This window comes from Serinus canaria, chromosome 2, assembly GCF_022539315.1.
Source record: "Serinus canaria isolate serCan28SL12 chromosome 2, serCan2020, whole genome shotgun sequence".
Lineage (NCBI taxonomy): Eukaryota > Metazoa > Chordata > Aves > Passeriformes > Fringillidae > Serinus > Serinus canaria.
The window spans coordinates 80,208,957-80,280,017 of record NC_066315.1 but is presented as its reverse complement, the minus strand read 5'-3'; the positions used below and the strand labels follow the sequence as shown (position 1 = coordinate 80,280,017).

The 71,061-nt window shown below is 44.6% G+C and overlaps 3 protein-coding genes across 5 annotated transcripts; 1 reads left to right on the top strand and 2 right to left on the bottom strand.

Moving 5' to 3' along the window:
- Positions 1-4,906: 4,906 nt before the first annotated feature.
- On the bottom strand, positions 4,907-20,420 carry ATPSCKMT (ATP synthase c subunit lysine N-methyltransferase). Of its 3 annotated transcripts, none has more exons than XM_050971560.1 (5): positions 20,277-20,420; positions 19,531-19,802; positions 17,620-17,757; positions 16,828-16,878; positions 4,907-5,593 (listed from the first exon to the last, which is right to left on the bottom strand). In XM_050971560.1, the coding sequence occupies exons 1-5, from the start codon at positions 20,302-20,304 to the stop codon at positions 5,396-5,398; spliced, it is 687 nt and encodes a 228-aa protein (XP_050827517.1). In that variant the 5' UTR covers positions 20,305-20,420; the 3' UTR covers positions 4,907-5,395. The 3 variants fall into 3 exon arrangements, with proteins under 3 accessions (XP_050827517.1, XP_050827516.1, XP_050827518.1); XM_050971559.1 differs by having other exon boundaries at positions 20,241-20,419; XM_050971561.1 differs by lacking the exon at positions 20,277-20,420 and adding an exon at positions 19,894-20,194.
- A 128-nt stretch (positions 20,421-20,548) lies between these two features.
- Positions 20,549-29,022, top strand: CCT5 (chaperonin containing TCP1 subunit 5). The gene is made up of 11 exons (XM_009097168.4): positions 20,549-20,732; positions 21,652-21,712; positions 21,817-21,981; positions 22,477-22,675; positions 23,408-23,600; positions 24,486-24,635; positions 24,963-25,082; positions 25,480-25,665; positions 27,114-27,251; positions 27,621-27,801; positions 28,738-29,022. Exons 1-11 carry the CDS (start codon positions 20,628-20,630, stop codon positions 28,863-28,865), a joined length of 1,626 nt encoding a protein of 541 aa, XP_009095416.1. The 5' UTR covers positions 20,549-20,627; the 3' UTR covers positions 28,866-29,022.
- Positions 29,023-46,213: 17,191 nt separating this feature from the next.
- On the bottom strand, positions 46,214-54,218 carry LOC103815381 (serine/threonine-protein kinase SBK2-like). Its single transcript, XM_050971020.1, is given in 5 exon segments — positions 46,214-46,783; positions 47,040-47,242; positions 47,944-48,158; positions 54,078-54,169; positions 54,171-54,218. Coding segments are annotated over 5 exon segments (1,128 nt in total).
- Positions 54,219-71,061: the final 16,843 nt, after the last annotated feature.

Sequence of the window (71,061 nt, the reverse complement as noted above, 5' to 3'; positions counted from 1 at the left end):
CATCTTGAACAAATGCTTCAGTAATTGTAAACCATGGAAAGCAAAACTGTAGAGGTATGAGGCCATCTCTCGATACACAGTGTTCATCTGAGAGCAGTGGCATCAGACATGAACCCACTCCTGTGTGAATGCTCATCACAGCCCAATCATGGCATGTGCAATGAGAAGTACACACAGATGCTGCAAGTCTGTCAAGTTGCTTTTGAAATAGATCAAAATCAATTGGGCTATAAGATCCCCCTTCTCCTTTCCTCCCTTAGCTCCAAATATAAATGGTAACCAAAACGCTGCCTTTGCTTACTTCTCCTGCAGATTTTACAAGGGTATTACACTGGGCAAACTTCCTGAAGAACACACGTGATAAAAGCAAAGCTGAAGTCATTGTTAAATTATGCAGAATTCAGATCTTTGCTGTTTCCTGAGCTGTGTCCTTCATGAAAGAAGACTTCCCCAAAGCCTGGGATTTGGAACTCTTTTACCACAGACAATATTCACTCAACTGGCTTGTGCTTAATTTGAAACTGGGTTCTGTATCTTCTTACCTGGCTACAACTCATGAGTCAGAAACAAACAGCAGCTCAGAGACAGAGGATTAACTTCCTTGGAGCAGTACTAGATTAAGTAGCAGCATATAATGAGACCAGAGGATAAATCAAGAACTTCAATGTGCCCAGTAATACACAAATGCCTAAAACCCACAAAATAAGCATACATTTCCCAAACAAACCTAGTCAAGTTTGGTCGACATTGCTCTGTGGCTGTAGTGACTGGGCAGTTTACTGAGCAAGCTGCTTATCTCATAGCTGTCTTGCCATGAGCCATACCTATCTTCTTCTCTCTACCAAGCCAATTTCTGCAAAAGGGAAATGGAACACTACAAAATTAGAATCACACCACTAAGATGCTACATTTGTTCAATTCATCTTGCATCACAAAACCTGTATGGACATAAGATGTCTCACTAAAAAAAAAAAAAAAAAAAAAAAAAAGAGGGGGGAAAAAACAAAGAAAACATTTGTAAGTATGACCCTGACCTTTACTTTTTACAAACAATGCTACAGTATTTCAGGAAAGCATTAGTCATTCAGTAATGTAACACCTTTTTTTGCTAAAATCTGACAGGTCAATGAAAAAATAACACAACTCCCAAAATACAATTGATTCTACTAGAAGATACAAACAACTAGAAGACACAACAAAGATAAAGTATAGGTTTTTCTGTGTATCTAAATTACTTTGGTATTGAACAGCATGTGTATCTTGAATGTTGCCTCCTTTTGGCATCAGACCTACACTATAATTTGATTATGGTAATTCTCTTTCCTGGTTTTCAGAAGAAGCAATTTTTCATTCTGAAGTATCATATCAACAAAATCACAATACATTACCTTAGCAATTGGAAGTGTATCACCATAATAATCCATACAGTGATACCTAAAGTCACAGTTAAGAATTTAATCTCGAAACCTATCAAATGAATATAGCAAGTGATAGAAAAGGACAATATGTCAGCAAAATGATTTCCCAGTCCTCCTGTGCAAATTAAGAGCACTTCGCTTTCCACTTCACACTTAAGCTGTGGAAACAGGAAATACAGAACATTTCCTTATATCATAAGGAATCCCAAACCTTCAGACTACTGCCTAATTCAGTGTAGGCCCCCAAAAGTAAATAACCAGAGCAAGGAACAGCCCTCTGCTTTACTTTAAAACAATCATAAATCTCTCCTTGACTGGAGGACAGCATTTAGTACTCCTAAAGCTGAGGTCATCATATGATTAATTCTATTGTGCCCTTCTCAAAAAGTATTACTGGAGCAATAGATGGTAACTAGGAAGTGCACATCCCAAAACCTTTACCACAGGCAAAAATGAGAAATTCAGTTTTACCTTTCACCAGGCAAAGGTTAATGCAATAGAAAAATATATAGTCAAACACAGGAGAAAAGTAAATAACTGCCTAATTTCCTACAAACTAAATTTAGTGAAAGTAGATTGTAGAAACCTGGGTCAAAGCACTGCACTGTAGATGAGTCACACACAAATCAATGGATCAAAATATTTTGCCTCCTCTTCTCTTTTATGATCTTTCAGGGAAGAACTTTGCTTAATTAGCTAATTCCCCCTTTGTTAGTCTCTTTTCATTAGAAATTATTTCAGATGTACTGAGGTCCCAGTTTTATGGCCTTGGGATATTAAATTCTGGCATTTCAGATAAGCCACTCTATCCCTGTCCAGTCACTCTATCTCAATGTAATCATTGTAACACTTAAATCATTATAGAAAGCATTTAGTGCAATCTTACAAGATAGTTTATGCATTCTTGCAGAGAAAGGCTGTCAAACTGCTTACCAGACACTAGTGCTCTTCAGTACACAGTCTCCATGTTCACAGGTGTGCCTTGCCATGCAAGGCTGAAATCACCTCTCCTTTGCACACTTCATCCACATTTGCCCCTTTCTTCTCCTGTTTTGTGTAGATTTTCAGGAAAAAACATGCCCCATTTCAAATCCTCAGTGTAGGTTTATATTTTAACTTCTTCCTGTCCCCTCACATCAAAAACAAAAAGCATGGGTACAGACATCATTGTAGACTACACATTCCCAAATAGCACCCAACTTCTCTTCAAGTCAGATTCTACAGACCAGCCAAATTTGCTTTCCCAACACCTGATGTCAGGCTTTGCTTCTACCTCAAATTCTAGGGTCTCAGCACTTCTCTTGGACTGAGCTAATTTTAGTTCTGGTAATGACTGCCTTGAAGTGAGGTGACAATTGCCCAGCTTGTTTTAGCTTCATTCCACGGGTAACATACATGCAAAGATCTGACAAACTTACAGTTACTGCTTAACAGGCTGTATGCTAACTGAGGCCAGGGGAGGCTGATTAGGACCTTTAACTAATTGCTAATGAGTGAAAACAGTAAAACTTTACCTGAGAACCAGATAAATAGAATGAGTAAGCCGACCATTATACAACAGAAAGTTGTTGTAACTACGGCAGGAAAGGAAAACACCAATACAGTGACAGTACCCCACTGCAAACCAGGAAAACACCAATGCAGTGACAGTACCCCATTGCAAAAGGGCAGGGAGAACTTGCTTCACTTACAAGGAAAAGCCACACAGTGATACCATGAGTTTCTGAGATCTTATCAGATGCATGGAGAAATAGAAGGGAAAACAAGTCTGATGCAAAACTTTCCTTCTCATCTCACTATCAATTAAATTAAGTTGAATCAGATTTAAGCAAACTAGCCAGAACAACTAGCCCTGGAATCAGAGACAGCCTTCAAGTATTCAAGTGAACAACTCTCTTCTGTATCTTTATCTAAAGTTTGAGCAGACAGAAATGGTGGCACTTCACCGAGAAGTAAATGACTTTTGAAACTCCTCCTAAATCAGAAAGATTAGGAAGAGTTATGGTCATCTGCAACAGCCTAGACCAGTAAGAGGTCAGTAAGAGTATCCTCCTGCATTTTTGGGTTCTTGTAACAAGTTGTCCTGGTTGCAGAAAAGGGTCAGAGCTTTGCATGTAACAGGTTGTTATTCTGTACCATGCATCGGCGGAGGGCATGGTTTCCAAAGGAAAACCTTGGTCCTCCACCAGGAGTTGGCAATTTTGTCTGCCCAGACATCATGCTGCCTTTGCCTGAGAACACAATCTACTGGAAGCATCCACCATTATTCTTGTTCCCAGTGGTGAACACTCGTTTTTGTCACTAAAATACCTTCTTTTTGTATCCTTTTACTATTAATATTGCTGTTGTCACTGTGCTATGTCTTATTCTTGCTTTGTGCATTCAGTAAATTGCTACCTCAACCCACAAGTTCTGCTTTTGCCCCTCCCTTACTGAAAGAGGTAAAGGAGAAGGGGAGTGGCTTAGTTGGAGTTTATTTTCCAGCAGATGCTAAAACAGAACACAAGTTAAATTAAAAAAATTAATATAATCAGAGGAAGCATTTGTGTTAATGAACAAATAACTTATTATATTTGCCCATTTTGTCACACTCAGCTTTCAAAAGTACACATTCAAGGCTGTGGTGTGAAACATTGGTGTCATCATCATACTCCATCTGGACCAGTTTTGTGTATGCAGCAGAATGTACTTGGCATACAAAATTCAGACATTTTTGAAATACAGCTCATTTGAGGAGACACTTGCTCATCATTCCAACACCAATACCAAATGTTCTGTAGGGTCAGAAAGAATGTATAAATTATGCTCACAAATTTGAGCATTTGAACTTATTCATATATTCCCCTTAACTGTAATGAATGGTGCTCTAAACCCCTTTTCTATCTTGAAGTTTTCCTCTTCTATAATAACTTTTTCATAATTTTGACATATTCTGCTTTCAGCTGGGAGATGATTTTCTTCCTATTAGCTGGTACAGCACCGTGGTTTGGATTTAGAAAAGACTAATACTGATAATACACTAACAGTTTTAGTTGATGTTGAGCAGTGCTTACTCCAAGCCAAGGACTTTTTAGTTTCTCATGTTCTGCCAACAAGGAGATGCACATAAAGCCAGGAGGAAGTATGGCCAAGTGAGCTGAGCTGAACTGGCCAAAGGGATATTCCACACCATAAAACATCATGTCCAGTATATAAACTGGGGAGAGCTGGCAGTTGCTGCTCTGGGATGGGGTGGGCATCCATCAGTGGGTGGTGAGCAAGGGTATTGTGCATCACTCATCTTTCTTGGGTTTTACTCCTCTCTTCTTGTTGTTGTTATTATTAGTAAATTTATTTCAATTATTAAACTATTCCTATCTCAGTCCATGGTCATGGGTATGACCTTCTTCTCAGTTTTCTTTCCAATCCCACTGAGGGAGTCTGCGGACTGGGGTGAGTGAACATCTCTGTGGTACTGACGCTGTTGAGTCAGGGACAGACTAAATGACTCCATGGCTCAAAAGGCGAAAAAGAGAGTTTTTATTAAGAGGTAGTGAAAAGGACACTTCCTTTTATAACCAGGATTGCTAAGGTGAAATTTGATTGGTCTCAAAGCAAAAACCTTTCACATTATTGGTTAACTATGAATAGCACACTCTGAAGGTACATATATATAAACAACATGAACAGAAAGAGATAATAATTGTTTTCATTCTTCCTCTTTAAGTTTCCCAGGCATGAAGCCTGGGAGAATTCTCTTTGACTGAACTGAGAATCTCCACATGGTACTCCACTGCTAGATGGAGTTAAACCAGGACATCATATTAAGTCATTTAACTACACCTTTCAGTAACCTTTGTGTGCGTTCAGACAGCCACAGTACTTCAGTTCTTATAGTGCATACACATCTTCATATGCCAGGGCTCTCTCCATGTTAATCTCATCTTCAACAGGTCCAGTCAAAGCTAAAAATTTCTGTAAAAATCCAAATTCAATGTTTAAGATTCTGTCTCTAGTGTTATTTCCAAGCTTTTTGTTTCACGTGCTCTAGAATGTTTCAAGTCGTAGGCCCACACAGTGTCTATTCCCTCTCCAGTAGTATGATCTGGAATCCAGCAAGGGAAAGGAAAGCGACAGGCAATGATTCTGGCATTACATTTAAGTTCTTCTTCTAGCTTCTTCTCCAGCTGTGGCATCTGTTGAGTTACAAGAAAAACCTCTCAGAAACAGTAAAAAGCAGGAGCATTCTCTTTACAATCTAATTCAGGTGTTCAAGAGAAATCCAAGATTTGAGTAATTTCTTTTCTTTTAAATCTGAGGAAAGTATTTGTGATAGATATTTTGGCTTTGATGCCTTGACAAAGAATATCTAAAACCAGAAAATGGTTATTAAGGCCCCAATTTATGCTATTTATGCTTACACCCCAAGGTTCATGAACTATTGTGTGATACTCAAAGGCTCAAAATTTACAGTCTAACCCCGAAACAGATCCTGGGACACTCACAATATCACACAGACAACAACCCAAAGCAAACATTCTGCTGTCAGTCTATGGTAAAATACTGTTACATTAAATAATATTGAAATTGAGCTTAGTCAAATCCACACTCTGTTAACATAGGCATGTGAACCCCTGCAGCAGCATTCCATGAAAGAGAATGTAGAATCATAGAATGGTTTGGATTGTAAGGGACTTTTAAAGGTAGTCTAGTTGAACACCCCTGCCATGGGCTGGGACATCTTAAACTAGATAAGGCTGCTCAGAGTCCCATCCAGTCCCCATCTACTGCCTCTCTGAGCAACCCGTTCCATTGTTCCGCCACTGTATTCGTCAAATTTTTCTTACTTATATCTAATATGAATTTGCCCCCTTATAGTTTAAAACTATTAGCCCTTGTCCAGTCCCTACAGGCCCTACTAAAAACTCTGTTCCCATCTTGTTTACAAGCCCCCTTTAAGTACTAAAAGGACACAATAAGGTCTCCCCCATAAAAGTCTTCTCCAGGCTGAAGAGCCCAAATTCTCCCAGCCTGCCTCCAGAAAAGGAGCTCCTCTGAACCCATTCCAACAGGTCCACATCCCTCTTGTGATGGGGTGCCCAGAGCTGGATGCAGCACTCCAATTGGGGTCCCACCAGAGCAGAGCAGGGGGGCAGAATCCCCTCCCTCCCCTGCTGGCCACACTGCTTTGCAGGCAGCCCATGTTTGACTTTCTGGGCTGTGAGTGCCCATTGTTGGGTCATGTCCAGCCTCTCATGCACCAGCACCCCCCAAGTCCTTCTCAGCAGGGCTGCTCTGATCTGTTCATTCCCCTGTGTTGGTACTTAGAGCTACTCTGACCCAGGGGCAGCACCTTGCACTTGGTCTTGTTAAACCTCGCAATTTTCCCATGGGCCCACTTCTTGTCCAGGTCCCTCTAGATGGCATCCTGTCCTTCAGACAGGTCAACTGGCACCACACAGCTTGGTGCATCTGCAAAATTTTCTGAGAGTGCACTCAATCCCACTGCTTTACGCTATTGATGGAGACATTAAGCAGGACATTAAGCAGATCTAATACAGATCCCTGAAGGACAACAATTGTAATGATCTTCATCTGGACATTGAGACATTGACCATTACCGTCTGAATGCAGCTATCCAGACAACTCCTTATCCACTGAACAGTATATCCACCAAATCCATCCCTCCCCAGTGTAGAGAGCAGGATGCTGAGGGGGATCATGTCACATACCAACTCTCCTTGGTTGAATACCTACAGTCCAGCTTTCCTCCATTCACAAAAATTGAGAGGATATTAAAGTCAGGGGAAATATCACTACTTTTCTAGAACAGAGCAACACCCTGACCAGTCAAATGTTCTTTTTCTAATAAGTGCTTTGCAAATTCTGCCATGGATTAAGTGAGAAATAAATTAACACGTAGACTTAAAAGAAATTTGTTTCCCATCCCAGATAGTGATTATATTCTAAGAAAAAAAAAAAAAAATAAGAAACCTAACAGATTTAGCCACTTTTGTCCTTCAGAAATGTTTGATGGTATGTTCAAGCAGACCAGCAGTGCACATCCATTTGGAGTTCCTTTTACTCTTACATATCATATCTATCTGAAAGACTAATTTTAATGGCAAACTCTATAGGCTACTTCTACTCTATAAACTCTACAACCATTTACCTTGGTTATCATGATGTAATGTTTAAGTATTAAAAAAATTAAAAGGTCAGTAGTTATTAACAAATGTTGCTAAATTTACGTCACAAAGACAAAAATACATAAAATTTCAGAAAAAGATGAAAGAAAGAAAACCCAAAAGAACATTATTAGAAAATAAGACTGACTAAAGAAAAGATATTTTCTAAAGGCAGCAATGAGCTTTCACTATCACATACATTCAGGGTGTGCCTTTGATGTAACATCCTATTATAGCTACACTTACACTAACAATGGAATATTTTAGGAAAATTACAGTCATAGATGTAATATACCAAAGAGTTACCTCCAAATATTTTTAAGGCTCTGATTTCATCCACACTGCAAATACTTTTTAACATTTGTGCTGCCTTAAACAACTAGAAAAATAAGCCTACTAGCACCTTCAACAAACTAGAAAAATAAGCCCACTTTGTTACCTGAAACTGAGTTGAGACCCCAGAAAACATTTTTGTTACAGAAAATATAAATCTAGACATATACTATTTTTTTAGGAGCAATTATAAAAATTAGTGACACTGCATATCCATATTAGCACAAATTAGAAAACATCATTAATAGTTCAGCTAAGTTTAGCCAAAAAGAATTATATCCTTGAAGCAGTCAAACTAGTTTTTGAGCTAAATACATCAGTTACATTAGGTGTTACAATCCTACTGTATTTTATGTGAAGCCAGGGTTTGGGGGAATTTTTTGGTGTGTAAACATAGATACATAGTTTAGTAAACCTTTTGTACAGCGTGTAATCAGTTAAAATACACAGGAGCTGCAAACATGAACACCTGGCCAGAATTCCATCATCCTACCCTGAACAAGTAAGTCTCCCTCTGCAATAACTCAGTAACAAACACACCTTCCCCCCAGATGCTTGCAAGAACAAGAGAGGTCTTAGTCTTCCCTGAAGATTAATAAATTCAGGTTTTTAAAACTAATCTTGGATATGAAATAAAAGCACTGTGTGAAAGCATCAAATCAGGCCAGCATTATTCAAAAAGCTAAAAAGATCTATTGTTTCTCAGTAAAAAAAGAAGAAATGCATTAAGGTCTCTAGAAGATTAATTTAGTCATTCAGGAGGCTGAGCATTAACAACTTCCAAAGTAAATTCAAAGGGAATCATAAGAAAACGAATGCTCAGGAAACACAGAGGTTCATATGTTTGCATCTGTTGCATTTATGACAGTACTTTCATTGAAAGAATTAAACCTAGTATTTACTGGATCTACAAAAGTTATTCTGAGTCCTATAGCTACCCTTTCTATCACAGCTGTTACTAATGCATCCCACTTTATTACATTTAAAAGTTAATTCAGTATTTCTGCTGGGTTTACTCACATTTTCCCAGGGCATTTGTTTATTCCTAGTTTACTCAGCCAGCTTTCCTCACCAGACTTTTCCCCTCAGTGCTACCGCAGTTCCGAACGTTTCCAGTGCCCCCTGCCGGAACTCAGCAAGGGAGCACATAACACCCAGGGCTGGCAGCATGAGGAACACCCCGGTGCTCACTGATACCCCACCCTTACCAACTTCAGTTTCCAATACGGGTTACAATTGGAATCTGAAGTAAAGGTTTACCTCTGGTGCCGTTGAAAAAACAAACAAACAAGCAAACAAAAACCACCAAACAGGAAGGTTTATTACGCTTCCTGTTACTGCTGCAGAAATGTTTTCAGTGGATGCTGTACGGTATGGCATCACATAAAGCTCTTCACCCACTTCATCTCACACCTGCTTTAGCAAAGGAACAAGCAATACAGAAGCACGGGATGACAGAATTGGGTTTGTTCATCCTGGAAAAGAGATGGCTTCAGGGGAACCTAACTGCAGCCCCCCAGTACCTGAAAGGAATCTACAATATGGAGAGGGACCTTCCAGCGGCACAGGTAGTGACAGGACAAGGGGGAAGGGCATCAAACTGAAAGAAAGTAGGTTTTGGTTGGTATTAGGAAGGAATTCTTCACATGAGGATGGGGGAGTCAATGGAACAGGTTGCCCAGAGAAGCTGTGGATGTCCCAGCAATGGATTTGTTCAAACCAGGTTGGATGGAGCTCTGAGAAACTTGGTCTAGTCAAAAGCGTCCCTGCTCATGGCAGGGGGGTTGGAACTAGAGAAGAGAAGGCTGCATGCAGACCTCATAGCAACCTTCCAATATGTCCTAGGGTGACTGTTATCCCCATTTGTGTGTATGTAATTTATGCTGGATATTATGTTCTGTGCCTTTAAGACTGGCAGAGTGAGAGTTTTGTTTTGGGCCTCCTATCAGCTACTCGGCGGGACATACAGATAGCACCAGAGCATGTTGTGGCTTCTCTGCTTTTTGCCCTGCTTTTTGCTCTCGCTCTTGCTTCTGCTTCGCTTCTGCTTTGCTTGCTCTTGCTTCTTTCCCCCCTTCTCATTAGTTACCTTAGCTAAACAGTCCAAATTCCTTTCTGGACTGTTCTCCCCCCCCCCCCCCCCCCGCCGTTGGACCTGCTGACTGCTCCGGACTGGGATTCAGAACACCGAGAGAGAGAGGTTACACCTTGTGGCTGCAGCAGCTGCCTCAGCACCGGAGGGACTGACAACAGCAAACCCCCAGGAGAGACTTTTCTGAATTTGTCATCTTTCTCAGAGCAGTGGAAGAGTGGTGTCATCCGGTATTGTTCATTGTGTGTGCTGGGGGGTGCTGTGCTTGTCAAATAAACAGGTTCTTTCCACCTCTCTCCGAGGAATTCTTCCTGAACCAATTGGGGAAGGGGCCTGTGGGTTTGCTTTTGGAGAAGCCCTTTTTGGGGATTCTCTCCAAATTTGCCCTAAACCAGGACAAATCTTGGCGCCCAACGTGGGGCTCGAGAGAGAGTGGAGAGACCCTGTTTTGAGTGCATTTTGGTTACCATTATTCTGTTTCAGTGTAAAGCAGTTAATAGACATGCTTTTTGAATTCATAATGTCTATTGGGGGGAAGGCTTGCATGCATTTCTGGTCCCTAAGGTTTTTTGAGATCTTAATACCTCTATGGTCCCTTGGTTTGTTTTCTTATCCAGAAATAGCTCTTGTATTGTCTCTAATACGTAGCTTTTACAGCAGAGGGGCAGTGACCAGAGTAGCTATCCTGCTGGGCTTGGTGGTAATAGCTTGCAAGAAGTTTGTAAACATGCTGGGGTCTGCTCCAGGTGTGAATGGTTCATGGCTATGGTTATGCATCCAGATTGTTAGAGGAAGAGCAGGGGGTGAGGCTTTTCAGCCTTTGCTTTCCTTCTTCTCCTCTGAATCTGTTGCATCGCTTTTGGAGAATGTTCAGTTTCCCCTGAATGTTAAAGAGACCATCTTTCTAGTACTCAATCTGGTAAGCTTGCTCTATATAGTCTGCTGCATCTCTAGAATGAGGGCTGAGATTTCTAGCCGGGCTGATGAGATCCCTGACTCAGGAATAGACCCAGGTGTGGAAAATCCTAAGTGGTGTGGGAAATGGGAGAATATGGGCCAAATCCTGAAGGAATTCTCTGACCCTATAGTCTGGGACTTTCCCCATGATCAAATTCAGAACCCAGTTGAGGTGGGGAAATATCTGAAAGAGAAGTACCAGGATGACCCTAAAGAGAAAAAGATCATTGCACTGAGCTGGGCCTTGGCATACGCTTATCGCACATTGCTAGATACGGTTGGCCAGCAGACAGAGGCAGCGGGGCAGGGAGACAAAACAGCCAAGCTAGATAGTGAGCCTAAGCCAGCAGCTAAACCAATGGCTGTAGCTACCAGCACTAGAAGTGGGAAATGCACGGGCAAGACCAATCGACCAGTGGATGATGATGAGGATGATGCAGGAGAAGGACCCTCAGCGCCTCCTGATGTAAAATCAGAAGTCAAAGCAGCAGGTGCCAGACCAGAAGCCCATATGGAGTCCTTTTCCCTGAAGGACCTCCGTGGCCTAAGGAAGGATTACACCCGGCGACCCGATGAATCCATAATTAGTTGGTTAGTCCGTCTCTGGGATGCTGCAGGTGAGGCCACAATCCTGGATGGCACTGAAGCCAGGCATTTGGGATCCCTGTCACATGATCCTGTCATCGACCAAGGAATGATGAGGGGGGTTAATCCTCACAGCCTCTGGGCACGGGTCTTGGACAGTGTTGCACAAAGATACCTGTGTGCAGATGATCTTTATATGCAGCAGACTCAGTGGAAGACCATAGAGCAAGGGATCCAACGCTTGAGAGAAATGGCAGTGGCAGAGATTATCTTCTCAGATGACGTAACAACTAGGAACCCAGACTTGGTACCATGCACGTCTGTGATGTGGCGGAAACTTGTACGACTCGGGCCACACGAATATGCTTCTGCCTTAGCCATAATGAAGCGGGATGAGAGGGATGAGACCGTGCTGGATATGGCGAAGAAGCTCCGAGCATATGCAGACGCTGTGCATGGCCCAACACATGCCAGGATCGCAGCAGTGGAAACACGTCTGCAGAAGTTAGAGGATAAGATAGAGGAGAATCACAAGAAGCTCAGGGAGGAAATTAAGGAAGACCTTCTCCAAATCTCAGCAGTACAGATCAGACGTCCTAGTGCCCAATACAGACGTTCCCCAGATGGAGAGAGAAGGTACACCCCACGAGCTGAGCTGTGGTTCTTCCTGCGTGATAGTGGAGAGAACATGAGGAGATGGGATGGGAAATCTACTGCTGCTCTGGCACGACGGGTACGTGAATTGAAGGAAGGCAGGACTCAGAGAGGGAGTTCCACCAAGAGGGAAGCAGCTCCAGTTGCCCATAGCCGAACTGCCAGATATGATGATGATATGTCTGATCCCCTTGAAGGAACATCCAAGACATATGCCCAGGGAAAGAAGGATGACCAGGCTTAGAGGGGCCCTGCCTCTAGCCAGGTAGAGGCTAGGGAAAACCGTGTTTTTTGGACTGTGTGGATTCGTTGGCCTGGCACATCTGAACCACAAGAATACAAAGCTTTGGTTGACACTGGTGCGCAGTGCACATTAATCCCATCGAGACATGTGGGGACGGAGTCTGTGTCTATTGCCGGTGTGACAGGGGGATCCCAGGATTTCACCTTGGTGGAAGCGGATGTGAGCCTGACGGGAAATGAGTGGAAGAAACACCCCATTGTGACTGGCCCGGAGGCCCCATGTATTTTGGGCATAGATTACCTTCGAAGTGGGTATTTCAAGGACCCAAAAGGACTCAGGTGGGCATTTGGGATAGCAGCTGTAGTGACTGAGGGCATCCAGCAATTGAACACTTTGCCTGGGCTGTCCGAAAACCCATCTGCAGTAGGACTTCTGAAGGGAGAAGAGCAACAGGTGCCAATTGCCACTTCCACAGTGCATCGCCGGCAGTATAGAACCACTCGAGATGCTGTGATCCCCATCCATAAGATGATCCGAGAGCTGGAGAGCCAAGGGGTGGTCAGCAAGACCCACTCACCCTTCAACAGCCCCATTTGGCCTGTGCGTAAATCGGAGGGGGAATGGAGATTGACGGTGGACTACCGTGCATTGAACGAAGTGACTCCGCCGCTGAGCGCTGCTGTGCCGGACATATTAGAGCTCCAGTACGAGCTAGAGTCCAAGGCAGCAAAGTGGTATGCCACTATTGACATTGCCAATGCATTTTTCTCCATTCCTCTGGCAGCAGAATGCAGGCCTCAGTTTGCTTTCACCTGGAGGGGAGTGCAGTACACCTGGAACCGACTGCCCCAGGGGTGGAAGCACAGTCCCACCATCTGCCATGGACTGATCCAGACTGCACTGGAAAAGGGTGAGGCTCCAGAACACCTCCAGTATATTGATGACATCATTGTGTGGGGGAACACAGCTGCGGAAGTGTTTGAGAAAGGGAAGAAAATCATCCAAATCCTCCTGGGAGCTGGTTTCGCCATTAAAAAGAGCAAAGTAAAGGGACCAGCTCGTGAGATTCAATTCCTAGGAGTGAAGTGGCAGGATGGACGGCGTCAGATCCCTACAGATGTCATTAACAAGATCACAGCTATGTCCCCACCAACCAATAAGAAGGAAACACAAGCTTTCCTAGGTGCCATAGGCTTTTGGAGAATGCACATTCCTGAGTACAGTCAGATCGTGAGCCCTCTTTACCTGGTCACCCGCAAGAAGAACAATTTCTACTGGGGCCCTGAGCAACAACAAGCTTTTGCCCAGATCAAGCAGGAGATTGCTCATGCAGTAGCCCTTGGTCCGGTCAGGACAGGACCAGATGTGAAGAACATGCTCTACTCTGCAGCCGGGAACCATGGCTTGTCCTGGAGCCTTTGGCAGAAGGTGCCTGGGGAGACTCGGGGTCGGCCACTAGGATTTTGGAGTCGAAGCTACAGAGGCTCTGAAGCCAACTATACTCCAACGGAGAAAGAAATCTTGGCTGCCTATGAAGGAGTCCAAGCTGCCTCAGAGGTGATTGGCACAGAAGCACAACTCCTCCTGGCACCCCGACTGCCGGTGCTGGGGTGGATGTTCAAAGGCAAGGTTCCTTCCACTCATCATGCCACTGACACTACATGGAGCAAGTGGATTGCCCTTATCACTCAGCGCGCCCGTATAGGTAAACTGAATCGCCCTGGGATTTTGGAGGTGATTACAACTTGGCCCGAAGGTGAAAATTTTGGTGTCACAGATGAAGAACCAGACCCAGTGACACGGGCTGAAGAGGCCCCTCCATATAACCAGCTGCCACCAGAGGAAACACGCTACGCTCTTTTCACAGACGGTTCCTGTCGCATTGTAGGGATGAACCGGAAGTGGAAAGCAGCCGTATGGAGCCCCACACGACAGGTCGCTCAAGCTACCGAAGGAGAAGGTGGATCAAGTCAACTTGCTGAACTCAAAGCTGTTCAGCTGGCCCTGGACATTGCTGAGAGAGAGAAATGGCCAAGGCTCTACCTTTACACTGATTCATGGATGGTAGCTAATGCTCTGTGGGGATGGCTGGAGAGGTGGAGAGAGGCCAATTGGCAGCGTAGGGGAAAACCAATTTGGGCTGCTGATGAGTGGAAAGACATCGCTGCTAGGGTAGGGAAGCTACCTGTCAAGGTCCGCCATGTAGATGCCCATGTCCCCAAGAGTAGAGCCAATGAGGAGCATCAACACAATGAGCAAGTAGACCGAGCTGCAAAGATAGGGGTGTCAAAGATAGACCTAGATTGGGAACACAAGGGAGAGTTATTCCTAGCTCGGTGGGCCCATGATGCCTCAGGTCACCAGGGTAGAGATGCCACCTATAAGTGGGCACGAGACCGAGGGGTGGATCTAACCATGGACAGTATTTCTCAGGTTATCCATGACTGTGAGACGTGTGCTGCCATCAAACAGGCCAAGCGAGTGAAGCCCCTGTGGTACGGTGGGCGGTGGTCCAAGTACAAGTATGGGGAGGCCTGGCAGATCGACTACATCACACTGCCCCAGACACGCCAAGGCAAGCGCTACGTGCTGACCATGGTAGAAGCCACCACGGGATGGTTGGAAACCTACCCTGTGTCTCATGCCACTGCCCGTAACACCATCCTAGGCCTTGAAAAGCAGGTCCTTTGGAGGCATGGTACCCCTGAGAGGATTGAGTCAGACAATGGGACTCATTTCAAGAACAGCCTCATCAACACCTGGGCTAGGGAACATGGTATTGAGTGGGTGTACCATATCCCCTACCATGCACCTGCTGCAGGGAAGGTAGAGAGGTACAATGGGCTACTAAAAACCCAACTGAAAGCCTTGGGTGGGGGATCCTTCAAAAATTGGGAGCAGCACTTAGCAAAGGCTACCTGGTTAGTTAACACTCGAGGTTCCACTAACCGAGCAGGTCCTGCCCAGTCTGAGTCCCTGAATATAATAGATGGAGATAAAGTCCCAGTGGTACATGTCAAAGGTTTGTTAGGGAGGACAGTGTGGATCAATTCTGCCTCAAGTACGGACAAACCCATCCGTGGGGTTGTTTTTGCTCAGGGACCAGGATGCACATGGTGGGTGATGCAGAGAGATGGAACAACACGATGTGTACCTCAGGGAGACCTGATTGTGGGGTGAGAATGAAATTGTTTGACGATATGGGGATAAGGGGTGGAATGTCCTAGGGTGACTGTTATCCCCATTCGTGTGTATGTAATTTATGCTGGATATTATGTTCTGTGCCTTTAAGACTGGCAGAGTGAGAGTTTTGTTTTGGGCCTCCTATCAGCTACTCGGCGGGACATACAGATAGCACCAGAGCATGTTGCGGCTTCTCTGCTTTTTGCCCTGCTTTTTGCTCTCGCTCTTGCTTCTGCTTCGCTTCTGCTTTGCTTGCTCTTGCTTCTTTCCCCCCTTCTCATTAGTTACCTTAGCTAAACAGTCCAAATTCCTTTCTGGACTGTTCTCCCCCCCCCCCCCGCCGTTGGACCTGCTGACTGCTCCGGACTGGGATTCAGAACACCGAGAGAGAGAGGTTACACCTTGTGGCTGCAGCAGCTGCCTCAGCACCGGAGGGACTGACAACAGCAAACCCCCAGGAGAGACTTTTCTGAATTTGTCATCTTTCTCAGAGCAGTGGAAGAGTGGTGTCATCCGGTATTGTTCATTGTGTGTGCTGGGGGGTGCTGTGCTTGTCAAATAAACAGGTTCTTTCCACCTCTCTCCGAGGAATTCTTCCTGAACCAATTGGGGAAGGGGCCTGTGGGTTTGCTTTTGGAGAAGCCCTTTTTGGGGATTCTCTCCAAATTTGCCCTAAACCAGGACACAATATCAGAAGGGAGCCTACAGGGAGGAATCTCCTGATGAAGCTGGAGAGGGTCACTTCATCAGGAACTGCAGAGATAGGACAATGGAGAATGGAAAAAAACTGAAAGGGAAATGTTCAGTTAGACACTAGGAAGAAATTCTTTACTGTGAGGGTGGTGAGACACTGGAACGGGTTGCCCAGGGAGTTTCTGGGTGCCCCAACCCTGGCAGTGTTCAAAGCCAGGCTGGATAAGGCCTTGAGCAACCTGATCTAGTGGGAGGTATCCCATGCACAGGGGGTTGAGACTTGATGATGTTTCAGGTCTCCTCCAACCCTTAACATTCTATGATTCTATGATTATTTCTGACCACCTTTGACCATCTGCAGGTTGATTCATTTTGCAGATTAACATATTAACATTGAATGCCTTGGCATTAAAATAATTAAACATTGTAACAAATAATTAAACAGTATAATAAATAAAATACAATTACATAGTAAAAATAAAAAATAAATAGTAAGCTTACCATTTGAGGTACTCCAAAAACAACAACATTTCTATAATGAGAAAAAGAAACCTAAAATAAAATTTGAGAACAAATCTTATTGAAAATGGCATTTATAGTTAGAGAAATTCTCAACATTATTTTCTGCTAATCCCTCTAGCTGCACTTCTTTCAACAGAGATTTAGACCAAAAATATGTAAGGAGATCCCTTACCAACTTTTCATCACAAAAATTTCCACATAAAGAAAACTTTATACTGCTGAACAGCAAAAAACTTCCACTGTCTGGCCAAGAATATGGAATAGCAATTCTGGAAGCACAGAAAGCATTAATTTAGAAAACAACTACATGACTTTACTAATAACTGAAGAGTTATTTCACAACTCCTGTGTATGATAAAATCACACATGCTTTAAGTTTGCCCCATCTTTTGTTAAATGTTAGCTAGCTATAAAAACTTCCTAGGCATCCTAATGACTGAGTTCTTCCACTCAGTGCCATACAGTTTTCCTGTGTTCCCCTCTGAACACAAACACCCCCACAGCCAAAAAAAAAGCCTCCCACATAATTCATCAGGCTCAGGCTTGCTCAAGGAGCCTCTGCTGATACAGGAAGCTCTTGAATCAAGCCCAAAAGCAGCAGAACAGCATACTGAGCCCAAAGAAACCAGATTCCCAGCACAAGTACTTTGCACAAAGCCCAGTACAGCACCTGGTGGTCATACAGCATTTCAGCTTTTTCAGGAAAGTATTTCCAAACTTATAAAATCTCTGAATCATCCCAGATCCATTCTTACATAATTCACTACCCACCTTCCATAAGTCTGAAATATAAAATTTGGTGTTCTGATGTACTCCATCTCTCCAGGCACGGTATCTGGAGTACCAGACTAGCCAGGGATTCAATTCATAACCTACAGCCTGGAATCCCCTTTTTGCAGCTGCTATCACCTACAAGGAAGAAAATAAATCTTCACTTTGAAACATAAAAGTCTGTTCACCTAAAGAGAAGCACACAGTTTTATTTAAAATATAAATCAAAGGAAAGCACTTTCCTAAGTCACCCTGGGTTTAATGCCCAACAGATCAGCTATATAGTGAACAAAAAACTCAAAAGTACATTTTACTATTATTACTAGTCCAACTGAAATATAGTCAGGCAAACAAAATGAAAACAAACATTCACAGGGCAAAGCTGTGAGCTTGCAGTACATCTATGATCCACAAAAAAGTTTATTTTAACACATTCATTACAGTGTTTTGGAATTAAAGAGAACCAACACTGATCACAGAGAGAACAGTGAAACTCACAAGCAAAAATGCCCAAAATTAGACCACTTATTTGAAAAGCAGTAAGGGATAGGCACTTGAGCAGCCCCCGAATCAGAGCCAAAATGACATACCAATAGAAAGAGTGTGAAAGCAATCTTGATCTACATTGAAAAAAAAAAATGCACTGATTTTTAGAATAAAGGTTTAAGACAAAATTGAAAAGGCTATTGCAAACTTCTAATCAGCAATGGCCTGATGAACTATCAATTACAAAACAAGCAAGGTGAAATCAGAAAGTACACATTTCTCAACAGAACTTTACCTGGACTATATATTTCACACTGTTAAAATAATGCATCTTCCATCACACACAGAGAGCACTTGTAAATTCACCAAAAGAACCTGACCACACTTGGAAATGTGGTAAATATCTTCATATTTATCCCCTGATTACACCTGAGTAAGTGCTAAATAATTAAAAGCATCTGAATAGACTTTTTTCAGGACAGATGCATCAAGGAAACACCAAGCATTCATTTTTAGGCACCTGGCTTTCCAAATAGTCTTCAGTCTCCATTTAAGCACCTATATAATATATCAGAATTAATGACACAGTACCTATTGAAATTGAAATTGTTTTTCCTACCCAGGCACAATTCAAGCATTCTTCACAGATTTGGGGTTCCAAATCAGTTTTTTTTACATGGACAAACAGTTGATTCATTCACAAAGAACATGGACAAAGGTAGCAAGAACTTCAAGAACTTGTGTGTTTCCACCAGAAACCACCACCCTGTTTCTAACTTTGACTTGAAGCAGATAGTTATGAAAAGGCACACAAAATATCACAGCAACAAAAAGAAAACCAAACCACACAGTTTTCTACTATATCCTCACCACATTTCCCAAACTGGGGTTCAAGCAATACCCTGGAAAGATATTGCTTTTTCTTTCACGATTCTCACCATTTCTCTTGGTGTTTATTCTAGTTTCACCACACGGATTTGGAAGCCAGCAGTGCACAAAATTTTCAAGACTGCAGTTCTAACCACACTAGGATTTTTACTTTTAAAATCCATCAATCACTGCCTGTTTCTTTTTGCACTTCTATCACCTTTATACATTAAACATCTCACAGCCTCGCTGTAGCTACACACCTTTTGTGGAATCACAGCTCTTTGTCAAGGGAATGCACTGTGATTCCCTCCAGTCACGACAATGACATTTTGTCCACTACCTTAGTCAAGCTACAGGTAAGACTGCAGCAAAAACTATTTATTACCCATTAAAACTGAATATAAACCTTTCTCAGCTTTGATCCTTTCCATAAGACTCAGACACAACCACCAGATGCCAAAGACAAGAAATGTTTAAGTGTGAGAAAACGCAGGCCCAGCACTTTGGCAACTTTTTAAGAGGTGATCTAAAAAGACAGCAACATCCATAACTTACAATGCGGCCATCCCCGCTACCAATGTCAACTAGGGAGCCACTTCTGTTTTCCAGCATTTTCAGCACATTCTGGATCTGAGCGGTGGTGGCAGGAACGAAGGGCAGGCACACCTTCCTCAGGGCCGGGGTCACGAAGGGGGTGGCCACAGCATAGAGGGCCACCAAGGTGCCTCCCACACCGGCCGTGACCAGCAGGCCCCAGCCGCTCCTCCGGGAGCCGCCCTCGCCCTCCTGCTGCGGGACCTCCTTCGCCAGCGCCTGGGACATCGCGCCTGGGGACGGACGGACAGTGTTTTCACTCGAGACAATTAAGTACCTTGTAGCAAAGACCTACGATGTAAGGGATGGAAAAAAAAACCCCACCCTACACTTCAGCCGATCCCAAGGAAACGCTATAGCGGCCGGAAAGCTGAGGCACACGGGGGCAGCAATGCGGTTCCCATTTAAAGCCCGGGCCCGGCACTCACGGGCGGGCAGCAGCGCGCCACGAACAGCTCAAGGACGGCGCAGGGAGGGACCGCCCCGCCTCGGGAACGCGTCCCGGAGTTACTGCTCCTCCTTTGCGGAGGAACTTTTCCCTGGGACACAGCGACACCCGCCACACACACACCACCCAACTCGCCAATGACCAACCCAGGCTCATGCTCGGCCTGCAACAGTTATAGGGGAGGGCGGTACCACTTCACTAAGAAGGGGTGGGGGACCGAAACCTTTCCAAAGGCGCTCCGGAGAGAAGCGCCGCGCACCCTTTTCCACCGTGTGTCCGTCTTCCATACTCCGCCCTCACGTCACCCGGCGCAGCCCGCTGCCGCCTCGCCCGGCGCCCGCCCTCGGTACATCCTCCTATCCTCTCTTCCCTCCCCGCCCCCGTGGCCGGGGCGTGCGGCCGCGAGCGCCGCGCTCCTCCCCCGGCGCCGAGCGGCTTCCAGAAGGCTCCGCTGGGGGCGCCACAAAGCTCCCGCCCGTGAAATAGGGCGCGGGTGTAGCGGCCGCGCAGGCGCGGGGCGGTGCACGGTGTCGCGGCGGGCGCGGCGGCTTCCGGGAGGCGCGCGCGGACGGCGGCGGTCGTAGCAGGCGGTGCAGCAGGCGGTGCAGCCATGTCGGCCATGGGGACTCTGGCGTTTGACGAGTATGGGCGGCCCTTCCTCATCCTTAAGGACCAGGAGCGCAAGACGCGCCTCATGGGGCTGGAGGCGCTCAAGGTGAGCGAGCGGGGCGCCCGCCGGGGCCGCCCGTGGGCCCGCGCTGGCTGGGCCGCGCCGCGCCATGCTGCGCTGTGCTGTACCGCACCATGCCGCCTAGAGCGGCGGGAGGATGGAGCCCCTGGGGCGAGGCGCTGCCGCTCTCAGTGCCAGCCCCGCCCGAGGCACAGGGTGGATGGAGCCCGGACTAGGCCTGTAAGCGGGAGAGAGATGGAGGAAGAGAGAAGGCATCGCCCCGGGGCTGGGAATCCGCGGAACGGCGTGGATCCGCCCCCTGGCTGCGGGGCTTTGGGGCCGTCACCCCCATGGGCGCAGCGCGCCTCTTCCCATGGCTCCTGCCCAGCTCCCCAGTGCGCCCTCCCTTAGACCGCAGCCTGAAGCTCGGCCGCCGATGGAAGGCCGGAGCTGAGTGCGGGTGGTACAAATTCCGACGGAAGAAGGGAGCGGACACTGGAACAGAGAGGGGTTGTGGATGCCCCATTCCTGGCAGTGTTCAGAGGAAGGTTGTATGGGGCCCAGATCAACCTGGTCTAGTGGAAGGTGTTCTGCCTCTGACAGACGGTGGGACCTGGATGATCTTAAGGGTCCCTTCCCAGCCACGCTATTCTGTGATGGTGAAATTGCACTGCTTTCTCTTCTTAGCGTTGCTGCCTTCTGTTCCTCCCTGCTTTGAGCCTTAGGGCTGTCATTTGGCTGCTGTGCTTTTGAATGCTTTAGCAGAGCCAGCACAAGCAATACAAGAAGAGACATACTAAAAGTTTTTGTCATAAGATCAATACACACATACTGATTCTTTTTCATAGTTGTTGTCAGTTAAATCACAACATTTTACTCACTGTGTTTTCTCTAGCTTAGTATTATGATTTCAGAATGCATGATAATGATTTAACTTCTGGCTTTGTTATCCTTTGTTTTACAGTCTCACATAATGGCAGCAAAGGCTGTAGCAAGTACTCTGAGAACATCCCTTGGGCCCAATGGTAACAATGAAAAACTTTTAGTGGTTCTCTCTTAGTTCTCTCTCTCTCTGTTGTGGGGGGAATTTTCAAAATTTTCCTTCATCCTTTGAACATATGTTTTTTAGGCTTGGATAAAATGATGGTGGACAAGGATGGTGAAGTGACTGTGACAAATGATGGTGCTACCATTCTGAATATGATGGATGTGGATCACCAGATAGCCAAACTTATGGTGGAGCTGGCTAAATCTCAAGATGATGAGATTGGGGATGGAACTACTGGAGTTGTTGGTAAGAAAGTGTTTGAAATTTAGCTTCCTTTTTCAAGTTTAAATCAGGCTGCTTCAGCTATTAAAAAAATTGTGAGAAATAACAGTAGCTTTTCTGTAGCACTTCTTTGAATATTTATTGTTGCAGTGTTCCTGTTAGTTCTTGTGTGAGAAGTCTTCTAATCAGGACGATGTCTTTTGTGCCTTTTTGAAGTTTGGTTACATTTTAAGATAGTGCTGAGAGCCCCTTTGATACTTTCAAAAAATTTTTTGTATCATTTTCTTCTGCAGTCTCCTTGTCCTGCCTTGATGCCTGTACATCATTTTGGTCTTAACATAATGAGGTTTTCTTGCTAAGCAAAGCAAGTAGGGGTTTACATGATTTTTTGTTATTTAGGAAACCTCAAACTCTTAAAATATTTCAGAAAAATCAGAAAATGTGCTTTTTAATCTGTTGTTAATGTACTTATAATTATGCTCCAATCAAGAATAAAACTTTTTTTTTTTTTTTATGTAGTCCTGGCTGGGGCATTGCTGGAACAGGCTGAGCAGCTGCTGGACCGAGGCATTCACCCCATCCGAATAGCAGATGGTTATGAGCAGGCAGCACGCATTGCTATTGAGCATCTAGACAAAATCAGTGACAGCTTCCCAGTTGATCCACAGAACATTGAGCCTCTGATCCAGACAGCAAAGACAACTCTGGGCTCTAAAGTGTAAGTGATAAAAACGAGTATTGAGTGAATATATACCCTTCCATTGAAAACCCTCTGCGTGGAAAGGAGAAATCCTGGTGTTTTGTTTGTCTTACTGGAGTGCTGTTGAAGGCGCTTCTGTGTTTTGTTGTGGCTAATTCCTCCACGGACTCCTGTCTCAGGGGAAGAAATTGTGAATCCCTTGTCTGCAAAGAGTCAATTCCATGAAGTTGAACAACTGCAGAATCAGTTTCATTCTAACCTGTAGTTTCAGTTTCTGCATCATAGCAGGTTCCAAAAGTAATGTAAATATGTTAAAAGTAATAATGTGTTATCTTTTGGGGTTTTTGGCGCTGCAAAAAATTTAACTTAGGATGGTTCCAGAAGCTCTTTTTCCTCTTTGAGTTCCGTGTGTAAATGTATAAATTCAGACATTGGATGGGCTTCCCTTGCAGAGTTGTCTTACATGTGGTTTATGTTTCTTGAATGTTCTTTAGTAGCTTAGTTCTCCTGACTTGTTCCAAATCTGTGCTGAGACTCCATTAAGAGAGGTTCCTCGCACCAACCATTCTGTGTGTTCAGTTTTCTGCCATAGCCAGCACCTCTACTTCTGTGAACAAACAAGCAGGACCACCTCTTTTAATACAGTGTGCAAAAATAGATTGCTGTAGTGGTACTTGTTGCTGTTTGAGCAATTGATAGAATTAATGGTGGAAATGCAGTACAACTGGACTGTATGTTTTTCAAACCTAGAGTGAACCGCTGTCACCGGCAAATGGCAGAGATTGCTGTGAATGCTGTACTGACAGTAGCAGACATGGAACGTAAAGATGTTGATTTTGAGCTGATCAAAGTGCAAGGCAAAGTGGGTGGTAGACTGGAAGATACACAGTTGGTTAAAGGAGTGATTGTGGATAAAGATTTCAGTCATCCACAGATGCCTAAAGTAAGTGATGTCCTTATATGTGTGTCTCTTGTGTGTAACGGCTTAAATAAGAGTTTCTAGCCTACCTCAAGTGCCACCCTAGCATTTTTAAAGTATTTACACAGTCTTGTGCTTTAGTTTGGCTTTTCACCAATAATATATCAACAGAGGAAGGGGTAAGGAGCATGACATTTTTTATATTGGAAGAGATCAAGTTAGAATTTACAACAGTATTGAGAAATTGTGGTGGAAGGGAGGAATTACTGTACTGCTGAGTGAGGAATAACAGAATTCTGTTTTATATAAAACTAATTGTCCCTGGCGTATGATATGCTTAGTGCAATGCTGTGTCAAGATTCTTAACCTTTATGAGGTTAACCATTTTGTCCTGTTTGGAACACCCCAGAAGCTGTCCTTGTTTTATGTTTGGTGTAGGCAAGGTCTCCAAGTCTTTGGGCAGTGTATGTCAAGAAAGCTTCTACTGCTCTAAAATACTCATCTAGCAGGTACCCATGTTTATCCTGTAGAAAGGAGGACTAGTGGAAAATAATGGTCATGTAATAGTTGAAAAGTTGTTACAAAGATGTTCTCACTGGTCACAATGGATAGGGATGGTTTAATTGAATTTTTCTTTTGTGTTTTGAGCATTAAACTATAAAAAGTCATGACTGGTAAAGATTGTTAAGGGCTTAAACAGTGTCTGGGAGCTATGGAATTTGTTCTAAGTGATTTGTTGAGAATTGACAGAATTATTTAGTTATACTGAGTTAGCTTTAGAATAAGTCAAATGATCTTCATATTTGCTCATGTGTTTGTGTTTATAAAGATACATCTGTATGTTTTGCAAATACAAGAAAGAGATCTTAATGAAGTCATAAGTAATCTTTTTTTTTTTTAATTGCCCAGGAGCTAAAAGATGCTAAAATTGCCATCCTTACTTGTCCATTTGAGCCACCTAAGCCTAAAACCAAACATAAGCTTGATGTCACATCTGTGGATGATTACAAAGCACTGCAGAAATACGAAAAAGAGAAGTTTGAAGAGATGGTGAAGCAGGTAGCCTTTAGGATTATTTCTGTTTTCTTTGTCTTTCATAGCCTTTAGAAAAAAAGCAGCATAGTGCATTGATTTGTTCCTGTAAATAAGCTGCTAATCCTGGTGGGAAGCAACATATAAGCAGTTATAATGCTGTGAATCAAAGATAATGTGATGTAAGAAAGAAATACCAGCTTGGATTAAAATATGTTTTGATGTCTGTGTGTTCCAGAGGGTTCTTCTTGAAAATTGTATTTTGAGAAAATTTGGAGAATTAGAACCATGAAGAGTGTTTTTCATTCTTTTCTTAGTTCTGATCAGAAGGTTAATGATTTGTGTTGCTTTTAGATAAAAGACACTGGTGCAAACCTTGCCATTTGCCAGTGGGGTTTTGATGATGAGGCAAATCACTTGCTGCTCCAGAATGAGCTGCCTGCTGTTCGTTGGGTTGGTGGACCTGAAATAGAAGTAAGTAAAACTGGGCTTTGTACCAGTTAAAACATTTATGAAGTAATAGGCTGTACCAGCTAAAAGTTCAGGCTTTCTGGGTATCACTGCATAATTGTCTGTATGGGTGGGTATTGGAGAAAAATCTCTGGGGATATGGGAGAAAAACCTACCATAGAGGGGATTATGGTTTAGAACTGAAGCATGTGTATATTACTTAATAAAAGTTCTAAGTGTCTAGGAAAGTTTCTGCTTTAGTCCTGCTGTTGGCTGAAATAAAACATTGGCTGAAGTACTTTGAAGTGATGGGAAGATAGCCTTTTGGAGTAGGCATTTGACATAAGTTTTTCCACTAGTTTTACGTTCTGAAAAACATGGAAAAATCCTGTTAAAGTAACTCGCGGCTGTTTAACTTCAGTTAATCGCCATTGCGACGGGAGGGCGCATTGTGCCGCGGTTCTGCGAGCTCACGGCAGAGAAACTGGGCTTTGCAGGCATCGTCAGAGAGATCTCCTTTGGAACAACCAAGGACAGAATGCTCCTCATCGAGCAGTGTCAGAACTCCAGAGCTGTGACCATTTTCATCAGGGGAGGAAATAAAATGGTGAGATGCTTGCTTAGATAGAAAGTTGCAGAATGTGTCATTTTGTTGTAAAGCTTATTAGGACGCTCTACTTTGTCTACATTTTCTCTGTCTACTTTGTCTACATTTTCTCTGTCTACTTTGTCTACATTTTCTCTGCAGCATGGGCAAATAAGAAAGCAGTAAGGCTTGTAGGCAGTCAGGACTGTGTGTCAGAAGTAACTTGTTAGATTTGCATCCTATGGTTTTAAAGTAGAACTTTACTTTTCTCTCTGTTAGACCGTATAGTTCATAAGTACAGAAATGTTTTTACCTGTGAATGCTCTTAATATTTTTTTCTCATGAGAGGGTCACTTTTATGAGTAAAGATATATTACCATCTTTGACAGATTTGGTTTTATTGTAGACCTAGTTGTATCACTTCTGATTTAGTCCAATTAAGGGAATTTCAAATAAAAAACCCAAACTACTGCAAACTGTATATCCCCACACCCTATATCCCCCACTGTAGTATTGTCCACAAGGGTCCCAGGATGAGGGAAGAGACGATAAAGTTGACTCCATGTATCAGAAAGCTTGATTTATTATTTTATGATAGATAATATATTAAAACTATACTAAAAGAATAGAAGAAAGGATTTCACTAGAAGGCTAAGCTAAGAATAGAAAAGGAATGAATAACAAAGTCTTGTCTCTGACCGAGACCATCTGGACAGGTGATCTGTGATTGGCCCTTAATTGGAAACAGCCAGATGAGACCAATCACAGATTCCCCCTGTTGCATTCCACAGAAGCAGATAAGAATTGTTTACAGTTTGTTCCTGAGGCCTCTCAGCTTCTCAGGAGGGGAAAAATCCTAAGGAAAGGATTTTTCATAAAACATGTTGGTGACACCCCACTCCCCTCAAATTGAGACCACTTTAAATGCTTATGTACTTAAACTGGATTTTGGTTGCACTATTAGTGTTAAATTATATTTACTATATGTCAAGTCCTTAAATGAAAAACCTTTGGAAAAAAAATGCATACTATAGTCTCAAATTTTCTTGTGAGAAAGCAGAAATACTTTGAAATGCTTTAAAAGTTAGCGTTTTTGTTAAATCTCCTACATCTGTTCAAATGAGAAGTGGACAGAAACTGCAGTCTGACAATAATGTTGGCATTTAAAGTTCAATGTTTTGTGTCTTGTAAATATGCAAGATTGAGAACCATTTAATGTAAGTTTTTGTTATTTCAAATTACAGGTTTAACAGATAACAGTGTGGTTTTGTGCATATTTTTATTCTTTGCCGCTGGATGTCTAACATTCTCTATTTTTAAGTAGTATAACATAGCAATAGTAGAGCTGCATTGGAGCCATAAAAAAGTCTTAGGAGTTTATCTGCAGTTTCCACATCTGTATTAGGAACTCCATCTTCACAGCCTTCAGATGTGTGTATTGTCAAGCACACGCTGTTGTGTAATTGCAGATCATTGAAGAAGCGAAGCGCTCTCTTCACGATGCCTTGTGTGTAATCCGGAATCTTGTTCGTGACAATCGGATTGTGTACGGTGGTGGTGCAGCTGAAATATCTTGTGCCTTGGCAGTCAGTGAGGCAGCAGATAAGGTAAGAAAGGAACAGGTAACATTTTCTTCAGTGTATGAAGGATTTGGCCTGCCTTAAGAGATTCCAGAAGAGCTTCAAAGATTTTTCAGAAAGTTCTGTAATATGTGCTTTCTGACATTCCCTGATAACCAGTGTTAGAAGTTATCTTTCCTGTCTCTGTAAAAAGTCATTACCACTACTTTTTTTCCTTCTGTGCTAGGAGCAGTTTAATTTTTTTTTAATTTTCAAGTAGCTATCATTCAGAGGTATTTGTTTAGTTACTATATTCCAAATAAAATCTGCTTATTGTGTGTGTATTTTAAATCTAGTATGAAAATCTGCTATTACTAACATTGGCGTTTATTAGTTAATGAATTTCTTTTCCTCTAGTGCCCATCTTTGGAACAGTATGCTGTGAGAGCTTTTGCAGATGCCCTGGAGGTAATTCCCATGGCCCTCTCAGAGAACAGTGGTATGAATCCAATACAGACAATGACCGAAGTGCGGGCAAGGCAGGTGAAAGAAAATAACCCTGCCCTGGGCATTGACTGTTTGCAGAAAGGAACAAATGGTAAGAACTGCAGCATGCAAAAGAAGGAGCATAAAAGCTTTTCTTTCTTAAAAGCTCAAAATGCTCACTGTGATTTTTTTAAATCTGTGCATCACTTGGTTTATTCTAACTCTTGTGCCTTGCCATAATAAATGGGAATGTGCTTGGAGAGCATATTTATATCTACCAGGAGGAAAATATAATTGACTCAAAACCTCTGTTTTGTGGCAAGATTAATTGACTGATCTTGTAGTACAGGAAAGAAGGCTGCTCTTAGGATGAGGCAAGCAGGGTATGCTTTTAATACTGCAGTCTCAGTAATCCAGGTTACACTGCAGTCCTAAAAACAGCTGTTTTGAGAAACAGCTTGTGAAGAAGTAAACAAAAGGCTGAGAATATATGTAGAAAATGATGTTCACACCAATATGTCTGCATATATAATCCTGGAGCAAATACATGAAGACTAAGAAGCCAGTGTATAAAGCCTTATTTTCAACTGGATCTACACTTTTCACCTTCTTACTTATTCTGTTGGTTTTTTGAGAAAAGAATGTGGTAAACTGTAATTTGTGCATTCATAACCCTTCTTTGATTAGGTGTTCCTGTTTGATGGCATTTGACCTTTCACTTCTTTAGCATTTGCTCAGCCTTTAGGGTGCTTTTTATATATGGGTATGAAAATCTAGCTTTTCACCATTCTGCATTACTTTTTGAAAAGCACAACCTAGTTGGGAAAAGAGTTGTATCTTAATCTCCTATGATCTTTGGTAAGAACCCAGAAGTAAAACTCTAGTTTGTACAAATTATGTTTGTAAAGCACAGTACCCAAGAGTAGTCATTTTAGAATGTTCTTTGAAATCATGTGGAATTTGCAGTTACTAATTACTAACACTTAGAGGTTAAGTGTTGTATCTAGATTTCATGAGGGTGTCTAACTCTTTTGCTTCCTTTTGGCAGATATGAAGCAGCAGCATGTTATAGAAACCTTGATTGGTAAGAAACAGCAGATTTCTCTGGCGACTCAGGTTGTTAGAATGATCCTGAAGATTGATGATATCCGTAGGCCTGGAGAATCTGAAGAGTGAAGGTTGAAAAGCAGGAAACATTAAGGGGCCACAGCAGTAGCAAAGATGGTAGTATTCTGATGCTTCATCTTCAGCTATTTATTCTGGACACTTTTTGTTTCACATACTGTAATGGCTAGTTGTTGGAAATAAAACAATTTAGCACTGGTGATTTCAAGACTTGTTTCAGAAGTATTGTTGCCTCTTTTCTTAGACAGGTGTAAATGTTTATAGAAGATAACTTCCTAAATGTATAGGGAAAACATAAATAATGCAGCAATAAAATCTAATGGGTAATTTTCCATTGTTCCTTATGGGGAAAGCCCACAGTCCTCGTTTTAATAGGTCTGTCACTTTTTTAACTAATTAATTAAATATTAACCAATTATTTTAGCCTCCAGTAATTCTCATATGTTAAATATATTTAAGTATGAAGTTTCAGTCTGAAGATTTAAAGGAACTGTGTTCCATGCTTCCAGTTACTTTGTTTTTTTTTCTCCTTGTCCTCTTCCTGATTTATGAGGGTTAAGGAGGGCTTTTTCCCAGGGGTCTACACATTCAGCCAAGTGAGGGTTTCTCCCAGAATGTAGTACCGCAGTTAAGTGCACTTAGTCAAATGGTCCCCAGTATGATCTGAGAGTGACAGAGTAACATTGTTTCACAGGCAAGGTACCTTCCTAATCAATCAGCAAGAAAAAAGTGGTAGACCAGAACTAATGTACAATTTCTTTGAAAGATTGCAAAAGGGAGGGAAGTGTTAAAAATACCAACTCAGCATTACTTGTGTTACATAGGGCAGAGGAAGCTCTTTACTGGGCAGTGTTTGTTAGCAGGTCATGTTCTGATTGGTTTTTGCTGTGACTACCTCTCTTTGAGTCAAAAAAAAAAACCCTCTTCAAGTGAGTATTGATAGAGGAAGAAGGGTAGAAACAACAAGTTTACTAATTACAGGACTGGTTTTATTTTTAGAACTGTTTAAAGATAAATCATGCAAAGCTTTACTGTCATTTATAAAAAATTAGTGGTGTTTCATCATTTCTCTTTTGCCTCTTCCCAAATTAGCTTCATTTAGATGCAGTTGAACAGACAACAACAGTTGATCAGTTTTATTGCTGCCAAGCTCTGGCATTCTGAATCTGTTCAGGGTTGTGTGACTGTAAAAACCCATAAACACCTGAGCTCATGCAGAGCCATCTCTTACTTTGTTTGCTAATACAAAAGGAAAACAGCTGTAGCTAGAACTTTAGAGGGAGCAGGGTACTTGTACTAATGTACCCCTTGCACCTCATAGTTAAGTTGTGGATGTGATAGAAAGGAAGTGAGAAAACAGCTATTCCAATTTTACTGGTGTTTCATCTTCTGTCCCATGGCATGGTTGAGCCCCCTTTGTGCTATATAAGTCCTACATAGTTACAGGCTTTGGCTGTAAACAGCTGCTTAATACAGAAGCCCTTACGAACACCAGACAAATTACTTTGAATATTGAAATTATGGCTTTACTGATGGCTCTAGGAAATATTTTGTGCTCTGTATATAAATATAATAAATAAACTAGGTCTTAGTAAGGGAAGTCTGGAGCTTGATAGTGGAACTTCAAAAAAATTGTAAGAAATAGAAGTGGTTTTTTTTTTTCAGGGGTTTGTACTTCTTCAGCATAACAAATGTATGGCATTGGCACTATCAGTCAGTGCTGCATAGAGGCAGCTGGAGGCTTTCATCACAGCATGCAACATACAACTGGAACTATTAAACCAAATTAATGAAACAACTGCAGCACAAACTGGTACACTTTCACAGCAGGAGTAATTAAGTTTGTGCTTTGACAGAACAGTGGCAATACCCATATTGGTAATTTGTGTGCTATCTGGATCTGGTCAAACAAAACAGGAAACATCTGAATAACAGTGGGTGAGGCAAACACTGATGTCTGAATTAATCATGGTCCATTTCTAACCACTGGGAAGTAAAGGCCTGGCCTGATGGTGTGTTTGGAAATGAGGTCCATGAGCCCTACTGTTCATGCTCCATGACTCCTGGGAAAATGCAGGGTTCGCCACGGGAGGGCAACATCTGCCCATCACTGCCATAGCAGACTGCATCTGGATTTTTTAAAAGCAAGCTGAGGCAGACAGCAGGTCTTTCCCAACATCACTGACACAGCACACAGATGACATCAATAAGACATGAATCTTTACAACTTCCCCTCAAGGGCTCAGTTACTTCAGCTAATTTTGTGACTAAGTTCTATGTGTCCTTTTCAATCCGCATCTTCCTAGGACCCTTAACCTGGCCCTGCCTGTGTGTCCTGCCACTTCTAGGTCCCCTGTTACCAGCTGTCTTTTCCCAGCCTGGTCTGATGGTCTCCCCTGCTGCATTCCCAAGCCTGGGCTCCTTTCCTCCTGATCTCACACCTCTGTGCTGACACAGTTGTCTTTGTAGGGGCACAAGGCAAGACTGCCAGGAGCACAGAGCACAGCACACAGGCTCCTCTCACTCCCTTACACTGCAGCAGCTGAGGGTGGTCGTGTATTCATGACTGAGCTTTGACTTCAGATGCACCACAGTCTGAGTGGATTTTTTTCAGAGTTAAGCAGAGCTGTAAAGCAATTTTCTCATTTCTCTACAGACACTTTTTAATACAAATGCATTCTTTCTCTGTTGAGGGAAAAACTCTTTGATCATTTCTGCATACTGAGTGGGGAAACACCTCATAATGCGAACAGTTCCCGTCCCAATGATCCAATGTGACCAGTTGAGGGATAGTATCTTAAGTGGAGCAAGGGAGCTCTACTTAAGGTCTTGCTAATCTGCAGGTCTGTTAGCTCTCCCTCTAACATGAAGACATTTAGATATTAGAATACCTACTTACCTAATTAATCGGAATGGCTCCAGAACCTACCTGGGCTTGTATGTCCTTATGGTAAGTCTGCACAGACAAGGGGAGACATATGGTAGCTGCTCTACTGTGTGGTAGGATGGCAGGACTGTCCCTCACAGTATTAGAAATTGCAGTTACCTAGGCCATGGGGATGGTTATTACACACTCTGGTCTCATCATCATCTTGGGAGCAATGATTCAGTTGTGAGGTTTGGGTCTGGCTTTGTTGGTCCTCCCTGTGCAGAAGTACCTCTGCATGTCACGTCTTGGAGGGTTGCCCAGGAGCTCTCTGCCAGGGAACATTTCTCACCATGTTAAAGAGCTAATTAAGTGGGCTGACAGTGTTTGCTTTATAAGCAGCTCCTCTCTGTGGCACAAGAGAGACACTTTCCTAAACTCCAATGACTATGGAGTAAAGCTTTAGTACATTCTGTGTAAGACACGGGCACTGTGATTCCTGTCTGGCGTACATGCACCAGAGTACGTGCTCCTTGTGAAATTCCTCCCTGAGCTATTTGGGACCAGTAGTTGTGTTGGGGTGAGGCTCTTGGCTCACAGCAGCACAGGCACTGAGAGAAACAGGTCTCTGCCAGCTCTCTGGTGTCTGGGTGCTCACTGAACATGGGAAAATGCTGGGGGTAAGAGAGAGCTGGAGAGAAGCTCTCCCTCTTCTGCTCCAGAGCTGCATTTAAGCTCAGGCCATGCCCTTGCTCCTTGCCTGAGCTACGTCTCAGCTATGCCTTAGCCTTGATGATACTGATGCTGGTTTGACTTTCTGGCTTGTCTTCAGTCCTGCCTTATCAAGTTGGACTTGGCTGATGACCTTGACTTTTCACTGACCCTGGTCACTGTGACTGAACCTGCTCTGCTTTTCTTTGTTTGGGTACAAGGAGCTCTGGAAGAGAACTGTGGCCAGAAGTCTGGAAAGAGAATTTCACACAGCCATTGAAGGAGTTGTTACTCTTTGGCATGGGTGGCTCTCCTGCACTGTACAAGCAAGAAGGTTCGTTCAAGCAAAAGCAGAGCGAGCAAAGGAAAGATGGAAAACCTTAAGGAAATCAGCACAATCTGACAACTTGATCACAGGGAATGGTAGACACTTGGAACTTTAGTAAGTATGGAAAGAAATATATTAGAATGAGAAAAATGTCAGTATGAGTAACACTTGCTAAAGACAACAGCTCTGAGGGATGGGGTATTAGCAGAAGCACTCTCTCCCAGAAAAGTCAAGCAGCTGAGTAACACAGGTTTTTAAACATTCGGTTTGTATTCTCTTTTTCTGTTTGAGGTAGAGCCTCTAATGGGATACAGTGGTTTTGACAAAAAAGATAATGACTTCTTCAGTATCATCTTCAAAGTATTCCAATACCGTGGCTAAAGAGAAAGCAGCAGTGAGGAAGTTCCTCCTCTGCATGAACCAGCTGTGCTGCCAAGGATGATATATTCCCTTCCCTGGACTGCAGTATGTAGTGTCATTCTCAAATCCATGGGGGAGGAAAAATATTAAGGACTGCTACACTTAAAGTCTCCACCTATCTACAGACTCCTCCTAAGTCAAAATCTGCTGAAAGCTGAGAAATGTCTTGGAGGAATTGTGACTATATGCTCACCCTGTTCTCATAACTATTTTTTTAAGAGAGAGGATGTTGGATTAGGTTAAACCACCGGTTTAATGTGAAAGTATAACTGCTGAGACAAGCTCTTCAAACTTTGTGCTGTACATAAAACTAGCTGACGTAAAGAGCAAGAAGTAACTAGCTAACACTGGTGAACTGGCAGATTGTTTCTGATTCTCACAAGGCAAATGTCAGAACTATGAAGCTAAGGCGTTTAAAGAGGTACATCTATGACTTTTAGATGTACCTCTTTTCCTGGAACACAGTCCAAAGTTACAGGAAGAGTGCATCCTGCCCATAGCCTAATTTCTGTGAGAAAAAAAATTAATTTTTATATTTGGGTCAACCTTGTACAAGACCAATAACAAAAAAACTTTAACTCATTAAAATTTATAGAAATGCAACTGAAGCAGTACTGAAGCAGTGTTGCTTTCCCTCTTTAAATAGTTTGATTAGTTGGATATTAAATTAATGATCTTGAAAAGATTTCCTTGAATTCACATTTAATTTGAAATTATTTGGTTTTAAAATAACAAGAAACATAACTCAAATATTTAAAAATCTGGTTTGAATTTAAAGATTTTTTTAATTTCTGATGCAGTCTGGTGCCTTTTTCTAACATGAAGAAAATCGTCTGTTCCTCTAAAACTCACAAGTAACCAAGCTTATCCTAAAAAATGTCATTTATTTTTTCACTCCGGATCATGAGGGAGTGGTTTCCCTGCTGGCACAAACAGTGCCCATGTACACAGGGGACTATCTAGTGTCACCTCAGCTGCTGTGATCTCAGGGCATCAGGGTCTCACACTGTCTCAGTTTCAAGATTTGATTTATGCGCCTTATGGCACCTAGTTCTCAGAGTATCATTAAAAAACTGCCCAACATTAAAATTGCTGAGTTCCCACTCTCTAAACTGGACTGTCTCGTGGTGAAATTCTCTACCAGCTGCTCGGACTCATCACTCACTGACCCTTCTCATCACCCAGCTCACAAGTGAGAAGTCCTCTGCAATCTCCAGACCATTCCCCCACGTGTGGACCACTAATTCCCCAGCTGACTGCTGCCAGGTGTGTGTACCCAAAATCCACCAGGAGGAGCTGAGGGTCCCCACCCTCAGCTGAGTTTTCCAATGAAAATAATGCTTCTCCAAGGACCTTTGAACCATGTCCTGATGTGCTTGCCACCAGTGGTCATGGATTCCCCCTGCTCTCTGCTGCTCTGAATTTGAGTCTTGCTCTGAGCTGACATTAGCTGGTTTCTGTTTTCCACATCCAGCTACTGTGCTGGCTGGCATTTTGCAAGTGCCTTGACTAGACAGTTAGATATGAGGTCTTCTCATTAACGCATCCGCTGTAATTGGAAGAAGGCCAAAGGCTGGGAAAGGCAAGTGTCCAGCACTGCTTTTGGTTTAAGGGCAGCACTAATAGTTAGGGTTAAGTGAGTGCAAGTGTTAGTGACTGGGAGTGAGCACAGAGGGACAGAAGGTGACGTACAGCGAGCAGTGGGGAAGGAGGAGTGACTGAAATGACTGAAAATCCAATTAGAAAGCATTCTTAGCTGAGTAACTTCAATACAAGGTTGCAATGGTTACAGCCTCTTAACACTTGCTATGCTGCCTTGCTTTTCAGCTACGTTGACTCACTCCTAAGGAAAGCTACCACTACAAATCCCACGGGAGCTCTATTTCTGTCTTCTCAGGATCTGGGTCAAGCTCTCTGGCTACTTCCTACAGGGAGAAAACCTGCAGATCCTGCAGGGATCTGTCCATCTCCTGGGCATGTGAGTGCCCAGGAGATGGACAGATCATCACAGTCTTGCCTTCTTTTCCTTGACAAATAAAGTTTGCGCAATTTCTTCTCTTTTGTTAATATAGAAAGTATGTAACCTTGTAAGATTGTTTAGGAAGAGCAGAGAACAGAAGATGTACCTATTCCAAAACTGAGTAGTGAATATTAATGCTTTTGAGTAGAAGTGCAGAAGTTAATAGGGACAACACATTTCAGAGGCTGTCACAGTGATTTCATTCCTTGGCTGAAGCTAAGTATGAGAGAAGATGAAACTCAGTTCTGGAGGGAGCACTTTAGAGCTGGTGGAAAACAGGTCATGTTACTAAGTCCCAGGCAAATCTGGATTCCTGAGGCAGGAGTTATAGTGGGTATGAGTGTTTGAATCCTTGGCACCCTCCCAGCACTGGAAGCTTCAGCTACTGCAATGCAGCAGTGTGAGCATCCAAGGGACTGAGATGTGGCTGTGAGAATTCCTGTAGTGAAGCAGTCCCTTTAAGGTAATGCAAAGAGCAGATCATACCTCGCTCCAAGAAATTACTCTGCAGATAAGGCAGAATGGGGACAGGACCACACACCATTGGTAGCTGCGATAGGAGTGTAATCATTTCTTCCAGGTCTGAGCTGAAGTCTCTGCTCCAGGTCATTAAAGGAAGTCAGGCCAGCTCCTATGAGGGTTTAAGTAGTGTCACAGATGAGACAGCAGAGGTCTTGTTGAGCACAGGAAGGGTAATTCAGTGGATCTGGTGTCCTGACTGTCCACATCAGAGGCTTGATCCTGTTGGCTTCTGCTCTGTGTGCCAGGATTTCTGTGGAAGTCAGGACCTGAGTGACCAGTAACAGTGCACACCCAGGCTGTGCTCCATCAGGGAGGAGCGATACAGAAAGGGTGTGCAGGAAATAATTTACACATACCCCAGTTTACATGCTACCATAGTTTACCAGCCCCTAATCTAATGCTGAATTGATCTAGTGTTCAATTTACTCACCTATATGTACATGTACATTTACATATACATTTTTACATGTACATGTACATTTTTCCTCCCTGCATACTAACATAACTAAATTTGGGGCAAAAACTGTAGGCCTGAAAATTGAGAAGGTTTGAGGAGGCTGTAAATGCCTTTCTCAGCAACTATTCTCAGTTATCCCCTTATCACTAGCCTAGTGACAGGACTATAAGGAACAAAAATGTGTGAGCGTGAAGAAAATCCAATAAATTCTTCTCTGAGGCTGTGAAGTCTGTCTCAATACATGTATTGCCTGCTTTTCTGTTTTTAAATGCTTCTTTTCAGCCCCATGACAGGCAAGAAATTGTGTGCTTTAGTGACAGCCCAGATATGACAGGTGTGCTGGTGCTTGCCTGACAAGCTATAGAGGGTGAGATTTACTCCTCTTATCTAAGCAATATGTGTCTTCATAAGCTCTTCCCTTGTCTGCAGCCTGCCAGGTAGTAGCCCTTGCCTCCTAATTGCAAGAAAATGATCTGCAAATGAAATGGTGACCATATTTATCTCTGAAGTAAATACATGCTCAAATCACAAAGACAATGAAGCTAAGGCTAATGAGGGATATTTACAAAACAGCAGCTTTGTGGACAGCAGGGAGATTTCTCCCAGCATCCCAGGAGACCCCAGAATAAAAGGAAGAGCTGGAAAAAAGAGCAGAACAGTATCCAACTTCAAGTGAGCCAACTTTGCAAATGCTCTGGAAAGGAATGGTTCCTTTCCTCTAGCAAGTGTTTCTAATTTCTCTTTCTCATTCTTTAGCATCTAATTAGGATTACCTATGGGAAAATAGCAGCTTCCCCATGCCATTTTCCTCAAACCTTCAGAAGAAGCTGAAAATTTAGAAGAAGGGATGTGAAATCCAACCTAATCCAACCTAAACATTGGTCCTGACCTGTTACTCTCTGCTGCATAATTCTAACATGAGGATGATACCCAGCCATCCTCTCCTTTCTAGCAAGTCAAAAACAGTCCCAAGAGACACTAAAGAACAACAACAAAATCTGTATCAGAGCTTGGGAAAATGAGTAGCCATGCCAAAAACTGGAAACACAGGAAACAGGACCTGGGTCTATACAGACATTATTGCCCTTACTTTCCCTAACACGAGGTAGGAAGGGAATGAGTGGAAAGGAAAATGAGCAGTCAGGGTCAGGACTTGCAATCCTCTGCCTAACTCTGGAAGAACAGTGATATGTCTAATGATTAATGAGACCTGAAGTCAGGATTACTAAAATATTGTTTCCAGCCTGCTGGGTGACCCACGTTGCAGCTGAGGACCTTGCTTTTTATCCAAACTGCTTACCAGTGAGGTTTCCACTCATTGAACCAAACAGATCTCTGATGGTGGTGGCAAGCTACCCCCTTGAGGTGCCAACCATTCCTTCCACCAGTGCCACTTGGCAGCCCCCACACACCACATGCCATAAACTCATCTCTCTCCTGTCACAGAAAGAAAGGAAAGGACAGGGGCATCCTGTTACAGCCAGGTCTCTGCCAGCCCTATCCAATTCCTGACATGCCCTTGTGAAGCCAGGAACCAGTGGGAGGGTAGAAGGCTGCACAGGGGTAGGGCAGAATGGCTGCCTATCATGGCTCCCACTTCATCCCCAGATTTCTATTATGGAGCAGTACAGAAAAGACCAATCAGTTCAGCAGTTCCTGGGGCAGCCCAGCAACAGTAAACTCAAACAGAGATTGGCAATGGATGCCTTCAAAGACATGCAGAGAATCACCAGGAGGTCCAGTTTCCCTCCACACCCACCTCCTCCGGTGCTGGGAATAGAAGCCACCCAACTTGCCAGCTGAAGTCCCCTCCTACCCCATTACCAGCAGTACCCAAACAGCAGCTGCTCTTTGTGCAAGTGTCCTCTTAGGCTTCCAGCTGAGGGATAAACAGTCCTGATGGAATAAAGGCACTGCAGCCTTCTCTGAAGCACTATGAGCAGTACAGATGTGAGAGAGGGGACCCTGAGGACACGAGTGCTGCTGCTACTTGCTACAGTCCCCACACCAGTGAGGCAAGGAGGTGAACTGATCCAAATGAGCGGCACCTCTCCCAAATCAGTGAAAGGAGCCGCTGAGTTGTACAGTGAGAGTCCTGTGCTGCTTCTTGAGAATATAAAATCTTCCAAGATTCGGCATAAAGTGATATTTCTTTTGCACGAGGATGACTCCAGCAAGGGGAAAATGTGGATGGGCAAGTGATGCAGAAACAAGGCTGAAAAAGTGAGAAAGATTGAAAAAAACTGTAAGAAAGGGAGAGCAAATGAACTGCACCAACGAAGGAAAATCCCTGAAAGTTCCTCAGAGCTGACAGAGGAAAAGAGTCCCTGGAAAATTCCTTTCTTTCATTGTAAGAGATGTTAGTCCACAGCAGCACGAGCACTGTAATTTTACCAAAGCCTCATATTCATGGAGCAGCTCTCACCACTCCTGTGGGATAATCTGTACCTCTGAGGATAGCACAGATATTCCTCTCATGCCTCCATGATGTATGTTGAGTCCTCAACCACAATGTTGAGTCCTGGACTAGGACAGGCATTTGTCTGTCTGTAGTTTGATCCATCATGTAAATCTGTGTATTGTGTAATTCCTGCATTTAATCTGTATTGTTCAGTTCGAAGGCATGGAAGTCTACCATTTGCTCATTTTGCTGACTTCCAGGGCTTTGGACAGGTAAACAAATCCACACCTCAGGGAACTGACCTGTAGGCAACAAAGGGCTTATCAATCATAAAGGTATGAACAATTAAACGTGTTTTGGTTTCTTCCAAGAGGGCTCAGCAGCCAAAAGTCATGAAGCAACTGCAGAAAGGGCTGCAGGGTAAAGCAGAGAGAGGATCTGCTGAAGGAATTGTCAGGAGTTAAGCTTGACCAGGATGCCCCTGGGGAAGCAATTGGGAGTTAGCTCTGCATTTGGCAATCTCTGAGAGATTTACTGTCCTGAAGAGGAAGATAAAATAATATCTCAAAGCAAATGTCAACTGCAACAACTGTTAGTGACAGAACAAGGGGATGTGAAAGCAGCCACTTTTTCTCTACTTGGATTTGGAAAGGGCAGATTCAGCAGATGTCAACCAATGCCTGGAGGTCTCAGTCCTTGCTCTGCTTCCATCACCTACTCTGCCAGTGGAAGGGAAGACAACCAGCTGTGCCGGGCACTGGGCCACACTGGGGTCAAGGACACAGGACTGGTCAAGCATTGGTTTGAAGACATCTGCACCACCTCTAATCATGGTATCATGACTGCTTTGTTTGAAGCCAGCTCTGTACACCTAGATGTCAGATACACACTTAAAAAGTAGTCTTTTACCCCTTAAGATAAATTTTCTCCTGAGCACCTCACTTAAATAAATCTGTTTAGTCATGAATCATTTTTCCTGCTATCCCCTAAGAAATATATTAGCAAAGCACAAGTGGAAGTTGCACTCTGAGTTAGCACACACAAGGTGGCTACCAGGGAAGCTGGAGCCTTTTGTGAGTCTACCCTGAGACACTAGTGACAGCCAGAGACATGAGTCCTTGGTGGGGGGCAGCTTGTAAACAGCAAAGAGGGTTAGAAGTGCAATTAGTCTGTGTGACAGCCGTGACTGCCTTCTGTCACCACCCTGGGCCAGGCCAAATCCCCTTTCCTCCCTCTCTTGCACAAAGCTGAGCCAAGGCACAGGGCTTATAAACATGCCCAGCTGCCTATCAGCCCAGGGGAAAGAAAACAAATGCACCACAGCAACAGGCAGACCTGTATATGGGCAAGGCCAGATTATTGGCTGGTGTGCCTGGCTGTCAGACCTCGGTGCACCCTAAGTAGGGAAGTCTAGCAAGCTGGCTGATTCTGGCCATTAGGAGATTTAGTGGTGGTCACTTCTCTTCTTGTGGTCAGCAGCAGCACAGTACAAGGAGAACTAAAATTAAAGTATGGGTAGCAAGGTACTGTGCAAGCTACAGGATATGAAAAACACTAAGGCAGTTCTTTGATCTTCCCATCTGAGGTATTCCCCTATGGTTTCTGTGTCTCCACACAAAGATGCAGGATAGAAGCAAAAAAAGGCTAAAAGCTGAAACTCCATGTCAGGGACTAGGTATCTTGAGCTCCAGTCACTTTCAATCCTGCAACTCTTTGGCATGACAATGGCATTTTGTGATTTTTCATGGCTCCTCAGCTACAAGCAGCTCTAGAAGACATCTGGGTTGTAGTTGTTACCAGCATGCCCTTGCATGAGTAAGAATGAAAAGTAAAAAATTCCACCATTTTTATTCCTTAGTTACTTTTTCCTCCCATTCTGGTGCTCAGAAGGAGGGCCATATTTTATGGCTTTTAACAAAGCTCTGGCCTGCTTTGTCTTTGAAATGAAAGTCAAAACTTGAGAACGCATGGTGTGGGAAGAGCTAGGCTCACACATCATGCAGTCCTGCAGCTGCCCTATCATATTCCCTGGCCTGAGATGCTTTCCCCCACTCATTTTTGGTAACTGGTGCTCAGACCGTTCGCAGTCTCAAGCCCTGACATTTGCATGCAGAGTGGGAAAGGTCACACAGGGTGGTCAGCATTGTGGTCCTGTTCAGGGAATGTTGGAGAATACTACCCTTCCTAAGAAACTGATTCAGTCACAGTAATCACACTTAAAAGGGTTTAAGTGGAAAGAGATGGAAGTAACATAGTGCTGAAGTTGACAAAACAGAAGGAAACTTATATGCAAGCTTCTAGAAATTACTCCAGAGTCCTAACTGCTAAATCCCTGAAGGCTGGGCCTCTCCTGCCTTTAGTCACTGCTCTAGCTTCCAATACAGTGACTTTCATTATTCTTCCTGTAGAAAGAGGAGACGACATTGACCCCACTGTGCAATTTGGTCCTACCCTGCCTTTTATGTCCTGAGTCCAGCCAGTGTAACAAAACAGTCTCTGTGCTGGGAACACTGCTGACCTGTGGTTAGCCCAGATAATTTGCCTAAAGGCTCTCTTTGAGATTCAGTATTTTAATTCTCAGATGAGGCATCTGGGGCACATTTTCATGACTTAGGTCATCACTTTCAAACAGCCTTCACTCTCACTTCTTCCTAACAACACTTCTAACTGGGAGAAGAGTTACAATCAAACTATCTCTTCAGTTAACAGATCCAGGCTTAACTCACCACCCTTCTGCCTGCTTGCCCATACCTTCCCTACACCCTGCAGTCTCTGATCTGCACCACATTCCCCAAGCTGCTGCTGAGTGTAACTATTGAGGAGCCATGTGGACTGTACAGTGCAGAAGTGGAAACAGAATCCACAGTGAGGTGCACAAGGGGATCCAGAAATATAGAGCATACATCCCACCAAAAGCCATAGGATCCATGCTCCCAGCCTGTGCATGCAGTGTTGTCACCATCATATTTTCTGAAAAATCTGTTCGCCAGGATTTCTTCTCCTGGGAAACTGAGAAGCCTCAGAGAAAAATGAAAACAATAATTATCTCATTCACTTCTCCTGTGTTTTGCTGCTTTGGAATGTGGTTTGGGCATTGTTTACCAACTGGTCATTGTATCATTGTTTTCATGTGAATCGTTTTAACTTAATGACTAATCACTGTCAAGCTGTGTCAGACTCTGAGGAGAGAGTCACGAGTTTTTCATCAGTCTCTTTTAGCCTTCTGTCTGTGACCTTTCTGTATTCTTTAGTAGAGTTTAGTAATGTATTCTTTAATATAATACAGATAGTAAAATAATAAACCTTCTAAGAATGTGGAGTCAGATTCATCATTTCCTCCCTACGATGGGGGACCCAGAAAACACCACACAGTGTGCTGCAGGCATCAGGGCACCAGGGCCTGGATTCACACTTCTCAGACCGACCTGCAGCCAGAACTCATAAAGGGTGGTGAGCTCGGTAATAACCAATTTATCTCTACATTCCATCCCAGAGAGGAGCGAAGTACCACGTTTTCCCCTGCTCTTCAGAGCCACCTGATGCCCCTTTGGGGATGACACTGGATCCACCCCATCCCTCGTGCCTACATTAGCTGAAGTGTTGCCCTTTACAGTGCTGGGCACCTGGCCAGCCCTCCTGCAGCCAGAGGCTGGGCGTGCAAAGGACCAGCGTGTTTGCACACAGCTCTTTTCCATTCAGCCTCTCCCAACAGCTGCTCTGGGGGTGATGGGGGCAACAAGATCCTTTTCCAGATCCCTGGAGGATAGTCTTGGCCAAGTCTGTTTATTCATTGATTTAAGAAATCCAGCTGCAATTATGAACAAGCTACTGAGAAATGAAGCCTGAGTTGGGGACTTAGCTCAGGGCAGGGCTTTTTGCCACTGTGCTCAAACCTGTGCTTGCTTCATTGCAGCCCTGTCCCCACCACCATCACATGCATGATGCAGTCACAGTGCTGATTTCATCACTTCACTATACATCACACAACTTTCTGGCAGCAGAAATCCCTTCTACCAAACTCTCAAGGCTCTGTGAAAAAGGAGACAGAGTCTCCTGGTCATTGCCACTTCTCATGCCCATTAGCCTGTCACATTGCCTTTGTCAGACAGCACAGAATCCTGGATCCTCACTGGCATAATTGGATCCTGCAAAAAAAAAAAACCAGCCTGGGTTCTGATGGCATGGGGCAGCTTGATCTGTTTCCCCAAAGATGTCAATTTTCCATTGGTTCAGGTTTACTTTAATTTGGAATAAATCCTAAAATATTGCTATCCCTTTCTTTTCAAGCCTTTTTTGCATTTGGCACACAGCTTTGCCAAGACCATGCTGAGCAATTCCAAGGGAGAAGACATTCTGGAGCCCTAAACATCCTTAGCTGCCACACAGAGTGTCTTCAAAACAAAAAATGTTGTGGAATCACAGCATGGTTGGTACCACACAGGACATATGAAGATTGCTTACACCAAGCTCATTCTCAAAAGTAAGATAGCTGGAGAAAGTTTACCAGAGCTGTATCCAATCATCTTTTGAACATCTCCAAAGCCATAGACACAAAACCAATGTTACAAAGTTTGGCCACCATCACCATAAAGACATTTTTCTTTAGTTTAAATTCTCTCAATTGATACTTGTGCTTGGAAGTATAAAGAGATATAAGATCCACCCTGACTCTTCTCCACTCCAGGCTGATCATTCCCCATTCTCTCAGCCTCTGCTCATATGATGGTTTCCTTCAGTAGGCAAGAACCTCAGAACTGGAGTGTTTGGCTTCAACCTCTCAACCTCTCTTCAAGCTCTGAATCATTCTCAAATTAAAATAGGTCATTAGTAGGTGGTATTTTCTTCTCAATATTCTATATCATAATCAATTCCCCATCTAGTCTTCCTATTCTAGATAGTTTCACTTGTCAGTTTCTTTAAGGCTTTCTTACAGCCTTAAACCACAGTCCCACCATGGTTTTTTTCTCAGCTATCTCCAGTTTTTCAGCTTGCCTGTATTTGTGCCTGTGTATCCATGTATTTGTGGCACCCTACCCAGGATTTCCTCATGAGGTATAAAAGACTGATTGCTCACTCCTACTTCCCACACTCATATTTAGGCCACCAGGAATCTTGTTAGCTGTTTTTGCTGAAGATTTGACCATCCTTACTCTCTACCCCTCCTTAGCCATGCAAGGAGTGCATTTGCCTTTTTTAACAGGACAACACAGTAAGAACTCAGGTAATCTTGTGTATCCTCTGTGACTTGGCAAGTTTTCAGGGGTCCTTTTGTAAGGATGGTCTTTATTCTTATGTGTTCCTATGCTGTTATTATATCACAATGGTTCTATTGTCATTATATTGCAAAGGTTCCATACTGCCAGAGTTTCATACCTCCTTGATGTTTTTCATAGGCAGCTCCTCTAAGCACTGACTCTTCTCACAGGAAACAACTGACTCCAGTTCTCCTCAACCAACCAAGCCACTCTTTTATAACATTCTTCTTATTGGCTACAGCTGTGGCTTGTTAAAGTCAGGCCTGTTCCTAATCTCTAAGAATTGGCTCAGCTGCAACTCCTTAAGGGGTAAGATTGCTTTCTATACTACCTTTAATTTCTTATTTTGTATCCCCCTACATTCCTACCTAATTATGTTTCTCCTGCCTGTAAGAAACTGTATTTTCTTTGAATATACTTATCAAGTTATCTAGATCCCTTTGAGTAGCCTGTTCTTCTTGTGACCACCCTATTCATGCTTGTGTCATCTGTAGGGTCTTACCTCCTTTGTATTTTCCTTAAAATCAAGGTGGGAAATGTTAATCAGCTTTCATTTAACAACTGATCTCTGCAGAAACCAAACAAAATAGAGGATTCCAAACAGACAATTATCTCTTCTGCCTACTGAGAGTTCTCAATCCACTTAATCTATATTTTATGGATTTTGCATCTTCTGAATCAATACAACATACCATAATTCTCTTTTTATCAATAGGTCATGCCTTACAAAAACTCTGTACCATAACACTATGAATTTACTGTATCAAACACGACTTTATTATAAAATTGAATGTCTCATTCCAAAAAGCCACATTCCTATTCTGTAATTCTCCATTAGCTAACATCTGTAACAAATGCTTTTTCCATTATTTTTCACTGGATTTTTCACTTGCCAGCTACCTGGCCTTTAGATCCATTGGTCTTAAGGCTTCTCCACTTTAAATGCAGGAACCATGTTGGCACCTTAACATTTCTCTGCTATTCCTATAGTAATTAAAGAGTAATTAAAGCCAAATCTCAGCAGGCTGGAGTTGAGCAGCATTTATTATGATTTCAAGTAATGAAAAATTCTCAGAGATGGAAGTAAGCAGAAGAAAACTGTATCTTGGACAGTGTGAGCATAATGCTGTTTGGTAAGGTAGGTTGGGGAGTTGGAAGACTCAAGACATAAGTGGTGTAGGGAGCAGGAGCAGCACAAAATAGTAGTACAGAGGTGGTGTTGCTAAGAGAGGAATGAGCAAAAGGTGTTTATACCAGGTAATGGGCAGTGTTAGTAGAGAAGTTAAGTAATGCTAAAATGCCAGTGGGTGAGAAGAAGCTGGAAAAAAAAAGCTGCAGGTTGGGGAAGCATAGAAGAAAGAGTGTGTGTAGGAAAGGGTCTGACATGTTAAAAAAGCTGAAATGCTGGGAAGTATAGTGCTGGGACACTGCATTTTTAGAAGTTATGAAGCCCCTGAGAGTGAAAAACAAGCTGTGAATGTTTCCAACCAAAAAAAAAAAAAAAAAAAAAAACAGGTTAAGTGCAGGAAGGGATTATTACCAAGAGCAAAATCCTGGGGATTGAAAAGAGGTAGAAAAGAAAAAATGGCTACTAACCCCTAACTCCCTCTTTGCTACTCCTTTTCAGGATTAAAATGTGCACCTAGGAGGATATTGGAGCATTAGGAGAGGTGTGTGTCTAGGGAAGAGTTAAAGAAGTGATAGGAAAGGGGAAACGAAAGGTCTTGTAGAGGGGTAGCCAGGCAACTAAAGGACCATGAAGGACATTGTCTTAGGACCTGAAGGCAGTATAAGGGAGGGCATGAGATAACCTCAACACCGTGAACGTTCCCCAGCCATCATCCATGGCCACGTGCTGGGATCTCCCCAGCCGCTCCACCCACCAGCCTGAAGCCACCCTCCGGGGGTCCTGGGGCAGGCACAGACAGCGTTCAGAGATGGCTCCTGCCTTGGACAGCTTGATCTGAGACAGCTGCAAGTTCTGACATATGCTCCCTGCTTTCCAACAGCAAGTGGGTCCCAACAGGCATTTATTATGAGGGAAAACGAGCCACATACAGAAACACAAAAGGACATATTTTGCTCTATTTTGAGGCACGGCAGGTGCTGCAGCCTAAATAACTCCCTGGAGTTCCCGTGGCTAGGAAACAAGCGGATGCTTCACACCGTCATTTCCAAGAGAAAGATGTTTTCAAGCCACAAGGAGGCGGCGCTGGGCAGCACTGAGTCCTGGAGTGAGGGCCATCCGCTGAGGAAGGAGCTTGGCTCTGCGGCAGCAGGGACAGTGCTGCAGAGAAGTTGCTCTCTGGGCCACCACGGCCTCTCACGCCCAGGCCACCGTGGCGCCCAAACCGTGAAGCCCCTTGCAGGCCGTGACCCTCCTTCCCTCCTGCCGTGGGGAGCAGGCCCTAGGACTGCCCTAGGACTTCACGGCGGCCTCCTCCCCGCGCTCCGCTTCCAGCCGCCAAGGGCAGCCGACGTAGCGCAGCACCCCGCTGACGGGGCCGCGCTTGGCGGGATCTAGAGCCAGCAGGCTCCGCAGCATGCCGGCCGCCTCAGCCGTCAGGCGCTTCCAATGCCGGGGCACGTCCTTTTCTAGGCCCGTCTCCTGCCACTGCATGAAGTCCTCAAAGAAAGGGTCCTCTGGCAGGCTCTGCTCCCAGGGGAAGTAGCCGGTCAGCAGGCAGAAAAGCAGCACCCCGAAGGCCCAGGCATCCATGCTGGTGTCGATGGGCACCCCCTGGGCATCAGCAGTGTTGCTCAGCTCGGGGGCGGTGTAGGGGATTACCCCGGCCACCAGCTTGAGCTTGGTGCCCTTGGGCCTCGTGAGGCCGAAGTCAGTGAGTTTGACGAGCCGGCAGTCGGGATCGAAAAGCAGCACGTTCTCGGGCTTGATGTCGCGGTACACCAGCCCCCGGCTGTGGATGAACTCCAGCGCACTCACAAGCTGCTTGGCACACTGCTTTGCGGCCGGCTCAGGGATCCCATCCTGGGCAGGGAGAGAGACAGGCGGCATGGCACACACGGGGCACCTCAGCAGCCCTGTCAGATGGGCTCTCACCTCAGTGCTCTGCGCTAGGAAAGACCTCTGTATTTCTCACCTTGCAAGCCCAAGGCTGCTTCAGTGCAGCAGACCCCAGATAGATCCACAGCCATTGCCTTTATCTCCCTCCCTCTGACCCAGCCAGCTTCCAGAGGGACCAAGTGCTACAGCCCAGTCCCCATGGCCTTGTGGCAACACTCACACGGGGTTTGATGATAGAGATGAGGTCTTTGTGCAGCGCTGGTTCATAGAGGAAGCCATAGTACTGGCTGGACTCAATGGCAATTCCAAACATGCCGATGATGGCAGGGTGAGTGGCGAGGGACAGTGCAACACAATACTCATACAGGAAGGTGTGTAGCTTGGTACTGGCTTTGGGTAGCAGCTTGAGAGCCATAGGAGTCCCTGGGGATGGGAAGAGTGAGTTTGACTCATCTGGAAGTCACACCAAGGCAAGACAGAGCAGCCACAGATCTAGACAGTCACAGCCACAGGGAGGTCTCTATTCCAAATCTTGTGTGGGTATACCCTGTGGACACCAGGTCTGGGAACAGGAACTGCTGCTGGGGTGAGTTTTGAGCCATGGGCAGAGTAGGGACATTTAGGATAAATGGGCCCATCAGTCTGAGCTGGGACTACTGGGGAAGAGCAGTGTCAGGGCACTCATGGCCAACCCAGGATGTTCATTCACACCCTCTGTCCATGGGCCTTAGGGCACCACTTCAGATCAGGCTTGGGGCTTCTTGACTGAGCCCTGTGGTGGGACTGCTATTTCCATCTATAACACATGCATGTTGGTCCATATCTGTGAACTCTCTTGATCCTGGCTTGTGGATTAATTTACCAGCTTGACTTTGGACCTGTCTTATCACTATAATCTTGCCGGATGTTCTGGGCTGTGCCTTGGTATCACCTGGTCCCTGGCTGGATGTCATGGGATGGTCCCTAGGTGGGGAGGTCCCCATCCTGGTGGTCTCCCTGGGGATCCTCCATGCCATGCCTGGTGTCTGCCCATGACGTGCCACCAGCCCACCCCATGCCCTGTGCACTGCTGAGTGGAGAGGAGACAAGGCACAGTAGTTCACAGGGCACAGTCAGTTTCTTACCTCTCTGCCTGTGGGTCACTAGCATCACATGGCCATACTTGCCCCTGCCCAGCTCCCGAACAACCTCATAGTGCTCAGCCACCTCGGCGCGCACCAGGCTCTGAGCGGTGATCTCCAGGAGCTCCTCTAGCTTGGTTGGTGCTGCTCTCTCTGGCACTGCTGCAGTCACAGCTGAGCTCTCAGCCATCGCTGAGTGCTGCAGGAACAACACAGCCAGAGTCAGGAACATCACAGCACGCACAGAGAAAGTTAGATCAAACATGCAACACAAACCATGCCATGGCAGGGCATATTCCATATATATCCATGTATCTGCCACTTGGAGCCTGAGCACTCTAGCTGCTGTGCTGGAGTTGAATTTGCACTTTTATACAGCACATCTCTGGGCAAAGCCCCTCATCATAGAAAAGGTCTCTGTATTGAAGGGAACCTCCTCCAGCCCCCTAATCCTTTTGCCTAATATTAGACAACAGGAAGAACATTACCAGAGTCACAGATTTTCAAGTGTGACCCAGTCATCCCCTTGCTCTACTTTGCCTACAAGACCTCATCTCTCTACCCAGAATTCCACCTCTACTACTTACTGGAGAAAGTCCTTGAGGCAGCAGATGAGACAGACGTGTCCCTTAGGCACAGGCACATGACAAAAGGCAGAGTGCCCCGAGGAAGCCAAAGGGAGCTCAGTACCTCACATGCCTGATGACATTTGTGACCAAAAGTCATGCCTCTGTGCAGCCAAGTAACTTATACAGGAAGTAACCTAGGACATCAATGGCATTTTGAGCTCTAGCCAGCTGCTTCAGACCCATTTCAGAGAAGTGGTTTTTTACTTTTCCCAGCCAGCTACAAGGCAGCATTTTAAGGCCTCTGTGGCAGCACTCTCTCCCTGTCTACCTCCCTGTGCTCTGAACAAGGCACTTTGGGCCTGGGAGTTACTCCTGGCCTTGGAGCAAGGTCACAGAACTGGAGTCACAGGATTGTAAATGCCAGAAGTTGCTTCTGGAGACCTCTTACTGCAACATCCTACTCAGAGGAGGGTTAGCTAGACCAGGTTGTCTGGTGCCCAGCCCAGTTTGAAATATCTACAAGGATGGGGACTCCACAGCTGCTGTGGGTAACCTGTTTCAGTGTTCAGTCACCTTTGTGGTAAACAAGATTTTAACCTATGCTTAAATAGAAATTCTGTCTCAGGCCCAATGCCATGCCTGGTGTCTGAGTGACTAGTTCTGTCACTCAGAAACATCTGATACTGTGATACACCTGGTTGTGTGTTTTTGCAGGTATTCATATGCATTGATCAGATGATCTCCTCAAGCCTGCTGTTCTTGAGGCTGCTGAAGTCCCAGCTCTGTTAGCCTCTCCTCCTATGAGAGATACTGCCATATCTTAACTGTCTTTACAGTCTGGATTTGTTCCAGCATGTCCACATCTCTCTTCTGCAAAGGAACCCCACTGCTGCTAAATCCAGTCATTCTTCAAAATAAAGAAATTTGGGAAAAAAAGAATTATTTAAACATGGAAAATCTACAACAAGGCTAGATTTCTACAGGAGCCAGGGACTACTGTGGGAAAGTTCCTCTTCTCTTCCCTTCCCTCCCTCCTAGATTGCCTTTCTAATCTTATCCAATTCAGAAGTGCCAAGTAATTGGCCCTACTTTTTTGCAAGAGTAGAGCAATGAAATGAATGAGCCGCCTTGGAAGAACAGATCATCCAGAGGACACAGGTAGAGTTTCTTGAGGGCCTGTGACCTGCAGGTCTGATCAGGGCTCCTTATGAAGGAAGGCCCAGCTGCAGTCACTCCAGAAGAGTTTCCTGACTTTGGCCCTTGCTGCCCTTAGAGCCATTAACTACAAGAGAAAGTCCATTCTTGAGAAAATAGCTGACGTTGTCAGGTCTTTCTTTGAGATGCCACTGCGATTAGCTAGGAAGGTAAGTGAGGATCAAATCTGGGTCACTGCTGAGTAGAGTGTGTCTGGGTGCTCTGCACCTACTTGTGATACTTTCTAAAGTGTCATTTTCCCTTTGCAGATTTACAAGCACTGAAGAGGAGGTCACCAGGGCCCTGGTCAGGATGCATTCACCATTTGGCTGTGCTGTACTGAAGGCAGCAGGCAGGGTCCTATTTAAACCTGTTCTTTCCTCCACTATCCTTTCTGTGCTTCATCCCTGCTAGAGCTCTTGTTTCCAGACTGCTGACTGTGAGAAACTGTAATTCCTCAAAAGAATCTCTAATTACAGCAGCAAAAAGTTTACATCCTTTACACCATCACGAGATACTTCTGAACCATCTGAGAAGCTGGGGAGGATCCAGCCTATATAGATCAAATGTCTTAATCCAGGTAATGTTATTCTGGTTCTTCAGCTAAAATGATTAATATACTCTAGTGCAGAAAAGCACTTCATACATGTCAAAAGCCAAAGACAATGTGATCCCTGTATAAGAGAGACAGTGCTATGATAACAGAATCACAGAGGTGTTTAGGTTGGAAAGGACCTCTTGAGATCATGTAATCCAAGTCGCCTGCTCAAGCTGCAACAACTGAAGCAGGTTGTCTAGGAAGGTGCTCAGACAGTTCTTCAATATCTCCATAGATGGAGACTCCTATCAATGATCACTCCTTAGAGGAGTCTGGCTCCTTTTTCTTCATTACCTCTCATCAGATATTTATATACACCAATAAGATCTCCTCTGAGCCTTCTCTTTTTCAAGCTGAAGAGTTTCAGCTGTTTCAGCCTCTTCTCATATCAAAGATACTCTATTAAAAATGGCCTTGAGCATATGACATGTGGGGTCCACTTTCTTGTCTGACCTACAGGGCCTTAACACAAACCAAATAACAAATAGCACCTGGGGCATCTCTTTCAAAAAGTCATTCAGGCTTGATCCAAAGACAGTTGATCAATTATAAATGCTGGTGTGAACATTCTTGCTGTTAGGTATTCATATAATAACCCAATCTGAATTTACCTAACCTGCAGCTGAAGTTTCTCAGATAGAGAAAAGAGGTTTCCAAACCTGTTAAATTTCTCCAGACTCTTGCAGGGTTTATATGCACTGTGGTCAGAGGTATGACCACAGGCTATGAGAACATATTTGCAATTAATTACGCTGTATAAAACCACCAGACTGAAGCTCAGGCTGATTTAACTGATGCTTTACTTAGGCTTCACAAAGCATCTGTCACGCTGTGCTTCTGTAATGCTTGCTGTTAGTTGAAAAACAGATGTGGTGCTGCCATGCCACAAAATGTGGTCACATTTTGAATTGAGAATAGGCATCTCTATGCTCTCTGATCAAGACACCTCTCAGTTTTCTTATGCCTTCCAATAACTTTCTGTCTACTTGTCAGTCCAAGCTCTCAGATTGTCCAGCCCACTTGTTCAGCTCTCAGATCTTTTCATGGCTCTTTCCTAAAGCCTCATCATTTTTGTCCTCCCATCTCCCACATTAAAACCCCGACTATCTTGGGGGGAATGCCTCCTATCACACATTCAGCTAGAATTCCCCCCTGCCTCATGCTGTGGCCTCAAGCTCTCTTTTTGCAGGAATGACACACAGGCTGTACTACCTTATACATCCATTATGACTCCAGAGTTTTTCCAAATTACTGGGGAATGTTAGGGAAAAAAAAAATAACATCCTCTCCATGTCCCTTTATGAGTGCTGCCTACCTGGTTTCTACATGAATATTTTTGCACTGTGTTTAGTAAAGCACATTTTGCTCAAATGGATTTAGTGTACCAAGTAATTCAGGTCACTTCCCCCATTGTTTTCACACTTCTGCTTCAGGGCTGTGTAAGGACCCCACCTGCAGGCACCTCCCACCAACTTCTAAATTGTTGGTTTGAAGCAGTTCTCATCCTGGTATTGGTTCATATAGCAGCTGCCAGAAATGTCCCATTCACTGGTCATTTCCTGAAAGTTATCTGTACAAATTCATCCTGGCATTGGTCTAAACCAAGAAACCACACATTTTTAATTAATTAATTAAAAGCCCAGTATATAGTGGAAAATGCCATATTTTATTGCTGTTTTCACCCTATACAACTATTTTTTTTCAATCCTAACTCTGCTATAATACTTTTACTTTTGTCAATGATCAAGAAGAAAACACTGAAATCATCCAGAAAATATTTGCAAATGGCACAAAAAAGAGTTTGAGTAGACAATGTGTTGCTTGGTAAAACTAGTGGATACACATACACTTACAAAAGTGTTCCAAACGACCAAAGAAGTCAGGATTTTAGTCTGGCATTGGATGGGTGACAGAGGAAAAAAAAAAAAAAAAAAAAAAAAGGAAAAAAAAGTCATATTAATCAGACACATCTAGGTATCTAGGTTCTTCATGCTGCTTAATGGGCACTATGTAAATCCAGAAATGTAGATTTGGAATAGCCTCACTACCTTTGCAGGCCTTAAGACATTGGATGATAGAGAACTGCAGTGGACATAATCTACAGTGATATAGATACACATCTTAATGTTACAGATACAAGTCTAAGAGCATAACAGATCAAAGGTTACTGATGTTACAGATTCCACTTTTGCATTCACTCTGCTAAAGAGAATGCTTGAAAAGATTCACATGCAGGAAACATCAGCAGTGAGAAGCAAACTAACATTTTCCAGAGGCTAAATTAAGAAAGTAAGCTTCACTGTAAACAAAAAAAAAAAAAAAAAAACAAACAAGAAAAGAAAAAGTAGAGACAGCTGTTCAGTTTCATGTAGGCTGAGATGATTGTAACAAAAGAAGAGATCTGTTCTGCGGCAATGTGCCTCTTACAGTGAACTCCAGTTTCTGCAGAGGTTCCTACATACAGATGCAATGAGACAGTCTGAAATTTAATCTCCAAAAATCAGCTGAGTTAGGGAAGCTGTATTTCTGAAGAGCTGGCCACCTGTTAACAGCTTCTACACTACAATTGAGAATATCACACACCAGTGGAATTTGTACTTTTATAATAAAATTATTTTTCTGTTTGCTCTGCTTTGTATTCTGTTTTAGCAATTTTTTATGATGCTTCTTGAAATGTTAAAAATATATTGATATGAAGAAAGGCTGGGTAGATTTCCTGAACTCTTCTGGAGGCTGATAGATCAACAGAACCAGTTACTGGATGTTTTTTACCTTTTTAATGATATTAGTGAGCCCACAGTTCAGCAAGCTACCTCTGGTGTCCCCAGTTTGACAGAAAAAGGACAAGAGAAAATCATGACAATGGAAAGAGGGCTGAAAATTACAGGGGAAACTTCCAGGAGTGCTGTCTTTATAACTTATCAAACAGAGAGTGAAGAAGTTACTCTATCATCTGTATATACTTTTCTGAGTACTGGACTTTCACTAAAAAGGGCTCCCCCAGTTAGGCAAAAGCATTATAATAAAACCAATAGATAAGCTGAAGTGAGGCCATTTCAGACCTCCGCTGTGGTGCACATTCTGTGAAGAAGGATATTTGCCCCTAAAAATCTCATCAAACATTATGGAAGAATATCCTTCCATCTCCATAACTTTTGGTTCAAGAACGGCATCTTTTTTCCCTAAAAGGTCCACTCTGGTGCAAACCATGTTTAATACATCAAGGGATAAGAACATTATCGAAACGTTTGCTTGTGGCCTTATTGCTGGTAGATTTATGAGCTTCTTTCTAAAACCGGTGAGCAGGCTAGTGCTTAATCTCTCTGCAGAAAACGGCATGACTGTGCCGGTAGCAGAGCTGCGTACTGTTGTTCTGGGCAGAGACACCCAGCAGTATCCCCGGAGAGCCCCGCAAGCCTCTCCGCAGCACGCAGCACACCCCAGCCTCCGCACAGCAGCCTCCTCGGACAGAAACCAGCAGCAATCTCACTGGGACCAAGCCACATCACACCTTTCTCCCAACCAACCCGCCAGGACCGCCCCACCGAACACAAGTGGACACAAAGCGACCTTCCAGGGCAAAGCCATCAAGGAGCTCTCCATCAGCCGTCTGGGGGAAGTGGGTGCGCTCCGCATTGTGCCGCCACACCACACTCGAGTCTCCAAAACCTGATTGAGAGGGTGCTCCTTTCACATGCCCGTCCAGTGCCTTTCATCCTGCCACTGCTGTAACTTCCCTTCCCACTCTCCCTTCCGCCTGTACTAAGCCTCTCACCTTCTGCAGCAGCGCAGGACAGGCAGCCAGCCGCGACTGCCTCGCTCCCCTCGCCGCAGCCGCCGGGCTCAGCCTGCGCCAGCAGCCGGAGGGGGCTGCCAGGAGCTACGGGGCTAAGCGTGACGCTCCGCCCCGTCCCCATGGCTCTGGGCCTGGGGGCACACTGCCTCCCTGCTGAAGGTGACCTCCGGCAGGGAAGAAAAGAGGGGGAAAGGGAGAAGGAAAGGACTATCTCGCTACCCTCCTAATGGAGGGGGATGTGTTTCAGGAGTCGGGGTGGTATTGTTTCTGCTCTAGCCATTGCATTATAAACCCCCAGGGAGCCACTGGCAGACCCACCTTGTTCAGCCCTTTGCTCCAGCTTGGGCTCTCGTTACAGCTGAAGGAGCAAAGCAGCTCCCTGGGCTGGAACGAGGTCCTTGCTCCTGGGCTGTGCCAAGTAGGAGTGCGTTCCTGATGGCAGGGATCAGAACGACCATGGCCTGCCAGTGCTTCTCCTTGGCTACCAAATGTGCCCATGCCAGTGAGCATCAGAGACCAGGCACAAACCATGGCTGGCTCAAAACCCCTCTTGGGGCCCAGTGGGTCAGGGTCCTCACACACACCAGTACTGCAAAGCATGGTGGTGAAGCTGAAATTATTAATGATAACTGTGATGACTTGTGAACATTTTACCTATTACCAGTACCTGCCCCCAGAGCATACTCCTGTGCCAAGGTCTTCCTTCTTCCACTTGAGCATGGAGATGAAAACAGCTCCTGGATGTATGGACACCATGCAGGCCCTTGAACACTGATTTTTTTTTTTTTTTTTTCTCAAGGAAGTGGATCAGTTTGTTTATCTGTCAGCAGTGGTGACATGGGTGTGTCACAGCACTGGCTCCCCTGTTCCCTAGAGCCAGAGCAATGATGGGCACTTGTACTGATGAGCCTTGGTACTCCCTGGGGTCAGAGAACTGGGAGAAAGGCTGGGAGAGGTGAAAGACAGCCTAAGAGAAAAGAGCAGCCTCCATAAACATAAATACTCTGGGTCTCCAGCACAGGACTGATCTCAGAAGGGAGAATAATTATGCCAAGGGCTTGTCACTTAGTGCTCTGCCCTCACAGAGGAGCAACTAGGTGAGATGCACTGGACTGCTGGCACAGGCCTGTGAAGAGCCAGTCTGCTACCACTCAGGGGTAGTGCAAATCAGAGGACAAGAGGAGTAGCACAGTCAGGCTCCCAGTTGTCCCTGTGCTTCTGGATAAGAGGTGGGGAGTGAGATTGTATTGCTGATGACTAAAGGTCTTGTGCCATTCAAGATCTAAAGGTCCCGTGCCTTCACACACATTCTGAAAGGTGTGATTGGGAACAGCCTTCAATGTGCAAAGTCCCTACAGGCAGGAACATTACAGCTAGGGGATGGGAGTGTACTAAAGAAACCTATCCAATTTCAATATCCAAGAACTGGGGATAAACATTGTAGTGTAACCACTGCTCTCCAGGAACAGGGACCCTGTATAATCCAGTCTTCTGGTGGAAAGTGTGAGACTGTTGCCTCTACTTGAGAGACAAGTCAGAACTGAAAAATGTCCCCAGGGACTTGCTATAATTTACAGTAACAACGCAGTGCTGGGAGAGCAGCCCAGGTTCCCTGACTCCCCCAGTCCCTCTCTCCTTCTCTCTAGTCACTATCTTAAATATGTTTCCAGATATAAGAATAAAATACAGTAGTCTTCCTTATTTTCCAGTTAATTTTTTGAGACAGAATCCCTACATTATCCATTCCTAGTGAGATGGGCACCTGCTGAGGGGTTTGGTTTAGGGGAGAGACCTCTTCCACAGCCTCACCTGGAGTGCACTGACAAGTAGCAATTTCACTGAGGGCTTGCTCCTGATCTGCCATTCAACTGCAGGGCTTGTCCTGCCTTCCTCATTACCAGGGAATATGTCACGTACTGTGTATCACATGCATGTTTGAGAATCCCTGACCTCCATTCCCTGAGCGCTGGGCACAGGACAGCTGTTGGAGGCCCCAGAGCTGCTGCACTACCAATGAAGTCCACACTAGTGCATTTCAGGACCTCCATAATTTAACACCTACACCTCTCTCACCCACACTGCACTCATTTGGTCCAGCTGGCAAACAAGATGCTGGTCAAAGTCAACACTGAGAGAATATGGAAACATGATGTAAGCAATACTGCCTTAGTGTCTTGGAAAGTTTGGTCCCAGGCTGAGGAGAAGGTAGAGCTGGGAAGGATAAGGGGTTGTGCGGAAGGTGTTTTTGAGGTCTTATTTTACTTCTCATGATCCAGCTCTGGTTTTGTTAGCGATAAATTTAATGAATATCTCTCATTTAAGCATGTTTTGCCTGTGACAGTATTGGTGAGTGATCTCTTCTGGTCCTTATTTCAACCCATGAACCCTTCATTATACCTTTCATTATATTTTCTCTTCTCTGTCCAGCAGTGGAGGAGGAGTGATAGAGGAGTTTTGGTGGGTGTCTGACATCCAGCCAGGGTCAACCCACTACAGTGACACACACAAGCATTGGGAATGGCCTATGATATGTAACAAATACTGTTTGAAAATGTGTCCTTTTCCTCCTCTGAATTATGGTTGGTTTAGCATGATGAATATCCTGTCTCCTGCATGTTTGGCTCAGAATAGGCAGTACACAGAAAAATAGTAGAGCATGAAAATTTCCAACAGCCAGACATGGCAGCCAGTGTCACAAGGTCATAGCAGTGGAAACTTCATGAGGAACAGCTGGACTGAAGCAACTACAGTAAAGGGAAATAGTCAAGAAGGGCTCTCCTTTTCATTCTTCTTTCTCTTCCCTTATTGCTCATCCTCAGCGTACACACAGCAGGCTGTTTCACTCACATCAAAACTGCAGCTCTTCAAGTACAGGCATACACAGCTCTAAAGGATCAGGTCTGATCTCCTAATAGAGAGTGCTCTGTAGTCAGATGATGCCAGATGTATGGTTGCAAAGGAATACTGCCCCTCCAAAGGGAAATTCACCATCTTTCAGCAAGTGCTCTAAGAACCACGGAGGGAACTAGCTCTCTCAACACACTTTCAGCAGGACATTCAGTTTCTCAAGTGCTGACTTTAGTGTGAACCCTTTTTCACAATGTCCCTGACTAATGACTCTGATGATTTCCACAGCAGCTGGGTGAGGTCTGTACTCCTGTTGCAGGGTTAGGCAGCCCCACACAGGTCTTCTTTACTTCCCATTCTATATTACCAGAGGCTCCAAAAGCATTTAGGGGGAGGAAGATTTGATGCCATTTGGACCCAACAGACCACTCTTTGAAGGTGTGGAGGGTTATCAGCTGGGGTATGTGTGAGAGAAAGTTGTTGAAATATGAATGTCAGGTTCCTTTACTTAAAGTGCCTAAAATGACACTGCTCTTTTAATATTGTAATCTATAGCAATGTTCAGTTTGTCTCTGTATTTTCAAACTGACCACAAGCATTTACTCAGAACATCTGTGACAGCAGCTTTTCAGAGCAGTCACGATCCCTTCATTTCCAATGCTATATTTTGCTCAGCTTTTTCAGATCCAGTTCTGTGCCTGATGCTGGGGAGCCACTCTTTGACTTTCCCTATTGCCCTTCTGCTTCTTCTGTTAATAATTCTGTGAGGTGCCAACACTTTTCTCCCCCCACCCTCAGCAGGCAGGCCAGTCTGCAGGGTACTACAAGGTGTGGGCTGCCTCCCAGGAGAGCTGGGGCCCTGCCCTCTCCCTGGCACAGGCAGGGTGCTCAGAGGAGTCCACCAGCTGCACAGACCATTTGTGCTCTGAGGTCATTCAATGCTACCCCATCACTGAGGAATCTGCTGGCCGCCTTCCTGACAATGCAGTACAGTGTCCCACCTCGCTTCCCAGCTAACACAACAGTCACACTGAGCCTGGGCCCTGCTCCCCAGAAGTGCTTCCCAGCTATGTTCCCCATCTTTGTAAAAGCCCCTCACACCTGAAACCTCTGGTCACCCACTGAACACCACCCTGCATCAAAGCATTCTCCTTGGTCCCAGCCTACTCCATTCATGTTGCTGTTAGGTGCATTGGGTGCAGAATGATTGCAAGAGGCAGTGCTAATCCAATGGAATCCATGAGCACTGCTCCCAGTGCCTCAGAACAATGCTGGGTCAGTGCCCTTCCAGCCCAGCACAGGGACAGGGGTCCACAATACCTGTATTTTTAACCTTTTCTATCTCTCCCAGCCTGTCCTCCAGTGCTTAAAATATAAAATATTCTGTAAACATGGTGTACATCAGCCTTCTCCCTGAAACTTAATGGCTTATTTGTCACCACAGGTACAGGTAAGAACTGTTCAGAAGGCAACTCAGCTTGCAGCTCCCACCCTGGCCTGGTAAGGTGGTGCCACTGCAGGAGACTGAGTTGGCTAGGGCTCCAGATGATTTAATGACAGATACTGGGAAGGGAAGAGTTATATTGAGGTTTTGCAGGGAAAAGGGATAGACTTGCAGAAGAAGAGTGGACTTGGGTGGTGGGGCATGTAAAACAACATGTTTTACTGGGAAAGTTTTCTTCAGTCAGGGCAGAGAGATGGGACAACTGCTCCTAAGCATCTGGGATCCAGGAGGCAAGGGAGAAGAGGCTGGCAGGACAAGGTCTCTCCAGCGAAGTCTTGTCCCAGTTTCTTACAAGGGGAGAGCAGGCAGGCCCAGGGATGGACTTGTGTGCAAATGAGAGTCCAGATCATCAGGCAAGCAGGTCCAAGGTCCAGGTGAGAAGTTGGTTAGTAGGTCAGTATCACTCCTGGTGGTGGCATTCAGTGCCAGTCCAGTGATTGCCAGGCAGGTATGAGGTCAAGCCAGGAAGTCTGTTCAGTCGCCAGGGTCAGACGAACAGTGAAAATGGCCATGCACAGCTGGGAAGATAGACCACATTACAGCTCAGGCAGGGACTAAAAGCCCAGGGCTGAGGTGAAATGGGTTTCTTGGTCCCATGGGAAGATGTTGCTGTGGGAGATCCAGGAGATGCTGGTCAGGGCCATCAAAACTTATCAGTAACCTTGAAGGAAGGCAAAATGATGGTTCCTGCCTACCTCTCAATTCTTTGGCAGCTTCTTGCCTGTCTCTAGCAATGGTCTGGAAGGCAAAGGCTCCAGTTCCCTGAGGAAGGCTGACCCTACCTCATTTCTACAGCTTCATCTGCACAGAGAAGAAGGCCAGCACCCTGCAAAACATCTTCCACCAATCAGCTCCTAGGGACCACTTCTGCTGGGACACTGTTCCCAGTGTTGCTATCTGTCTAATGTCAAGGCATTGCACTTTTCTCCTCTGGGGCTGTCCAAAAAATTGCAAGGAAGGGAGGCAGGGAGTTCAGTCACTCCCCTAGGTCATCCACAAAGCTGCTGAATAAAACCACTCCTAAGAGTAATACATGAGCTATGCTTAGAGGAAAAACTGACTGCTCTCTCAAGGCTCCTGTGGAGGGAAAGTGAAGGGGGAGGACCTGATCTCTTCTTCGTAGGTTCCAGTGACAGGACAGTTCAAAGCTGTGCCAGTGTAGGTTCAAACTGGGCATGAAGAAGATTTTTTATTACCAAGAGGGTCATAAACCACTGGAACAGGTTCCTAGAGAAGTGGCCACTGCCACCAAGCCTGTCAGTGTTTAAGAGGTATTTGGACAATGCCCTTAATAACATGCTTTAACTCTGACCTTTAAGTGGTCAGGCAGTTGGACTGGATAATCCTTCTCTTTTGTCTTGTCTGTCTCTTTCTCTTCTCTTTTCTCTTCCATTCTTCTCATCTTCTCTTTCTCTTCTCTTCTATTTTCTTCTCTTCGCTTCTCTCTCTTCTCTTCTCCTTCTCTTCTCTTCTCTTCTCTTCTCTTCTCTTCTCTCTCTTCTCTTCTCTTTCTCTTACGCTTCTCTTCTCTCTCTCCTCTTCTTCTTCTCGTTCCTTCTCTTCTCTGGTGGGCAAAAGCTTCTCTTCTCTTCCTTCTCTTACTCTTCTCGTCTCGTGAGATCTCTGGTCTCTCGAGTCAGAGGTCTCTTCTCTTCTCTTCTCGGAAATACCTCAAACAAAACAACCGTCAAATCCTAATAACGAATCCAACAGGCAGTACAAATCACTCACAAAAAAATCCTCGTCACATCCCAAAAAAACAAACCTAAAACGAATCACTCTCCTCGCCTCTCCTCTCCTCCCTCTCTCTCGTCCTCTCCTCTCTCTGAAGCAACTCTCCTCTCCTCCCTCGGTCCAATACATCCGTCTCCGGTGCTCCTCTCCTCTCCCTCCTCTCCTCTCCTCTCCTCTCCTCTCTCTCCTCTCCTCTCCTCGGCCTCTCCTCTCCTCGCCTCTCCTCTCCTCTCCTCTCCGCTCCTCTCCTCTCTCTCCTCATAAAACTCTCCTCTACCCTCCCTCTCCTCGAGGCCTCAAATAGACCTCTACCTCGAATCCTCTCCTCTCTCTCCGGGGCTCGGGGGTGCTCTCGTCCTCAAGGGCCTCTCCTCTCACTCATCCTCTTCTCTTCACCCCCTCTTCCATGTCTCTATCTCTGTAAACTGGGGGCATCGGCTCCTCTCCGTCTCCTGCTCCTCGTCCTCTCCTCGTGACGCCAAAGAACACTGCTCCTCTCCTCTCCTCTCCTCTCCTCTCCTCTCCTCTCCTCTCCATCTCAACTGCTGCCGGTCTCCTCGTGCCAAATACTCCTCGAACAGGAAAACGATACAAGAACCCTCTTAATCAGCAAAAGTGGGGCGGGGGGGGGGGGGGGGGTGTGGGCTGGGGGCGGGGGGGGGGGGGAGCGGGGAGAGGGGGCGGAGGGGGGGGGGGCGGGGGTGGGTCGGGGGTGGGGGGAGGGGGGGGCGGGCTCAGGGGGATGCCGGGGGCGTCGGGAGGGGGGTGCGGGTCCTCGTCCGGGTTGGCCAGGGCGGCGGAGGGTCGCTCTGTGGGTCCGGAGTGCCGGGGCTCGGGGGGGGGGCGTGTGCCGTGCGGGGGAGGTGCGGCTCTGCCTCTCCTCTCCTTCCGGGCTGGGCCCTGAACTCTCCTCTCCTCTCCTCTCCTCTCCCGGTCCTCTCCGCTCCTGCTGCCCTCGGCACTCCGCTCCTCTCCTCTCCGCTCCTCTCCTCTCCTCTCCTCTCCTCTCCTCTCCTCTCCTCTCCCGCCTCTCCGCTCCTTCTCCCTCCTCTCCTCGCCCTCTCTCTCCTCTCCTCTCCTCTCCTCTCCTCTCCTCTCCTCTCCGCTCTCTCCCTCCCTTCTCTTCCTTCTCTCTCTTCTCTTCTCTCTCTCTCTTCTTCTCCACCCTAATAAGTGTGCCATACTCTCTTTTTGGCCTTATTGTCCTTTACTCAGCTTTCATTCCATGAAAGGACTTTCCTCCAACCCTTTAATTACTTCCTGTGCTTACTGAGACCCTCGCAGAAACCAGCATGGCAGTGATGTGGGATTTCCCTCTAGAGGAGCCACACTGGATCTTTCTCACAAGATTATCACCAAGTCTATTCTTCAGTCTTACCCTTTATAATAGACACCTGTCTGTTACTATGGATGGAAGTCAGACTCACCAGTAATTTTTTATAGTGAATGGGTTACACCAGCAATCCATCAGTGCTCAGGCACAGCGATACTAATGACAGACAGGTTATGCAGCTCTGCCGGCAGTTCGCAGTTTCACATTTGAATTCCTTCAGGACTTTCAGGCAAATGTCATGCAGTCCAAGTGACTTATTAACATTCAAAGTATCTGTCTGGTCTTACTTCCAACTGAGTTGTTGCCTCTGACCAATCTACTACAAATATGGCATTGGGAGTGAAATTGTTCCCACCAAACACTGCGCTCCACTGCTGGAAGGTAGGTTCTGTATCTACCTTCTTCTACAACTGTATCACTGTATGTAGTGGTATGTCTGACTTCCAGACAGATGTAAAAGAAAGCTTTAAAAATTCCTCAGCTCCTTGGGATAAACATTTAAAGTCTGACATCTTGACAAATTCACATCTTGAGCTAAATACATCTTTGTCACTTTCCCAGGACCATGGTTGCTGGCATATCTCTTGCTACATCTGCAAGGTTACTGGGGGAACAGGTAAGAAATCAAGACCGGTTTGGAAAAATGTAACCCAAATGGCACTAGGGGGTGATATTAAACTAAAGAAAAGTGCATTAATTGAACAGATTCATTTAGCCACTTTGAAATTCCGTTCCATAGAAGTGACCTGCTACATTCAAGAACTTCAAGACTTCATTTTTCTGAACCAGGGACCTTCTAGAGTCTGAGCTTCATCTTCCCTTGCCACTGTGGTCCAATGATCAATCTCTGGTGTGGGTTAACACTAAGTGAATACCTAGGTATATGAATAGCTGAGGACCTGGGACAACCAGGCAGACATACAGACAGACATACAGGTGATGCCTTGTGAAGGCTGACCTAGAACAGAGGCTAGACAGAGCTAAAGAATAAAGCAGGTATTTATTAGAAGGCCTCAATGGATGCACCTTTGGCAGCACAAGAGCCCAGCCAGGGCTACACCCAAAATGAACCCTAAAGGGTCACAAAATGGGCAACCAGCTATGAGGTTTCTCACTTTTATAAGTTCTTGTCCATTTATATATTAGAGTTAATTGTCCAATTATAGCTTTAGGTTTTGAAGGCCGCCTTTTCTCTCTTCAGTCCACCGTTGTTTATGCTCTTGGGCCTGAAATTTGGATCAGTTGTCCTTGGTGCCAAGCTAGAAAAGGAATTGTTTTGTCTAGCTATTCTGTGAAGAGAGCTTACCGTCCCTTAATATGAAGCTCAGAACTACACACTAAAGTAGTACAGAATCTGAAAAATATAAAAGCTAAAACCTGAGGCATCAGAGGCAGAATCTTAAGAGGCAGAAAAATCTCCTTAACCTGGATGAACACACATGGCAGGGGTAGGGATTTCAAGTTCAACATCCCTGCAACCACAATTCTTCTCCACAGAAACAAGGAGGCAGGACACCTGTGGCTGACTTGAGGATGACTGTGACCTCTGCTAGCTTGGGCTTGCCTTCTTATTATCCCACCCTCTAGGAGCTGTAGGATCTGTCAATTGCTGTGGGCTCCGGAGATTTTTCAGGTTACAAAGCCCATCCAGGGAACGGCCTTCTGAGAGATGATCTGTGGACATGACACAAGCTAGGTTATCCAGCTGAGCTTTGTTCCTAGGGGAGTTCAGATACAGTTTAAGTCTTCCAAAGAGAGAGTTTAGGTCTTCCAAAGAGATTTCATCAGCCTCACTGATCACATGGAAACAGGCTTCTCTCAAGGGAGGCTGAGAGTCTTCCATCATCAGAGAGCTAGAGAGAGCCACTGGTGTGGACATGTTAGCAGGGATTGTTCCAGAGATGAAAGGAGCCCAAAGAAAAAAAGTGCTTTTGGTACCTTGAGTCATATGTTGTCCATTAATCCGTAGTAACTCCACCAACTGAAACACACTTGCTTCAACTTGCAGCGTATTTTGGCTCAAATTGTACTTATATTCCAAAGGAGAAAAGTTCAGAATCATTCCAATAAAATTATTTGTAGTATGAAGATAAGCTTGACCTAGCATAGCAAAAAAACCACAACCCATAAAAACAAAATCAAACAAAACCAACCAACCAAAAAAACCCCGCAACCAAAGCAAATTAGTAAGACCTGGAATTCACTGTTCATTTCTCAAAGGTTTTTATTTCCTGGACAATTCTAAAGACATGTTTTCAAAAACTGGGGGGGGGGGGGGGCAGGGGTGGTGGGAGAGCAGGGAGGGGAGCAGGAGGGCAGCATTCTCAGACTTTCTAAAACCACCAATGTCAGTAATTCCTGGAGGAACCCAGAGCACCTAGAGTGTATCATTGCCCAACCATGTAGTTTCCTGAGATGCTGCTGCACCACTGTGCACATTTAGTTCAGTACCAGCTCAGTTCTACTGTAAAGCCTCATAGCACAGCTGAGCTAGCAGAGATCTCAGGCTTGGACTACAGGACACTTGTCTTCCCATGTGGGCACATCTATATAAATTAATTTAAGGCATCACTATCAGCATCAGTCTTCTGTTCAGATGAAATTCAAAGTGATTTTCTGCACAGCCCCTTATTTAGATTTGTGATCATGGCCAGCTGTCAGTGACAAGACAAGACAAGAAGTAGATAATTTGCTTCATTAGGAAAGACACAGATCAAAGCCTCTTCTATAACAACCACATAAACTGCTTAAAAACCATCTTTTGGTGTTCCTGCACTATACTCGGCTATTTCTTCTGAGGAGGAAATGTCTGGGGTATTTGTGATGATCTGGCTCTTCCATGAGAGTGCTGCCTGTGTAATGTTGTCCAGTGGCTCTCCACCACAGCTTGGAAAGATGAACACTCACCAGCTAATAAGTTATTTTATTTCAGTGATCTCATGTTTAAAGCATCATTTCCTTAGTCTTAGGCTCTCCCACGGGGTCAGTAAATTCCACATTCAAAGAAGATTTTAATTCCTTGGTGAGTGACAAGCTGGAATGGCAATTTGAGCCCTAATCCCTCTTTTGAGTGGTGAATAAAGCATCTTGTCATTAGTACATCAGACAGATGCTATCAGAGATATCATGGGAATAGCAAACACCATCAATCTGAGCCAGCTGGAAAGCAATAAGGCTTGGAATGGTACCTTCTCCACCCCATCAGCCTGCAGGGAACTGCCAAGCCCTCCCCACCTCCCTCTTACTGGTATAATCTAAACCAATAGAGACATCTTTCTTTTCCTCTCTCTTCCAGCTCTTTTTCCTGACTTCAGACTCACCATTCCCTAATTTACATGGGGGAAAGAAATAATTAATTGTTCCTCCTTATTAATTTCTGATTTACCTCTTGCTTTGCATTGCTTACCTTGACTTTCTACCAAAATATCCTGACACATTTCTCTTCAGCCCCCTTTGCATGTACCACCTGGCATCAGCCCAGCAGCAAAAGTACATTTGGAGAGTCAATGAAACTAGGGCTCAGCAAGGAAAGGGGTGGGTGAGAAAAATCCCAGGTGGCAATTTTTCCCCAAGAAGTTTTTGTCTTACTGAGGAGTAACATCCATCATCTCACAATTTTGCTTTCTGGCATTATCTTGGGTTGAGCAATTCCTGGGAATTTAACTTTGAACTTTGGCATACGATCTACAAATCACCCAGCAACAGCCATGGAGCAACAGAAGGCCACCTGTCTCCTAAAGTGCCATTGCTCACAATGTGTTGGGGAAAGGCTTAGTGACAGCAAGAAGTGTTTATCTCCTCAAATCTCTTGGGCACCCAGCAAGAGAAATGTGCCCTGCTTTGCCTCTCCAGTGCTGACTCACTGCCTCTCCTTTGAAGCAGATCTCCCTTTGTCTCTCTCCACAGGGAGACTCTACCTCCACCTAGTACTGCTGAATTTTTGCTCCTCTTTAATGGGGACATCTCTGCTAACATTATATAGTGTTCAGTCAGGGCTGACTCCTGGTTCATTAAGTCAGGAAAGTGGAGCAGAGGCATGGGATACCTGTGACTTTCAGGAGACACCATCACTGCCAGTATTTTTTTCCCCACCTGAGCACACCACATCTGCATTTCCTACCTAACCTCTCCCTTTTTTCTTTTCTATTTTCTTTTCTATATCACTTTTTATTTGCCTAATTTCCATTTGGCTGTCCTCACAGAGACTTATTCAACAGATTCTTAGTAAAGAAAACCAACAGTTAGGATGAACATGGACCAGTGATCTTCAAAGGTCAGTCTCAGGTCTCCTTTTCTCCTCTTCACTCAGTGTCACTTTTGCTTTGAGCTGAAGTTCTGGAACACTCTACTTTTGCCACAACTCTGATTTTAAACAACCAACACCACTCTCTGCTCTCTTCAGTGCCTACCTCCCACACTTTTCCTTTTCACAGCCAACTATGCTCTCCCTCCTCTACCCACCAGATAACTCTTCACTTTTTGTCTGTTCCAGCTTGGTCAGACTCCTCCTGCTTCCTTCCTCCCAGACCTACTGGAAAGATCCTAAAACTCTTTTTGTTCTGTGATCTCTGCTGCTCTGCTGAGTCACTGAAGTCACTTAGGTAGCCATAGGTAGCTGCTCACAATATTTAATCTGCAAAAAGTGACAAATGTGTGAGAGGGAGATGTTATGCAGACAGATGGTTAGGCCTGTGCCTCAGCAGTGTTTTGCAGAGGCAAAAAAGACAGAACTTCGTGCCCTCTAGCCCTGCTGCCAGTCACTGCAGCACAAGCCCAGTCCCACTTTGCTACGAATAATGACTCCAAGCTGATATAATCTGCTAAGATTGTTTAAGCAAAGCAGCCATCTGATGAGGCTCTGCAGCTTTAGCCCAGCTTGGGCTGTGAGCAGAACAAGTTCATGGTTTTTTGCAACAGCCTTGAGGCAGCCAGGCACAGCAGTGCTACCCTCTGCCTTGGTGCTACATAGCAAAGAGACATCAGCAAAGGGTGGGCTGAAAAGGAGCAGCAACAAATAATGTTGCTACAGGACATTGTTGCTCCCATTTTTGCAGCTCAGAGGGATTTTAATGATGTGATTTCACAGTCATATCAGCAAAGAAAGTTCCACCATTTTTTTATTTAGTTTGCCTAACACAATTTGTTATATGCTACTATAAAGAGAGAACATTTCTTCTGGTTATCACATCTGAAAGCACAGGTGTGGATATACAGCCTGTACACATCAGGAGCACCCCTGAGCAGGAGGCCACGTCTAATTTTACCTTGCCTGTGGAGCCAGAAGTTGGTTTCATCTGTAGTAGATAACACACATGAGTGAGTCTGTCCCTTTAATTTTCACCCAGGGTATATCTGTGTCTCAGAAAGAAAAATTCTGAGTGATTTTGGAGCTAAACCAGCTGGGTGAGGAAAACAGGGGAAGGGCAGGACAATAACAAGCTCTCAGTCTATTCAAGCCATCCAACAGGATCAACTTACCTTGCACTGCTAACCTACCCTGAGCTGCTACCCCACTGCTGTCCTACTGACAGGGAGAGCTTTCCCAGCTCACCACTCTCCAAAGCAGCATCACAGAGCACTGCAAACTACAGTTCTTGCAAATATATACAACAGGCAAGCTTATCCCTTCCTCCTGAATCTCTTTCTTCTTGCAAACAACCATGCCTAAAAATTACTTTCTGTTTTTTGCTCAAAGGAGTCAGAGAAAAAAGAAAGGGTTTTGCTTTACTGAAGGACATTTGGCTCAGCCACCCATCTAAAGTTTCTTAGCAATTTCCTTAATTTTCTAAGGATTCTGAGGGGAAAAAAAAAAGAACTTTAAAGAAGTTAACTTTAAATCGTCAACAATCTATAAGCTCAACACCTGGAAGTAAAACTGAAGAACAGTTTATTAGTGCAGTTGGAATAACTGGCAATCCCCCTAACAAATAACATTAGCATAGCTTTGCTGAAGTTCTGGGCAAACTACCAGCCCAGATGTGAAATTTCCTCATAAGCTCTTAATACAGCAGTGGCAAGAAAGGAAGGAAAGGAAATAATTGTCACAGGTGTCACCATCTGCTCCACTGATGGCCTGAAAGGGGAACTTTGTTTTGGATCTTCATAAGCCCATTCCACTCCTTACTTTCTAAAATTTAGCATTCTGTTATTCACTGGGCTTTGATAAACTTCAGTGCCAAACATTAGAAACCAGAAAAATAAGTGAAGTGTGCTGGAGGTTTCTGAAGGTATAAAGAAGAAGTAGGTACCAAATTCCCATTGCTCTTCCAATGGGAGCTCTGACTAAAGTGATTTAAGTGGCTCTACCTTAATTTTTTTTACCTCAAATAAAATGAAACTAGATTGTTTTGTGTCCCTGTGACAAAACAACCTACCTCAAAAAATTGTGTCTTCAGTGCACCTTTCTAGAGCCTAAGCTGCCACTCCTGGTCTGTGGCAAAACACATTGAAATCTCATTAGTTAAAGGTAGGGAGTCCAGTTTGATCACAACCAGTCCTAAACAGCAAACTTAGTATGCCTGTGAATGTGGCCAAAATGAGTTACAACAAGGCATTCAGATGGACTGGACCTGAATCTATTGGTGTAGTCATCCCTATCACATCTTCCATCAATTCTCCAAATTCCATCAAGTTCAAATTCTGGTCAGGCTTCTAGCCCTGAAGCCTCACTAATCCAGCATAGCAATCATTCAGCTCCTTCCCTAGGGCCTGCTTTGAAGAAAAAATAAGAAAAAAAAAAGCCCTTTCAAGACCTAGCAGCAGAGTTCCTTGGAATCAGAGTTTGCAGCTGAGGAAAAACTGCTCCCCACATTCGTGCAGTTGGTGCTGTACAGAGGGACACGTATTTAAAACACGTGCATAGTCTCTTATAATGTACCATAAATCATAAATGCCCTCCTGCCTGCAGGCCAGAAGGTGGAGGGCATTTTTTTATACTGAATGAGTGTACATTATTTTATGGGAATATTGGCACTGCTATGTATGTATGTCCACGGGAGGGGAGGTTGTGGGTTGAGGGGAGCAGGAGTGCTTTCCTTTGTCTTTGCTGACTATGGCCTCCACACTAAAAGCCCATTCCAATTTAGGAGTCAAAGAAGCTGAGAAAAATTAACAAGATAAAACAGTGGCTATCTGGTTTAGGCACCACAGTAAAAAAAAAAAAAAACCAAAAAAAAAACAAAAAAAAAACAAAAAAAAACAAAAAAAAAACAAAACAAAACAAAAAAGTGAACTTGACAAAGAGCAATGCAGAAAAAGGAACAGAGTTGAAGAAGCATTTTGTGGATTAAAAACTGTTGTCATAAATATTTAACTGAAACCCATAAAAAAGCTCCCATTCAGCATGTAAAGAAAGTAAGCAAATTGGAGTAGAAGTTAAGCCAGTGTAATATTAAACTGATTAAAGATAACAGATGCTACCAAAATGCTTGTGCCAGTATTGAGTTTTCTGAGTCTTTCATCTTAGATAGCGTATTTTACAGAACCACAAAATCACTGCTAAGGTTGGAAGAGACCACAGTGGGTCATCTGGTCCAACCTCCTTGCTCAAGCAGAGTCATCCTGGATGCACAGGATTGCATCCAGACAGTTCTGGAGTACCTTCAGTGAAGGAGACTCCACAGCCACTCTGGGGCAATCTGCTCCAGTCCATGGTTACCGGCACAGTAAGGAAGTTCTTCCCCATATTCAGGTGGAACTTCCCGTACATCACTTTCTGCCCATTGCCTCTTCTCCTATTGCCTGGCACCACCAAGAAGAGTCTGGGTCTGACCTCTTGACTCCTTCCTGGCAGATACTTTCAGACACTGTTGAGGTCCCCTCTCTGTCATCTCCTCTTGAGGCTGAACAGGCCCAGCTGTCCCAGCCTCTCCTTGTAAGAGAGATGTTCCAGTCCCCTCTTCATCTTTGTTGCCCTCCGCGGGACCTGCTCAGGGAGCTTCATGTCTCTCTTGTACACAGGAGTCCAGAACTGGACACAGCATTCCAGATGTGGCCTCACCAGAACTGAATAGAGGAGCACCATAACCGCCCTTGATCTGCTGGCAATGACCTTTTCTAATGCACCTGGTTTTGGGTTTTTCCTATAAAAACAATTATATAATAAAATGTAACACCTGTCCTACAGCAAGAGACTCTGAATTCTCCAAGGAAAATGAATTTTGGCAAAATACTCTTCAGTTTTACAGTCTTTCCCCATTTCAGGGAAAATCTGGCAACATTTAGCCCTATTTTCTAAGACATCTGTTCATTCACACAAAAAGCCAAGCTGGACAGGTTTGCCAACCAAGGCATTACCTTCAGAGAAACTAAGACTCTTTTATTTACAATCCGCATGAGAAAATCGTTGTGGAGAGCTCAGTTTCATCATCTCTCTCTGTTCTCATAGCAACCCTGATAAACTGGGCATGAATCCAGAGCTGGGAATTGAATTTACACTTTACAGATTAACTGAACCACAAGCCTACATTGCTTCCTTCCAGGCAGGTTTGTGCATTGTTATGTTCCCATTCCCTAGAGATAGGCAGGCACACATCTCAGGTGTGCCCGTGCCAGTGCGTGGAGGTGTCTGCAGTTCTCTCCTGGGAAACTGTTCCTCTTCTCCCTGCTGAGAACAGAACCATGCCAGGACTAGCAGGAAGCACAGAAGTCACTGTCTGGCCCTTCCCTCTGTCTATAAATCACTGGGAGTCTGCACAGATGGAGCACAAGAGCAGGATCAGGGGAGGCATCATGGAACTTCTCCAGTGTGGAGGGACTGTTTATTCCAGCATGACTGATGGCAACAACGCCCTGATAACCTGAAGAGGTTTTCCCTGCACTGGCTGGACCCAGTAAGAACTGAAGGCTCATCTCTCTGAAAATCACTGAGCAAGGAGATGGAAACACAATTTGCAGCGTCCAAACCACAAAGCAATAATCACTGACCAAGGGCATGAACCAAGGAGAAAAGGAAGATTTTGCATTTTTGCCTCAGAGGTCGGCATGAAATCTTTTTGAAAGATAGGAGATTTTCTTTAATATCAACCAGTGTGCTACAGAGAGAACTACTTTCTCATGAGACAGACAGAGTGCATTGCAGGAAGGAAGGAGTGATGTGAAGAAAGGGGTTGAAATGGAGGTGTGGCGGAAGCACTGCTGGGAAGCTGGGACCTGAGGAGGGACCCACATGGTGGGAGACTCCGAAGAGACACTGTGGAGTTCAGAAACACATGCAGCTACAACTCCACCACAGACTACTTAGGCCCCCAGCTAGGAAAGAGCCAGAGGGAATGTGACTTCCTGAAGAAGCTCTCAGGCATGGCTGGCAGCAGCAAACTCAAAGAGAAAAAAGGTTGTGGGTCAATGGAAACCATGGAGAGGCTGCAACTAGAAAGGCAATATTCCTTGAAAGCTCCCCAGGGTCTCACATATTTATTTTCCCCTGAGGGGAAATGAGCAATGTTCAGTACAATATTTTAGCCACATCTATTCCCTCAGCACCACAAATACAGGCAAGACCTCACCACGTGGTTTTTGGGAATTAGACTGGGAGGGTCCAAAGGAGCT

Bases quoted from the DNA above. Each gene is read 5' to 3' on its own strand.
- ATPSCKMT (XM_050971559.1), bottom strand. From the start codon at position 20,304: ATGGAAGACGGACACACGGTGGAAAAGGGTGCGCGGCGCTTCTCTCCG. The intron at 19,803-20,240 runs GTTTCGGTCCCC...GTCCGTCCCCAG, and splicing joins TCCGGAGCGCCTTTGGAAAG to GCGCGATGTCCCAGGCGCTG. The intron at 16,879-17,619 runs GTGGGTAGTGAA...ATTTTATTTTAG, and splicing joins ATATTTCAGACTTATGGAAG to GTTTCTTTTTCTCATTATAG.
- CCT5 (XM_009097168.4), top strand. From the start codon at position 20,628: ATGTCGGCCATGGGGACTCTGGCGTTTGACGAGTATGGGCGGCCCTTC. The intron at 22,676-23,407 runs GTAAGTGATAAA...TTTCAAACCTAG, and splicing joins ACAACTCTGGGCTCTAAAGT to AGTGAACCGCTGTCACCGGC. The intron at 27,802-28,737 runs GTAAGAACTGCA...TCCTTTTGGCAG, and splicing joins TTTGCAGAAAGGAACAAATG to ATATGAAGCAGCAGCATGTT.